A 72,089-nucleotide genomic window follows, 5' to 3' on the forward strand; every position below is an offset into this window, starting at 1 on the left:
TGAATTTATGGAAATAAAGAAAGGGAGGGAGGGACGGAAGAAGGAAGTTGGGGAGAAGGGGAGGAAGGGAGAGAGAGAAAAAGTGAAAGCTCTTCCTTACAGTAAAAAGCCAACAGTACAGTTAAAAGTACGATGACATTAGAAAATCACCATTTGACCCACCATAATAATAAATAATTCTGTCAATAATCATGAGCAAATGCTAAAACCAGTGGGTAAAAGTTTGAGGAGTAACAGGATATTTACATGGCCCCAAACTATCTTCTTATAATATAATTGATTGACCAGGGTAAGAAGGAACTTAACAGTGCACAAACCTAACCTCTCAGTCACAGGACAGACCAACATCAAGGGCGGCTTGATAGGACAGACTAGGAAGGCCACATTCTGCACAGTGGTATTCCTTGCAGAAGTGCAGAAACTGAGTCCATTCATGAGAAGACATCAGACAAACCCAAATTGAGGAATACTTTATGAAATAGCTGGCTTATACACTTCAAAAATATCCAAATTGAGGAATACTTTATGAAATAGCTGGCTTATACACTTCAAAAATATCAGTGTCACAAAACACAAAGAAAGTCAGAGAAACTGTTCCAGATGAAAGAAGATCAAGGAGACATGAGAACCAAAGGCAACACATGATTGGGAGTTTCTGTTGGACAGCATTGAGATAAGTGACAAAATCTGAATGAGGTCCGTGGATTAAACAGTAGTATTGCATCAGTGTTAATTGCCTGATGATGATCATTGTACGACTGTGATTATGTTAAGAGAATGTCTTTGTTTTTAGAAAACACCTACTAAAGTAAAGGTATATGTTTGCTATTACTCTCAAAGGTTTGGGAGAGAGGGAAAATATACATGCATGTGTGTGTGTGCATGTGTATTATTACATATAATTAATATATTTAGGGGGAGAGAGAATGAGAGAGGGGATGGGAGTGTCCTGGAGAAAGCAGCTGTGATAAAAATGTTACCACTTACAAAGTTGCAAAGTCTGGTGAAAAGTATAAGGGGGCTCTTTGTACTTTTCTTGCAATTTTCCTTTAAGTCTGAAATGATGTCAGTATTAAAGGACTAAAAAGAAAAAGCTCTCTTATCCAGGATCCCTCCCCCCATGAATTATCCTTTCTACATCATTCCCCCTTTTCCTCCCACCACACCAAAAGTCTTCCAAATCTCCTTCCTCTCTCAAGGGGGTTCTGAGCAATTACCCACCAGCCTTGGTCTCAGTGGCTTATTACAAGTGGATTCCCAGACGCCACCCCCAGAAACCCTGGCTTGGGGCATCTAGAGCCAGTGGTTTTCTACAGATGCCTGAATCTGGACACCCAGGGGTTCTGATTACATTGGCTCATAGTGCACTCTGCGCCTCAGAATGTTAGTTCCCCAGGTGATTGTAGTGGGTAGCCAAGGGTGAACATTCACAAGAATCATCTGAGTATCTTGTTAAAAAACAAATTCTGATTCACTAGGTCTAGGGAAGTGGGAACCTGAGATTCTGCATCTCTGATCATCTCTCTGCGTGGATGATGTGCAGTCCAAACCTTTTAACAGCAACAGTGTCATCGAGAGCAGATTCCAAGTGTTCTTTGCCAACAGACCTTCACCATCTCAAGTTCTGAAAACTTCAAGGGGGCAGACACAGCATCTGTTTTATTCTCTGCTGAATAACCAGCACTCGGTGCTCCATAAATAGTTGTTGAACGCGTGCGTGAATGAGTGAGTGAAAGGCTCCTAGTACCATGCTAATCTCCACTAGTACCTCCCAGCCGCTTAATATTTAAAAATGGTCATGTTTTGCATTAGAATCACTCCCATCAGATTTCAAACAAAAATCAATGGCTTTTGAAACTGAAAACCACTTGGGGTGAGAAGAGTTGGCAAGATCCCACTCCCCTTCAGGAATGGCCTGGTGCAGGTGCAGATGACTAAAGCGGCCTCTGAGTCAGCTGCTACCCTTCTTCTGCACTTCTCAAATCATTTTCGTATTAGCATATCTCTAAGTGCATATAATTTTCACATCAAAGAGTGTAATTTTTTGCAGAAGTGGAGTAGAGAATAATTTATCCACTGAAGTATCTCAAGCAGCAGTCTTGATAGCATGACATAAAAATTACACAGAAGACAGACATTTAGAAAAATTTGGTGGCAGAATTTGTATTATTTAAGTAGATGTGGAGAAAATTCACCCATCGAAACTGAAAAAATATACACTTTTGGAGTTAAAACAGATTCCTAGTTGAGCGAGGAGAGGGCAGTTTGAGCCGGTATCTCACTTCCTAGCTCACTGAACAGGGAGAGAACCCATGGTCTGGCTTTCCTTCCTGATGGAGTGGTTCCCTGGGACCACAGAATTCACCAGCCCTGCTTGTCCCCAGACCCTGGAATTCCAGCTCCCCCGGGTGCAGGAACCTCAGCTTCATCTGAGGGAACCATCCATTTTGAGAAACAGTCTGACGAGGTGAAAGGCACATAAAGAGAACCCCGGCCCTGACTTCAACTCCTCAATGTCACCTCCCTCGTGCAGCCAGCCTGGCTGGGCACATGCACCCTCTTTTTAATAAAACATATCTCTGCGGTCCCCTCCTTTTGTCCCAATTTCCATGTCTTTGGACACCAGTCTCTCCTCCTGGTCCCCTGTGCCTGAAATCCTCTCAGGGAAACCTGAGTAGACCCTGTACATGGAGCCCTTGGCTACACACACACACACACACACACACACACACACAACTTCAACACACACACACTTCTCTAACACACACAACCCTCTGATACACACACACATCCCTAACACACACATACACAACCTCTAACACACACACGTACTCCTAACACACGCCCCTAACACACACACCTCTAACACACACACCCCTAACACACACACACCTCAAACACATACACACTCCTAACACACACACCCCTAAGAAACACTCACCTCTAACACACACACCTCTAACATACAGACACATCCCTAACACACATACACACCTCTAACACACACTCATCCTTAACACACACCTCTAACACACACATACTCCTAACACACACACACAACTCTAACACACACACATCCCTAACACATACCTCTAACACACACACATACTCCTAACACACATCCCAACACACACACACCTCTAACACACACACGTACTCCTAACATACACACATACACACACACACCCTAATGCATACACACCTAATATACACACACACCTCCAACATACACATACACACACACCTAATACACATACCTAATACACACACGTAACACACACATACACCTCTCATACACAGTGCACACACACCTAATACACTTACCTAATACACACACGTAACACACACATACACCTCTCACACACACACAGTGCACACACACCTAATACACACACACCCCTAATACATATATACACACATATATACACTTCATATTCAGGAGAAAGAGACGATGTTTGTATCCCCACCCCTAGAAAATGTATCAGGCAAATCTCATAGCTATTTTGGTCATTTTTAGGTGTAAAACACTTTAATTCTGATGCATGCAAAAAGTCCAGTTGAGGACACTGCCATGCAGTCGGGAGGAATTGTCTTTTCAATGAATGCTAGTAGGTCTGTTTGGCTATTTCTAAGGGAAAAAAAAATGTGTTTCACCCTTCCTTAATTCCAGATGGATGATAGTACTAAATACAAAAGGTAAAACAATAAAGCTCTTAGAAGAGAAAGTAGGAGAGCATCTTTGGGATCTTGGGTAGGCAAAGACTTCTTAAGCAGTATACAGATAGGGACTAACAATAAAAATGGCAAGTAATGCTATTCATAATAGTCCCAATATTGAAACTACCCAAATGCCCATCAATGGTAGAAAAGTAAATAATTGTGGTATGTTCACACAACGGAATTCGATACAGAGGTGAGAATGATTATAATTGCACACACACACAAACAATAGGTAATCTCATAAATACCAAGTTGTGTGAAAGAAGCAAAACACAAGAGGGAATACCAGCCAGGCGCGGTGGCTCATGCCTGTAACCCAGCACTTTGGGAGGCCAAGGCGGATGAATCACTTGAGGTCAGGAGTTCAAGACCAGGCCAACATGGCGAAATCCCATCTCTACGAAAGCACAAAAATTAGCTGAGCATAGTGGCAAGCACCTATAATTCCAGCTACTCGGGAGGCTGAGGCAGGAGCATCACTTGAACTCAGGGGGTGGAGGTTGCAGTGAGACGAGATCATGCCACTGCACTCCAGCCCTGGCAACAGAGTGATTGAGACTCCATCTCAAAACAAAACAAAAGAGGAAATATTGTATGAACCTATTTATGTGAAGTATAAATCAAGCACAACAAGTCTGTGCTATTGTGTTTGGAGACAGTGGTTACTCTTGGGTTGATGTGGAGGTAAAAGGGCTTCTCAGAGGCTAGTGTGTCCTGTGTGTCCCTTGGAGTGCTGAGTACACAGATGTGGTCATTTTATGAAAATCCCCCAGTTTGTATACTTCGAATATATGTGAGTTTCTGCATATCTATTAGACTTCAATAAAAAGCTTTCTTAACTACTATCCAAGTTAAATGAAGATTGACATTTGGCACAATGCTTCTGTCGCTTTTGAATAGGTGCTTTGTTAACGTTTTTATTACTTAACAGAAAAAAAGTGCATGTACATGGTTCAGACACAAAGATTCCAACAGCACAAAAAGTGTACAATGAAACATAAGCCCTTCCTCCACCCCAGACCCACAGTCCCCTTCTTCAGAAGAGCAACTGAAATATTTCTTGTGAATCCTTCCAGAAATTGTATATGCATGTATAGTTACGTGTGTGAATCTGTATTAAGCTACATATGTTTTTTATACAAATAAGAATAAGCACTCTTCACTACACCTTTCTTTCCCCCTTAAATATATCTTGAAGATAGGTCCATATTATTAATCTCACTATATGAGATTTATAAAAAGAGGTGAGTCTTTATGTATTAGTAAATATGTATTAATATTATCTATTAAATGTGTATGGATTAATAAATACATAAAGACTCACCTCTTTTTGTAAATATCATACAGTGTTTTGTTGTAGAGATCGTATATTCCAGGGTGTGTTAGTCTATTCTTGCACTGCTATAAAGAACTACCTGAGACTGGGTAATTTATAAAGAAAAGAGGTTTAATTGGCTCACAGTTCCACAGGCTATACGCTGGGGAGGCCTCAGGAATCTTTCAATCATGGTGGAAGGGGAAGGGGAAGCAGGCACGTCTTACATGGCTGTAGCAGGAGGAAGAGAGGGAGGGAGGTGCTACATACTTTTAAACAACCAGATTTCTTACTATCATAAGAACAGCAAGGGGCAAGTCCATTCCCATGACCCTACCACCCCCAACTAGGCCCCTCCTCCAACACTGGGGATTACAATTCAACATGAGATAGATTTGGGTGGGGACACACATCCAAACCATATCACTGGGGTTGGCAAATTATGAGCAACATGCCGAATTTGGCCTGCAGCCTGTTTTTGTAAATAAAGTTTTATTGGAACATGGCCATGCCCATTCATTTACATATGGCCTATTGCTGCCTTCTTGCTACTGCAGCAGAGTTGGGCTGCAACAGAAACTGTATGCCTTCATTTCTAATGGCTGCCGTAACACATTGCCACAAACTTAGTGGCTAAAAACAATGCATAATTATCTTATTTCCAGGAGTCAGAGCCAAAATGGGTCTCGCTGGGTTTAAAGGAAGGTATTAGAGGCTGCAAGCCTTTTTGGAGGCTTTTGGGGAGAATCTGTCTTGGCTGCCCGTGTTCCAAGGCTTGTGGCCTCCTTCTGTCTTTCAAGCCAGTGATGGCTAGTCATGCCTTCCCCACATCACATCGCTCTGCCCTGGAATTTCCTGCTTCACTCTTTCATGTTTAAGGACCCTCATGACTAACTTGGAGCCACTCCAACCATGGAAAATAAAACTTCCTATTTTAAGGCCAGTTGATTAACAACCTTAGTTTCCTCTGCTACCTTCATTCCCTTTTGTCGTGTAACGGACATATTCACAGGTCTTGGGGATTAGGACGTGGACCTCTTTGGAGGAGGCATTATTCTGCCTATCACATATATCACCAGCAAAACCTACAATATTTGCTTTTTGGTCTTTTCCAGAAAAAGTTTGCAGACCTCTGCTCTACGCTGTCCCTAACCAGTAGCTGCAATTAGCTAAATTCTAGCCACCAGCTGCTCTGCTCTCGGCATGGTAATCTACAGCCTCTTGGTCAGTGAGAACTTCATTCTTGGCTCATGTCTCTTCTCACCACTCCCTCTCTACCAGATGTCCTGCTATAGTTCTTGATGACTTCAGTATCCATGTAGATGGTTCTTTCAATATTCTGGCCTCTCCTTTCCCAGGCTATCTCATCTCTAATGATCACAGCCTCCACTCCCCTCAACCACCCACACCTCTACTCCCCTCAACCACCCACTCCCAGGGCATTAGGCCCCGGACCTCGTCAATATCACTCAGTGCATCTGTACGTCATCTAACTTTCAAACATCTCCTTCTCCCACAATCACTTCCTGTTTTCCCAACTCACTCCTCTAATATGCAACAGCCATAATCTTTCAGCTCCTCTGGGATCTGCCATCCCTGTAGCACCTTTTCCCTGTGCCCTCCCCCATGTCCCCACTTCCCTCCTTACCCAGCTCAACTATAATCCCTCCCCTGCACTCTCCACGCCCTCTTCCCGTCTTTCGCCATTATCTTTGCTGGTGAATGTCCAGACCTCATGAAATCCAATTCTCCACTCCCTATTTGCTGGAGCCACTGAAGCAACCTGGAAAAAAAAAAAAAACAACCTTGTACAGCCTCAAAACCACAAGCCTCAGTGTGCCTCCAGGACTGCGGAACCATTTTCCATCCACTTTCTCTTCATCCTCAGAAACCTCCCACCCCCACAACCCTGTCATAATTCTTGCCTTTATTTTTACTTTGAAAACAGAAGCAACCAAAAAATACATTCAGAAGCTCCCATTGTCCAAGGTTGCCAGATAAAATCCAGGGTAGCAAGTTAAATTTGCACTTCAGATAAATAGTGAATTATTGTTTAGCATAAGTACATCCCATGTAATGCTCTACAAATTATTTGTTATTTGTCTGAAATTCAAATTTTGCTGAGCGTCTTGTATTTTTATTTACTAAATCTGGCAACCCTACTGCCCAGCTCTAACCAACCTACCTGAATCTGTCCCCAAGACTGTGTTCCTAACCTAACCTCACCCTTCGTGATGGCCCCAAGGACTCTCGTAGTTGTTCTCTCTTGTATGTCTTCAAGTTTTCCTTCTAAATGTATCACCGCGTCAGAACACAAGTGTAGCCTCAATATCTTTATCTTTAAAGTAAACTTTCTTGACCCTCTGCACCCTTTCCAGTGATCACTCCATCTCACTGATGGCTTCTAAGAGAGCAAAGCTCTTATAAGGCGTCATCTACATCTACCATCTCCCCCCCCCTTTCCTCCTCCCATTTCTCTCCAGAAAGGCTTTGTTGCCTCCACTCACCAAAACTGCTCTTAACAAGGGGCAGTGATTGTCATACGGCTAAATCCAGTATCAATACTCAGTTCTCATCTTACTCAAGCTATCAGCAGCTCTCATCCCAGTGGAATGCTCACCTTATTAAATTAATAGGCTTTATTTTTTAGGGCAGTTTTAGCCTTGCAGTAAATTGAGTGGAAAGTAATGCAGAAAACTCCTTCCTATACAGCCCTCATCCTCCCTCAATATGCACAGCTTTCCCCATGACCAACATCACACACCAGAGCAGTACATTGACTACAGCCAATGAAACTATGTTGACACATCATTATCCCCCAAAGTCTATAGTTCACATTAGGCTTTATTTTTATTGTTGTGTATTCTATGGGTTTGGGCATCTGTGTAATGACAGCTGTTTACCATGGTAGTCTCATACATGTTCACTCATTCTTGAAACAATTTCTTCACATGGCCTCTGGAGTACATGCGGGTGTCTCTCTCTCTCTCTCTCTCTCTCTCTCTCTCTCTCTCTCTCTCTCTCTCTCTCTCCCTACCTCCCTGGCCACTCCTCCTCAGGTTCCTTTATGGGACCCTCTTTGGCCTCCTGACTGCAGTGCCAGTCCTCACACATCTCATTTTTATCCTCACTCATGCTCTTGGAGATAGATGACCTCATTGCTTTAAATTCCAACTATATTCTGATAATCCCCAAATTTCTATTTCTAACCCTGGCCTTTCTTCTAAACTCTAAACTTAGATATCCAAGTGGAGATGTTGTGTCATTATTTAGAGCTTGGTATATAATACGCATTTCAGAATTAACATGTACAAAAATGAGCAGCCAATTCTATCACCACTCCAGCTTGTTCCTCTCGTAATCTTTCCCCTTTAAGCAAATGTCACCTCCATTCTGTCAAGCATTGTGAAGGGTCTGAGATTTTTACCTTACTTGCATACTAACCAGTTAGCCTCCCACAGTTTCATAGATGCTAGTAAAACACAAAATTCCTGGGCCAGAGACAAAGGACCTTATTATTCACAGACATAGCGGTTTCCAGGGCTTCATCTTTTTATTATACCATTTCCACAATCCCCAATTCCCATAGGGTAATGTGAAGGAGGCCAAGTGTTACTTGCAGATTCAGTGGGTAGCATTACAGGACAGAGGCCCTGCCTTCGAGAACCCAAATATTTTCTAATTCATAGTCAGCAAGACTGTCCTTTAATTTGAGGGTGTCTCTGTCCATTTTCTGCTGCTATAACAGAATGCCATAGACTGGGTAATTTATAAAAACAGAAGTTCTGGATGCTGGGAAGTCCAAGAGCATGGCACCAGCATCCGGTGAGGGTCATTCCAGGTGGAAGTACAGAAGGTGCAAGCAGGCAGATGAGACAGACAGAGACAATCTGGCCAAACTCATTCTTTTTATCAGGAACTCACTCCTGTGATAACCAACACGTTCCCACATTATCAGCTTTAGTCAACTCATGAGCGAGCTGTCCTCATGACCTAATTAGCTCTTAAAGGCTCCACTTCCCAATACTGTTACACTGGGGACGAAGTCTCAACACATGAAGTGTTGGAGACACATTCAAACCATAGGAGAGAGAGACACTTTATCTTCCAAAGCTGTTCCCTATACAAACATCATTTAAAAGATTGTCTGAAACAAAGGCCTTCCGTGCCTCTGCTTACCAGATGTGTGGAAACCTGAGAGTCCCGGGAGAACTGTCTCCTAACATATTCAGTCTTCCCATTGCCTGGGCCAAAACTTCCCAATTCAATCTTGGCTGCTTTCTGTTTCCCACCCCAGCAGCAAATTCTGCTGCCTCCTCACCACCATCCATTCCACTCTACTTCACGCCTCCATCAGCTTTCTCCTGGATGATTGGCCAACGGCAATGATTACTGCTTCTCTCTCACAACCCTTCAGTCTTCCCTCAATACAGCCATCAGAGCAATCCTCTTACACTCCAAGTCGAAGCCTGTCCCTCCTCTGCTCAATACCTCCAGTGGCTGCCATCTCACTGAGGATAAAGCCAAAGTCCTTCCCTTCCAGGCTTATGACCACACTTCCCCAGCCCTCCCACTCTCTGATCTTATTTTCCTTCCATTCCTTTTCACTCACTCCTCACTCACTTCCAACCGCAGACCCATACTTTTTAAAAAATTGTTTATTTTGAGACAGGGTCTGGTTCTGTCACCCAGACTGTAGTGCAGTGGCATGATCTCGGCTTACTGCAACCTCCACCTCCTGGGCTCAAGCGAGGTCCCTCCGGCCTCCTTGCTGTTCCTGGAGCTCATTCCCAGCCCACAGCCTTTGCATTCGCTACTCCCTGTCCCTGTAACAGCCTCCTCCCCAGCATTTGCCTGGCTCACTCCCTCAACTCTGTCAGAGTCGTTACTCAAACGTCACCTGACTGGAGGAGCCTCTGGATTTGGTTTGGGTTCTCCCAAAAGCAGACCTACAGACAAGAGCCTGGGTCTGTTAGCTTACCTGGGAGGTGGCCTAGGCTGCAAAATCAGGAGGTGCAGGAAGTGAGATAGGGGAGGGATAAAAACTCATCATGTTTATGGAAAAATGGGGGCCACTGGGCCTAATCCCACTGGGAACCCTCTGAGAGACCATTTAGAACATACTTCAAAATCAACTCCACAGAGAATGGGAGAAGCTGAGAAGCTGAGAAGCTGGGCCATTCATTCACTGAGTCGCTCCCTGTATTTGTCTGCTAGGGCTGCCATTTAAAAAAATACCACAGACTGGGTGGTTTAAACAACAGAAATGTATTTCCTCACAGTTCTGGAGGCTGGAAGTCAAAGATTAAGGTGTAAGTGGGGTTGGTTTCTTCTGAGGCCTCCCTCCCTGGCTTGCGGATGGCTGTCTTCTCACTGTCTTCTCTCTATGTCCTCACGTGCCCTTTGCTCTGTGCACAGGCATCCTGGTGTCTCTTCCTTCTCTTATGAAGACACCAGTTGTACCAATTAGGGCCCCACCCTCCTAGCCTCATTTTAACTTAATCACCTCTCAAAAGCTCCTGTCTCCAAATACAGTGACATTCTGAGGTACTGGGGGTTAGGGCTTCCACATACGAAATTGGGGAGGACACAGTTCCACCCATAACGCTCCGTCATTGCTTGGTTGTCGCTATTATACCTGCTCATGCAGGGCAAGTTTCATGACAAGGAAGAAAGCCCTTGTACATCAGATTAGAGTGATGCCGGAGCCAGGGATGGGGGAGCTGCCAGCAGGGCCAGAATGACCCCCATAAGGAGTCAAGAGTGGGCAGAGGGGAAATGAGAAGTGAGTCCGCAATGTCGTCCATGTTTCCCTGACCACTCTGTCTAACAGAGCACCTCTCTGTTACTCTCTGGTTCTTCACCTTGCTTTATTTTTCTCCTTTTCTCTTATTACCACTTGATATATTCTATGATGATATTTTTATTGAGATCAAATTTGCATACCATAAAATTCACCCATTTAAAGTGTGCCATTTAGTAGTATATTCACAAAGTTAGACAACCATCACTGCTATCTAATTCCAGGGCCCTTTGATCACCCCAAAGAGGAAGGCTGCACCCATGCCCAGTCACTAACATATTATATTTTACTTTATTTGCTTAGCGACTATGACCCTTGCCACCAGAACATGCTTCTTAAGTGCCAAGACTTTGCCTGACTTGCTCACTGTTCTGTCTCCACTCCCTAAAAAAGGGCCAGGTATATGGCAGTAACTCAAATAAGTATCTCTTGATTTAACATATGAACCAGAAGCCACCTCCCTGAAATTGACTCTAAATTTTGAGACAAGGGAAAAGACCAGGAATCGCAGGTAACTGGTTCATTTCACCTCAAATGAATCTTGTCCTAACAATGCAGCCGGATGCTTAGGGGCTGGTATTCAGGCTCCAGCCTAGAATGGAATGGGGCACCTTTTGAGGGTATGGGACTAGGGCCAGGTGCGGTGGCTCACGCCTGTAATCCCAGCACTTTGAGAGGCAGAGGAGGGCAGATCACTTGAGGTCAGGAGTTTGAGACCAGCCTGGCCAACATGGCGAAACCACATCTCTACTAAAAATACAAAGATTAGCTAAGCATGGTGGCTCACACCTGTAATCCCAGCTACTCGAGAGGCTGAGGCAGGAGAATCGCTTGAGCTCAGAAGGTGGAGGTTGCAGTGACTGAGATTGTGCCACTGCACTTCAGCCTGGGTGACAGAGCCTGACCCTGTCTCAAAAAAAAAAAAAAAGAAAGAAAGAAAATAAAATGTATGGATCTGTGGTTGGAAAGATTTCTTTTGATGTGTGTTACATCGACTGTGTCATAATTCTTTTCTTGTGTCTTAAATGTTAACACTTGTAAGCTTTAGAGTGAGTTGAAGAGGTAGTGGGTGTTCAGCTTGATACCAGAAAGAATAGCCTTCCATCTCAGCTTGCTCACTTCGGAGTGGTGTGACCTCAAAGCAAGTAACCTCTCTCAGCCTCAGTTTCCTCATCTGTAAAATGGGGCAGGGCGTGAGGAGAAGCCTAACTCATAGAATAGTTTTGAGGATCAAAAGAGCAAAAACACATAGTTCACCTTTGACACATACTAAGTGCTCCTCAACCATTAGCTGTGAGCTCTGAATGAGGTCATGTTCATAATGCCCAGGATATGTCACAAAATAAAGTACATGCAACAAATGACTTGGATGAATTGGTCTCCTCTCTGCTAGACATTCCAAATGATCACTGAATTCTGTGTCTCTGCTCAGGAAAGTGAAACCTTATAATAGTACCTTATCTTTCCAAAAAAAAAAATATATATATATATATTCAGCTGGTAAAGATGTTAGCTATGTTTCTTACCTGTTAAGTGAGAGTAATTGATAAAATGAGTGACCATGAGGATTGGAGGAGACAATACATGCTCAGGACACTGTAGGGCTCAATAAATGATAGTTATGAATACCATCTTTATTCCAAGTCTATAGCTTCTTCTCTAAAACCCTGAAGCCCAGAAGCATTTAGGAAATCAGAACTTTCCAGATTTTAGAAAGGGGCATATACATATACTATGTGACTCCCCCAGTGGGATGAGGGCAGCAGTCAGTAATCAAATACATTGATACTTTTGCTGTGAGACATATGAATGGCCACAGAAGTGAACCATGTGGACTGACAAGCAGCATTGCATCAGCGCACGTCAGGGTTAGCAGGCAATGATTGGAAGTCAGAACAGGTTTTAACACCAAACAAGTAATTTTATAAACTTTTTCAGTTTTCAGAACTTTTCAGACTTGCATAGAAGGAATGGTAGATTTGTACTTCCATTTTAGAGGCCAAAATATTTTGTTTTCTACTCTCCCCTAAGAGGCAAGGGAAACAAACATCTTTATTTCCCCAAGCATGACACGTTTATATATTTGCAAAGAGAAAAAAAAATGATTACAATGTTCCAATAAGAATGATATATGCAAAAGAAGGGGGGAAAAAATCCAAACTTGAAACTAATTTCAGCAACTGCGATGGAGTTTTTTCAAAATTCCTTGCTCACAAATTCAAAAACAAAAACTGTCACACTGACGTGTCTTCCCAAATTTGGTTGAAACATCTCTCCTGGTTTTGGAGAGGTCTTCTCTTGAGCACCAGCCAAGAACACATTCTCATGGCCAAGTTAGAGACATAAAAATGCAAATGCAAACACAGAGAGGCCCTTCCAATAACAGCCTGAGCGTGACTCCGGTGGTCCAGACACCTTCTGAGCTACGTCATTAGCCCACTGAGTGAGGCCCCCTCCCTGGCGAGGCCAGTGTCTGTCAGACTCAGAAAACATTTCAATTGTGTGTAAATTCTACCCATTTTATTGAATCGTTCTCAGTCCCTTGTCAAAATAATTAATGTGCATCAAAAATAAAAACACACACAGTTTTTCCTCCACTGGGAGTTGAACATTCCCAGAGAGGAAAGCGCCTGAACTGCAGACGGCGACTGACACGCAGGGCATCTCTGCAATCCTGGGCAGATAACAGGTGTCTTGGAAGATGCTGTTCCTGCTTACAGTTCTGTGCAGCTGAATTCTGCAATATAAATTATTAAAGAATGTGCAGAACATTACACAGTTCATGTACTTAATGATTATAGTTCACAGTCTAGGTCAGATATAATTAGATGTTACATTAAAATAGCTTCGCAGAGCCATTTATTCTGATTTAATTACTTAAAATGATAGCATAATGAGCAATGCTTTCAAGGAAAAAAGCACTCCTTTAAATGGGCTCATTTTAAGTTAATACAAAGAAAATTAATCATTTGAGTAAATGTAGGAGGACAAGTCCATGTCTTAAGTGACATTATTTCCATGTCACAAAAGTAACTTCCCCGTGACAACATGTTGCAAGTAATAGGAAAATAAATTTTTCCCCCCGTGAATATAGATTCCCATTTTCACCATTCTCTTCAAGTCTTATTCTCTTTTACTTAAGCCTTGGTGCAGGCGAAGATGACTTAAAACGCCAGCACTGTGACACAAACATCCAAATGAGATCACCTCCAGGGATAGTAAGGAGGTACAAGGAATCCACACCAGTGAGACGGTGGCATTAGGAAATAGTAGTGAGAAGCAGCATCGTGGCACAGCAATTAAGAGAGCAGACCCTGGAATCTGACAGGAACAGGGTCAGATATCAGCTTTGTCCCTTTACCTGTGAGACTGTGGGCAAGTTGTCTAGCCTAGCGGTCCCCAATCTTTTTGGCACCAGGGACCAGTTTTGTGGAAGACAATTTTTCCAGGAACCGCAGAGGGTTGGAGATGGTTTGGGGATGACTCCAGTGCATTACATTTATTGTGCACTTTATTTCTGTTATTATTAAATTGTATAATGAAATAATTCTACAACTTGCTATAATGTAGAATCAGTGGGAGCCCTGAGCTTGTTTTCCTGCAACTAAGCGGTCCGATCTGGGGGTGATGGGAGACAGTGACAGATCATCAGACATTAGATTGTCATAAGGAAAACGCACCTAGATCCCCTCGCATGCACAGTTCACAATAGAGTTTGCGTTCCCATTAGAATCTAATACTGCTGCTGATCTGACAGAAGGCGGAGCTCAGGCAGTATGCGAGTGATGAGGAGCAGCTGCAAATACAGAGGAAGCTTTACTCGCCCACCACTCACCTCCTGCTTTGTGGTCTGGTTCTATTCCAGTCCATGGGGTGGAGGCTGGGGACCCCTGGTTTAGCCTGTCTGGACCTCCATTTCCTCGTCTTGAAGCTGGGGATAAAAAGCACCTACCTCAATGCGTGGTTTTGAAAATCAGATGAGATTCAGTGTACAAAGCATTCAGCACATGCCTAGCATGGAGTAGCTAAGAATAATTAATAGCTCTTGTTAGTGTAAATGGAGATAACCAAGATTTTGCTGGCTCCTGACCCCTTCCCTGCATGCACTCCTCAGAGTCTCTAGGCCCCTGTTGCATTTTTCCAGGAGAAATTATAAACGTCTTGAATGGAAAGAATGGGGCCTCCCCAGTGCAATTTCTTTCTTCTGTTTTTAATAACTATAAATGATAAGAGATCCTCATATGAAGTTTTGAGAGTAGTATCAGTTCACTCAAAGAAAATATTCTACAAGGTTTAAAAACATATGGCAATGTTTATCTGCTTTTTTTCTGTCCTGAGTCAGGCTTTGTAGTAAAAACATTTGATGCCGGGCTCAGGGGAATGAGAAAAAAATGTTAAATCAGGAACCTTCCTGTGAATACCTTCTTAAGACAGCTGTAATACTACCCAGGGGATGCTGTATTTATTTGGATCCTGGGACGCTTAGCAAAGGTGATGACAGAAAACACTGGCTTATAGATGCAGGGGGCTGTGGCAGCCAAAATAATGTGTCAAACTTGGCCTTGCACGAGCAAACCCCATCCAAGAGAGAGCTGACACAGTCTCCAAATGTATAACATTCTGGATGAGAAAACCAAAGCCACAGGGTTTGGAGAGCGTGGGCTGTCATGGGAATTGCTTGTGTTCAAAATGAGTTTTGCCCCCACTGGGGACAGCACCACATGCTGTGCTGAGTTAAGGAGAGTGATGTAAGAGGGCTATCTTAGTTAGGGTTCCTCCAGAAGCTGACCCTAAAGCAAAACTCTAGGCACAAGTAGTTTACTTGGGAGGTGTGATGGTCAGTTTTATGTGTCACCTTGGCTAGGTTATGTCCCCTGTTGGTAAATTAAGAACTAATCTAGGTGTTGCTGGAAAGGTATTTTGCAGATGTGATTACCATCTACCATCAGTTGACTTAAAGTAAGGAAATTAGCTTCCATAATCTCGGTGGGCCTGATCTAATCAGTTGAAAGGCAATAAAAGAAGAGTTTTGGGTTTCCCTGAGGAAGAAGAAATTCCACTTGTAGACTACAGTGCCAGCTTCTGCCCAAGAGTTGTTTCCTGCCTGCCCTGTCTGATGGCCTGACTTACAGATTTTTGGACCGACCTAGACAGCCCCCATAATTGCATAAGCCAATTCCTTTCAATAAATCATACATACACACACACACACACACACACACACACACACATATATGGAGCATTTTCATTTCTTTAATGAAATTTCTTTTTTCACTATTTTTTTAGCTATTTTCTTAGTGGGTTCTCTAGGACTTACTATATACGTCTTAACTTACCATAATTGGCTTCAGATTCATATTAACTTAATTCCAGTGAGATACAGGAAAGCTATTTATATGTACCTCTATTTACTTTTTCCCCTTTCTTGGTTATTATTTTTGTACACATTATAGCCATAAATGTTACAAGCCCAACAATGTATTCTTATAGTTATTACCTTTTATTACATTATGGCTTTTTTAAAAGGTGAGAAAGGGGATGAAGTATATATTTATAGCTTTTATTACATTAGACTTCTTTCTTATCATTTCTGATTCCCTTCATTTGTCCCTGTGGATTTGAGTTATCATCTGTGATCCTTTCATTAGTCCAATGTAGTTTTGTTCTAACCCAAGCACCTTTAGTGCTGTTATTGGCAAATATTTTACATTTTTGTAGGTTATGGACTCAACAGTATATCATATACATATCATCTTATGCAGTTGCTTTTTAAAACAGTTAAGAGAAGAAAGGAAAAGAAAGATGCATTTATATTGTCTTTTATAATTACATGATTATATTTCCTGGCGCTCTTTGTTTTTTGTTTGGATTCAAAGTATTATCTGGAGTTACATGCTTTCAGCTGAGGAATTTCCTTTAGTATATCTTATAAAGTGGGTTTGCTAGCAACAAATTCTCTCAATTTTTGTCTATCTGGAAATATCCTTATTTTGTCTTCATTTTTAAAAGATAGCATTGCTGGATAAAAAATTCTTGATTGACAGATTATTTTTCTTTGAGCCCTTTGAATTTGTTATCCCACTGCCTCTGATCCCCCATTGCTTCTGGTGGAAAGTCAGCTGTTAATCTTATTGGTGTTCTTTTGCAAGTGATGAATCATTTTTCTCTTCCTGCTTTCAAGATTTTCTCCTTGTCTTTGGTTTTCATCATTTTTACCATAATGTGTCTGGTTTTGGATCTCTTTGCATTTATCCTATTCGGAGTTAGCTGAGCTTGCTGAATGTGCAATTAAGTTTTCTTTACATTTGGGAAGTTTTGGCCATCATCTCTTTGAACATTTTTTTCCTGATGCTTTCCCTCGTCTACTTTTGGTACTGTCATTATGCATACCATATATTGGTGTACTTAGTAGTGTTGCACATTTCTCTCCATTCATTTTTCTATTCTTTCTCCTTTGTTTTTGGATGGCCTAATTTCTATTAATCTATCTTCAAGTTCACTAATTCTTTCTTCTGTTGGTTTAAATCTACTGGTGAATCTCTCTAGTAAAATTTTTACTTCAGTTGTTGTACTTTTCAAAACCAGAATTTCTATTTTGTTCTTTTTAATAATTTCTATCTCTTTATTGATAGTCTCTATTTGATGTTACATTGTCCTCATACCTTCCTTTACTTCTTTAATCATGGTTTCCTTTAATTCTCTGAACACATATATAATGACTGATTTAAAGTTCTTGTTAAATGTAACATCTGGTTACTCTCAAAGGCAGTTTTTGTTGCCATCCCCATCCCTGCCCTCCTACACACACACAAACACACACACACACAGGGAGAGAGAGAGAGAAGAATCATACTTTGTTTCTTTGCATGTCTTATAAATTTTTTGTTGGAAACTGGGCATTTTAGATCAGGTACTGTAGCAACTCTGTGTATTGTCCACCCTCCCTTGGAAGTTGTAATTGTTATTTGCTTGTGTATTTGTTTAGTGACTGGCTAGATTATTTTAGTGAATTATATTTTGCTCTGTAAGTAAAACTTCTGATATCGCTTCTCAGGGATTGCAGTGTGGGGTATGCCTACAGTCACCCTGGGAGGACAATAGTGTTGGCAGACTCTTTGACTTTCTGTTTCCTTGACTACTCCCAACTGTTAAGCTACACTACTGGCTCTAGTGTTTTCAACATGCCCTAGGGTATAAACTGCTTCACAGGCTGATCCAATCAAATTCCATTTTCAAGAAATAGTTATTTAGGTCAATGTTTGATATTTTTTCTGACTCCAGGAAGGTTCTTCTTATTTATCTCTTTTCCCTGTTTCTCTCTGGCAAATAAATTGGCCTATAGTCTAGCCCATATCAACAATGAATCTGTTAGTCTCCAAATTGTCTTTCAACACAACCTCCACTGTTTTTGAGAGGACTCTTAGGCTTGAACTTCTTCATACTTTGTGGCTAATCAAGTCAGCTCCTTTGTGGAGATATTTGGAGCTCTCTGTTCTATGGCCTTCTCACCCCAGGCAAAATCTCTATGCCATGGTTCTAGTACTGAGGGCAGGACCAATGGCACATTTTTATCTGAGTAATAATCCCACTTTAGGAGCTGAAGATTTGGTGGAGGGAGGGGCAGCACCCCCAAGTCACCTTGTCTTATTTCTCTCAGCAGCATGGAACCCCCACTCATGAGCTGGATCAAGAGTGATTAAGGCCCTGGTGTTTTCAGTGGGACTGTGCTTGAGGTAGAGCCTCTGTCCCATGAGTGGGGGCTAGGCAGAGGAAGAGAGCCTCCACCTCTCAGCCTCACTTGCCACCACTTAGCCTCAAAGACAAGGAGCTAGGAAAGGATGGGAAACACTGACATCCTGCCCTTCTTGGGCAGATCACTTTCTGACTGGGAGCTAGGAGAAAAAGAAACCTTGTTTTCTTGTATCACTCTGGAATGGAGTTTCTGTTTTGCCAGGCTGAGAGAAGGAAAGGAGGGGAAAGATCTTGATTCACATATCATAGACTCTTGCTGTTCTTACTGAATATCAGTAGATTTTCTTCAATAAGGGTTTCTTCATTTGCTATGTGCCATTAGGACCATTTCCAGAGATTAAAAGAAAAAAAAAAAAACAAAAGAGTTCTCATCAGTTTCACTGAGGACAGGTCAGCAGATGTCTTCACACCATTATGCCAGAAGTGGAAGCCAGCTGAGTATTTAAATATGAATTTGATTCATAATCCCGCTGGAAGAGTGGCAAGAAAAGGGGATTTATTTTGAGGCTTCATTTGAAAGTATATTGCATATCCTGCTTCCACTGCATTGCTAATTCTATGACTTAAGGCAAATTATTTCACCTCTCCTTGTCTTTGATTCCTCATCTATAGAATGGGAATAGTAATTCCTACATTGCAGAGTCATTGTAAGGAAATGAAATTACATATCAAAGCACTTGACACATATTAGGTTTTCAGGAAAATGAAGTGGTTTTTATTATCATTTATTATCATTCAGGAGAGCTCAGAGAGGAAATTGGCTCTAGAAAAAATGGAACTCAGGCTCAGGAACACCCAATAGTGGATCCAACTCAATTTCTCTTTGATCATGAAATTGACCCTTTCAAGATATTAGGGTATTCTCCCTTCCTCTATGTGCCCACCTCCACACAGACACACACACACACACACACACACACACACACACACAGTACAATTCATTCAAGGGAGAAAACAAAAACAACAGCTGGTTTTCCTCTTTTTAAAGAATCTAGTTTATCAGTTTAACGTACCACAGGAAATCCTCCCACACTTGAAGAAAACTGTTACAAAACAGAGAATGGCAACGACATAGCTCATCAACAAAATGGGAAATTTGGAGGAAAGAGGTCCCCCAAAACAGTGCTAACATGAGCAGGACCTTTCAGCAGTGGTTTTCCAATTGCAGAGTGTAGAATTACTTCTGGGGAATTTTGTTGAAAGGCTGATTCCTGATCTCCGCTTCTTCCTCCCTCAGAGACTCTGATTCTAAACTGGGGCCCTGGAATTGGCATGATGAACAGCCCCCAGTGGATTCTGATGCAGGTGATCTTGCTACTTTGAGAACTCTCCATTGGAAGCTGACTCAAGCATCTGTAATGCCTTCCAGGTTCTTTCTGAACAAAGACATATAAAAGGGTCATACTCTGGGTCCTCGCTGAGAAGACTTTAGGGACTCTTCGATCACTTCAGTTCTTAATTCAAGCTCCCTCTCTCCAGAAAGTCTAAAGGCATCCCAGGGTCCTTCTAGCAAGAGAAGTAAGTAGGCCAGTCCTGTTGTCCTCACATCCATTTCCCACCCTCCCCCAGCTCTGCTTTGTATATCAAGGAAGCTAACTCTGGGGGCTGCATCTCCCAGGTTCCTCGGTGAGCTGTCTTCTAGCTGCCTTTGTTCAACTGGAGGTGTTGGTGGGAAATTGGAGGCAGGACAAAGAGAGAAGTCGGAGGGTTTCTCCCTGCGCATCCATCCATTCTGCAGCAACAGTTCATGCTCCAACTGCTACTGCACAGCCCACTGTGAACCCTGAGTTCTAGGTGACCCTGGCCACTGGAATCTGGTGACATAACCCCACTTCCTCCCCTAGTCTCTACAGCCTAAGAGTAGCATGGTCTATCCCCTGCTTTCTTACCTCCCCCAATTCTCCATATTCAATTCCCTGTGTTGTAAATACTTGAAGGGGTATTTCTACCTAGACTCTGATTGAGACAGCAAGTTTGCCAAATACAGGTGAGGCTTCTGGTGAGGAGGGAAAGGTACCCTTTGTAGAGAACAGGGAAGAAGGAGGGAACAACTAGAGGTCTTTGCCCTGAAGAACCTTCACTGCTCAACCCCCTATACCTCCCACCTCCAAAAAACAGGGCAGGAATATGATGCAGAGGAGCTAGAATCAAAGGAGAGGGGTGCTATGGTGGGCATGCACCCCCCAAATTTTACATGTTGAAACTAAATCATCAAGGTGATACTGATTTAACAGTATCAACGCCTTTAGGAGGTGATTAGGTCATGATGGATAAGTTTAGTGTCTTGTAAAATAGCTGGAGAGAGCAAGTCTGTTTCTTGCATCTCTCCCACCATGTGAAGACACAGCATTCTTCCTTCTGGAGGAAGCAGTACTCAGGGTGCCATCTTGGAAGCAGAGAGCTATCACCAGACACCAAGCCTGTTGGTGCCTTAATTTATACTTCCAAGCCTCCAGAAGTGTTAACAATAAATTTCTATCATTAAACTACCTAGCCTATATTATTTTGTTATAGCATCACAAATGGACTAAGACAGGGAGCAAGTACATCCAAAGCAGAACCATTACATCAATGGATTCACTGTAGATCAGGGTTTCTCAACCTCAGCATTATTAACATCTTTGCCAAATAATTCCTTGTTATGCAGAGCTGTCCTGTGCATTGTAGGATGTTGAGCAGCATCCCTGGACTCTACTCATGAGATGCTAGTAGCATACCACCCTGAACCGTGACAACCAAAAATGTCTCTAGACATTGCCAAATGTCCCCTGGGGAGCAAGGTCACCCTCTCTCCCCCCGGTTGAAAACCACTGCCCTAGACCCATTCAGCTTCAGGGTTCTTGAGCCCCTAGTAATTCTTCTGCTGCATTAGCCTTGTTGGAGTCCACAAAGTCAGCTTAGAAGAGAAATAAATAATTATTACCACATGCTCTACAAAGAAGTCGCAACTAGGCCAAGCGCTCGGAGCTGTCACCAGAAAGTATGGAGCCCCAACGAGTCCCCCTGCATGCTCCTCATCCTCTGCCTCTCTTTCTCCATTAATCTAGGTGAAATCACATAGAAGCCTGGCTTCAGAGGTAGAAGAATGAGGGCTGAAGCAGGGACGGTCTTTCCTTTCTGTCTAAATTCCATGAGGTGGCTGGGAGTTTGGGCTGTTTGTATAAGAGTCTCAAGTGGTTTAGGTACAATCCACTGTTTGAAGCTGCAGAGTCAAATGCACCTGTCACCTATTCAAAACCTAGTTCTGCACTTGAATGTCAATGGGCAAGTTCTTTAATCCCTGTGAGCCTGAGTTCATATCTGTTAAGTGGGGATAACTCTTTCCTTATTGATGTTTTCTGGGTACTAGGGGAATAGTTGTAAACTGCAACACACACACACACACACACACAAAGAGACACTCGCTAGATGAAAAGTTGGAAAACCATGGCCCACAGTCAGATCAGGCTCACCTAAGGTTGCCAGATTTACCAAATAAAATATTGGATTTGGCAACCCTACATGTTGGCCACCTGCCTTCATAAATGAAGTTTTATTGGATATTCCTATATCTGTTTACTTCTGTGTTGCCCACGGCTGTTCTTGCTACACAAGGCACAGTGCAGTAGACCATGCAGCCTTCAAGTCTCAACTCTTTAATATCTGGCCCTTTACAGGAAATATTTGCTAACCCCAGCACCACAGGGTCAGTGATGTTTATAACAGTGGTGTGATAGTGCCAGCTTTTAATGAGGCAGCGCCTCCTCTGAATGAGTAGGCAGCGTGGATATGATGGGACTCTGCACCCAGTCAGGTGTCCTCGCTTCAAACCCTGGTTGTCCTGTGGAGCACTGGACAAGGCATTTAACCTTGTAGCACCTCAGTTTTCTCCTCTCTAAAATGCTGCACTATTGGAGTTGTCATAGGAAAGTAGAGTGCACTCAGGTTGATTGGTTGTTCTGGGTTTATCTGAAAAACCCAGAGAATCCTCTCATGGGGTCCTGGGAAAAACTGATCAATTAAATGCATATCAAAGGAACACCACAGTGCTAGGTACATGGTAAATACTTATCACATCCTAGCTTACTAAGGAAGTACGATAGCTATTTCTATTACTACCATTACTTCTATTACTACTATTATTACTACCTCTGCTAATCCTTCCCAGCATTATTTGAAGATTAAATGAGATATGAATATAAATGGTCTGGCCCTAGTAAATGCTCAATAAATGCCACTTTTGCTCCCTTCTCCTCTACCCATTTTCTTGGGTCACTGCCCCTGTGTCCACAGCAGGGTCTTGTGTGCCAGCCAGCCCTGGCAGCTTTGCATGAAGAGTGCAATCTGGCAGGCTCTCCCACTCAGAACACAGCCCTGGTGCCAACTCCCTGGGCCTTGTCTCCCCCAGGAGTTTCTCATTGCCTCACTCCCTGCACAACAGCACCACTTCCTTCAGTAGCCCTGTCTCCTTCTTTCACTCTCTCAATCACATCTCAGTTCCCCAAGTCACACACTTACAAAATCAGGGGAAGGGAAGAACTCATTCCTGCATCTTGGCCCCTTTCCTGGGATCTGGCTGAGAATCTTGTGCGTATGAGGTGCTGGCAGAACCCCATAGAAGATTAGTGTGCTAATGGCCTCATAAAAATGAAACATTTATGGAGAGGGCTTTATTTCACTTTACCTCAGTTCCCCTCTTTTAATGAGGCTGGCTGAACCGTGGGAAGCCTTGGGAGGCAGACAGACAACACAGTTTCCAGTTCCAGACTCTGGTTGTGAGGAGTGAGAAAGAAGTTGTGTTCCCCATCAGGGGGATTGCAGGGCAAGGGGCAGGAGCTGAGGAGCACCAGGGGACAGAGGGTTGGGGTCTCTGGGAGGACTTCATCCTTCACCAAGGACCCTTTATCTCCTCTGCAGAGTAGGAGTTCTTTCAAGAGAATAGCTAGAAGCGTTGGCCAGTCTGTCAGGCTCGTGACTCATGGGCCCCTCACCAACAATATGTCCTTCGACCCACAGTGGATTCATCTCAGCCAGTGACCAACATGGCCCTCACCGGCCTTGGCTGCTAATCCTCACATGAGATGAGCTCACAGCTTGGCCAGAAACACTGGACTAAGTTCTGGCAACACAAGGCTCTTGAGAGAAGCACCTTGTTGCTGCCCAGCCCCCTTCTCCTCTCTTCACCCCTTGGCCCCAAACTGCTTCCTCATCTCCTATCTGCCTCCTCTCCAAAATATAGCCTGGGTGGGTGGATTCCTGGCTTTGATATCAGGTAGATCTGGGTTCAAATCCCACCTCTGCTGTCCAACCATGGACAAGCTCATCCTCCTCCCTGGGCGTCATTTCATCATCTTTAAAATGGCAATGCGGCTGCTGATAACACTGAAGACATAAAGCAACAGGACTGAGAGACACTCACAGCAAGCATTTGATAAACACGGGCTGTTTCGCGATGGCAGGATGACAGGGTTTCAGTGTTGCCTCACCTCTGGGCTGGGACACTTACCAGGAGCTTAGCCTAAGGGACCGGATGAAGCCTTGGTAACGAGTGGTGCTTGATGTACTCCGGTTCCTCCCTACTGTATGCCACTGTCTTCCCTCCTCTTTGCCTCTACTTTAGAATTTAACAGCCACAGACACTGATTGAACACGTGCATATGTGAGGAGCTGAGGCAGACTCGATGCCTGTCCTCCAGGCTCTCCCGATCTTTCACCTGCCTGCTGAAATGCTGGCTGGGATCGGGAGTCTATCATATGCGAAGATCTAGCTGGACATGATGCATCCCTAAATCCTGCCCATGCTGCTGACCCTCCACTTCATGAGGCTCTGAGAAAGATGCCTTCTCAAGAACAGCAGGAAAATGTTGGCTAAAGCAGGCAGGGGCTCCACCCCTCAAAGCAAAGAATGCTGGTAAACTAGGTCATTGCCCATAGAGAACTGCTTCTTCCTAAGCGGCTGGGCCTAATTATTGTCAGGTCTGCAGCAGGGCCCCACCCCAGAGGCCCCCAGAGGCAGAAGCCCTAAGAGGCTTCCCCATCTCTGCCTAAGGCCATATCTGGAGCAGGGATCGAGGTGGAGTTGGTGGATCTGTGCCTCAGCTTCCTCACTGCTCCGTGCTGTGTCCTGTGCGGTGTCCCAGAGGTCCCCCATGGGACTGAGCCCATTGCCCCCAGCAGTCACCTGCTCATTAACTCACTCTGTATTGATTCCCTCCCTTCCCTCTTCACTTCCTCACTCCCTCACTGTGCCTGTTAGTGAAATGGGAGAAGTTCCCTTATCACCCTGGCAGGACATGTGCGACAGGGCTGTGGCTCCCTTCTTCAGTGCCCCACTGCTCAAACCCCTAGGGGGAGCATGCAGATGGGCAGGTCGTGGGGAGCGTTTTTGGGCTTTAACCCAACGGCAGTGTCTAGGGTTGTTTACAGCTCCCAAAGCCCCAATGGGTGGGTGCTAAAGTGCGCTCTTTCAGCTTTGCCCTCTGCAGGCGGCTCGTGTTAATCAGCTCAATTAGACCCTCTGCCTTATCACAAGGACAGAGGGCTTTCTGTATCCCAGGTCTTGCTCTAGTGTACCAGAAAAATCAGATCACATGTGGACTTGGGGATGGGTGCAAGGTTTTATTGAGTGGTGGAAGTAGCTCTCGGCAGATGGATGGGGAGCCAGAAAGGGGATGGAGTGGGAAGGTGGTCTTCTCCTGGAGTTGGACCTCCCAGCAGTTAGACTTTCCTCCAACCACCCCCTGCTGAATTCCATGTCGTCCTGCCATCAGTGGCCTGCCAGCATCTGCTGGTGTCTGTTAGTATGCTCTTCCGCTCCTCTGTTCCTCTCGACATCCAGTCACTTGTGTGTGTGTCCACTTAAGGTATCTTGGGTTTATATGGGCACAGCATGGGGGGCGTGGCAGGCCATAGTGGTCTTGGAAAATGCAACATTTGGGCACAAAAACAGGAGTGCTTGTCCTCATTATGTCCATGGGCACAGGCCTGTGGGTGGAGCCTTCACCAGCACCCTACCCTTCTCTACCCAGCACTTTCCTGCCCCCTCCTGTATCATTAGGATCACCTCCCACGTGAACTACTTGTACCCAAGCCCTTGCTGCAGGGTCTGTGGTTCATGCAGAGGCCACTCTTTAGAGAAGGGCCTTGTGGGGATATGGACAGCTGCAGCCTCAACTGTCAGCTCCTTCAGAGGCAGCCTCAGCTGCAGAGGTCCTGACCTGAGGTACTGCTTCACCCAGGCAGCTCACACCTAGTCACTGTGTAAGGCAGGGTGTAAAGGCCAGGCCATTTCAGCCCAGCATGGGGACAGTGACAGGCGATGCCCACTCCCTGCGCCCTGCCCCTGCTGGTTGGCTGAGCCTGGGACTTTGTCAGGCCTGTGCTACAGTCTGACTTCTCCCTTTTCCTGATCCTCTTTCCTTCCCCTTCCCTTCAGAAGACTTGATCCCTAATAAACATCTTGCACCCCAAACTCCATCTCAGAGTCTGCATTTGGGGAACCCTGCCCACAAGATTCCCCAAAGCAAACCTGCAACTCAGATCTTACCTCACAATGTAGGTGAGCAAGAGAGGAGAGCAGAAGCCAATGCAACTCCTTAGCTGGTGAAATGCAACCAGAGAAAGAGAGAGAGACAGCCCAATTCCTAGGTAAAAAGAAGGGAAGAAATGGGATTGAGGAGAGAGAAAGAGATGACTGGGCCTCTTCCCACAGAACAACATTCTGGGACCATAACTCTCTGACCACAGGAAAGAGAGAAGCAGGAGAGAGAAAACCATCGATTTGCCTGGGCTTTTGAATGCAATGACCCTGCTACCTGAGGAATGGTGGCCCATGGAAATTCTTCCCTCACAGGTCCCCAGTTCCTCTGCCTTCCTCCCTTTGTCCAGGGAACGGTGCTCCTTCAGCCTGTGAGCAGCAGTTCTGCCAAACCTCATTAACCGGGTCCAGGGAATGAAATTCCACTCTGGCCTCTGCAGTGCAACACTCAGCCAAATTCCCTCCAGAAGCAACTGCATGGCCAACAGAGGAACCTGACTCACTGGAATTTGCTTTGTCAACAATCGTTGCGTTATGAAGAGAATGCCAGGCTTAGTGGGGTAGCTGTGGGAGAGACAGAACTAGAGGGTGTCTGCCCTTGAGGGGCTCTAGAACCTAGCTGCAAACTGACACGGACCCAAAAAACTACAGAGCAAAGCAATAGATGAAAAGGGACACGTAAATAGTTTTTGAAAAAGAAATGCCTATGGGAAACATCTTCAGCTGAAGTAGTCAAGAAGCTTTCAGAAGGAGGAGGTATTTGAGCCAATCAAATATCAGCCCTCTAAGCCAGCGCTGTCCAATGGACACATTATGTGAACTATAACGCGAGCCACATATGTAACTTCAAATTTTTTACTAGCCACACCAAAAAGAGTAAAAAGAAACAGGTGAAATTAGTTTTAATCATATATTTTACCTGACCCCTGCATAATTCAAAATAGTATTAATGCAATAAATTTAAAAAAGAATTAATTTGATATTTTATGATGCTTTTTATGCTAAGTCTTTGAAATCCGGTGTGTATTTTACACTTATAGCACATCTTAGTTTAGACCAGCCATATTTCAAATGCTTAATAGTCACGTGTGGTTACTGACTACCATACTGCTCAGTGAAACTCTATGTTCTTGTTAGTGCAAGTGTGCTCATGGATAGGGAGTCTCAGTTTATCAGAAATGCAGAACTTCAAGCCCTGGCCCAGACCTCCTGAATCACAATCTGCACTTTAACAAAAATCCCTGTCAATCTGTTCGAGCTGCTGGAACAAAGTACCTTACACTGGGTAATGTATTAACAACAGAAATTTGTTGCTCACAGTTCTAGAAGCTGAGATGTCCAACATCAAGGCACCAGCGATTCAGTGTCTGACGAGGACCTGGTCTCTGCTTCATAGATCATACTTTGTTGCTGCACCCTCACATGGTGGAAGGGGCACAGAGCACACTTGAGCCTTTTTTTCTTTTTTTTTTTTTTTGAGACAGAGTCTTGCTCTGTCACCCAGGCTGGAGTGCAGTGGTGCAATCTCAGCTAAACGCAACCTCCACCTCCTGGGTTTAAGCAATCCCTGTGCCTCAGCCTCCTGAATAGCTGGGATTGCAGGCACCTACCACCGTGCCCGGCTAATTTTTGTATTTTTAATAGAGACGGGGTTTCATCACGTTGGCCAGGTTGGTCTCGAACTCCTAACCTCAAGTGATCCGCCCATCTTGGCCTCCCAAAGTGCTGGGATTACAGGCTTGAGCCACCGCACCCAGCACTTAAGACTTTTTTTTATAAAGGCACTAATCTCATTCATGAGAGTGGAGCCCTCATGACTCAGTCACTTCCCAAAGGCCCACCATCTTAACATTATCACGTTGGTATTAGGTTCCAACATGTGAATATTAGGGGGACACTAGCATTCAGATCATAGCAATCCCCAAATGAGCTCATGCTAAAATTTGGGAAGCATAGCTCTAAGACTTTTCCCTCCTCTCCACACAACCAGCCAGTCAGTCACCCAGTCCTGTTAAGTTCAACTTTAAAATATCTTTTGGATACATCTCATTTGTTGCCTTGCCTCTGCCACCAACTTGATGTAAGCAACTACTTTCTCACCCTGTTATAGGTCAAAGTGCATCCTCTAAAAAGATGTTGAAGTTCCAACCCCCAGGAACTGTGAATGTGCTCTTCTCTGGAGATATGTTCTTTCTTTACAGGTGATCAAGTTAAAATGAGGTCATTAGAGTGGGCCTTAATTCAGTACGACTGTGTTCTTATATAAAGGGAAAAATTGGACCCTGAGAGAGACACACACAGGAAGAAATGCCACATGAAGATGATGGCAGAGATCAGAGCAATGCAGCAGAAGCCAAAGAACACCAAAGATTGCCAGCAAACCATCCGGAGCTGGGAGAGAGGCATGGAACCGATTCTCCCCCATGGCCCTAGGAAGGAATCGATCCTTCAGTCACCTTGATTTCAGACTTCTAGCCTCCAGAACTGTAACACAGTAAATTTGTGCTACTCTGAGCCACCCAGTGTATGGTACTTTATTCATGGTATGACAGTCCTGGCAGACTACTACGCACTCAAGTCTCTGTAATAGCTCCCAACACCTCTTCCCTCTTCCACTAGTGCCAACCCTTACCCTGAAACTCTGACCCACAAGGGTGCTCCAATCACAACCAGAGGAACCTTCTCAAAATGAAAATGGGAGCAGATCACTCTCCCCCGCCGCCCTGCCCTTCCATCGCTCTGCATTTCATTTCTAACCAACTCTCAGCTTTTAATACACATTCCCCCACCTCTGATGATCTTTTCATTCCTCAACAGGCCAAGCTCTTTCCAGTTTTGGGCTCTGGCATATGCTATTCCTTTCCCAGGAACGCAGATCCCTCTACATCCCAACTTGACTGCCTCTACTCATCTTCCAGGTGTCAATTCCCCAAGCAGCCTTTGTTGGTCACCCAGCCCCCAGTATTCTCTCTTCTAACACATTCTCCTGTCCTTGATAAAGTGTCACTCAAAGTGTGGACCTGTTGCTGGGCCACAAACAGATTATTATGTGTCCATGTCAAGATGCGGAATTTGAGTACTTAGAAACTTTTATTGCAGCTTGACATCACTGTGACATCTAAGCAAGTGATCAGGGAACTCCTCTCCTGATACAGGATTTAGATCAGCTCAAATATTGCCCAACTCGAATGGTACAAACTACAATTGTCCCTTGGTATCTGTGGAAGATTGGATCCAGGACCCCCATGTATGCCAAAATCCATGCATACTTAAGTCCTGCGGTCAGCCCTAAGGAATCCAAGGATATGAAAACTTTGCCCTCCATGTATGTGGGTTTCACATCCTGCAAATTCTGTATTTTCAATCCATGTTTGGTTGCAAATGTGGAACCTGCCCATACAGAGGGTCAATTGCAGTTACAATAAAAAATCTGGGTGTAAGTAGACCCGCACTGTTCAAACTCGTGTTGTTCATGGGTAAACTGTACACACAAATCATGCACAATAGGACCACGTATCTATCTGTGATCGATGAGAAATGGAAAACAACAGGTCCACAGATATTAGAGAAGCACTGCTTCCTAAGAAACATCACCAGTAATTCTTTTAATTGGTTAGAGGATGTGTGTCTATTACCCACCCCTCCCACAGGGTGAGTTTCACCATGGTGGCAACTGTTCTACTCACCACTGATCTGTCCCCAGGACATCTCCCTGAGTCTGACACAGAGAAGTGTAATAAATACTTGATATGCAGATGAGTGGACTGAATCATAGAAGGTAGGAATGGGGAGAGCATTCTAGGTGGACAAAGGGCCAGAAGCCAACATTTGAAGGTGAGAAACTGCACTGGCAAACCAAACAAAGACTGCCTGCGATATTTTTAAAGCCCAGTGACTTCACATTGAGGAATTCCTCAAATCTTAACATGGGTCCAACAGGACAGATGGAGAATTCCAGAGGAATGGATAGATTCTTTCGATCCTGGGCTGCATTCTGTTTTCACAATTGTTTCTGGCAGAACCCTAAAGAAAAACACAAACCAGATGTACAGAGAAATATTTTCTTTGTCAAGAAGAAAAGAAAAAGTGGCTTATCCTGCTCTCACACTGCCGCCCTCAACATAGGCCAGATCTGCAACCTTTACTTTGAACAGCTTAAAGAGGCTCCAGAACTCTTCTCCAGCCTCCCATATTTGGGGTAACCAGGAGGCCAGCCCTGGAGTGGCCACTGTCCCCATGCTTGGGGCTCTCCAAGCTGGAGAAACAGATGGAAATGTGATTTCTGCTTCTCCCTGAGGAAGGGTGAGCACTGTGGCTGCATAATGAGCCTGGAGCTTAATTGAAATAAATAAAGCTTATACAAGCAGTTTGCGCAAGCTGCAGAGAATTGTTCATCCTTTCCTTAGATTCTCCGGAAGAGACTGTCTCCCGCTAGGGTCTTGCTGGATCCCAGTGGGGCCTTGGCTCCCTGCCCCAGTTGCTAGTGACCCTGACCCAGAAGAGCCAGCTTCTGTCAAAAACAAGAAAGCAAGCCAAGTTTGCCTTCAGCAGCCCTGACAAACCTTGAAGCACCCCCCATGCTCAAATACCTCATGACTGATTAGATGTCCCCACATCTGAGCTGTCACTCTCCTCTCCCATTACCATCAAAATGCATCCGTCTTGTCGGCCATTCCCAGCTCATGGGAGAACCTTGTCTGCAAGCATGTGATTAGGTATGCCCATGGGAGAACATGCCTTTTCACAGCTTCTCAAAGCGTGGGTCCTAGACAGCAGCATCAGTGTCATCTGGGAACTTGTAAGGATCAAAGTTTCTCAGGCACAACTTCAGACCTCTTGAATCACAAGCTCTATGGGTGGGCCCAGCAGCTGTTTTAAGCAGCCTTCTGGTGATGCTGATGCACACTTAAGCTTAAGAACCACTGTGCTATTTATTACTGGTCCTTAGGTTCTCCCACCCAAACCCCTAAGGGGCCAGGCTGGAGAGCTAAAGGAAGAAACTCGAGAGTTCCTGTCCATCTAGGGAGGAGCTCCAGCCCTCTCCAAGCCACGGGAGTCAGGCAGAAGATGAGCCCAGTTTTACCAGATCTTTCCATTGTTCAAGAGTGGATTAAAATGTGGATTAAAAAAAAAAAGTAGAATCTTCCAATTTTTAAACATTACCTTGCTGGTTTTTTTTTTTTTTTTTTTTTTTTTTTTTTTTTTTTTTTTTTTTTTTTTTAGACACAGTGCAGGCCTAGCCATCTCCATGAATGACAATTCCATCCATCCAGTTCTATGGGCCAAGAGTTATTCTTGATTCAAACTTACTCTCACTCCTCACATCCTATCTGTCGGAACATCCTGTTGGTTTCACCTTCAAAATACATCCAGCATCCATCTACTGCTCCCCACCTCCACTCATCCAAGGCCCTGGGTCAAGCCATCATCTCTTTCTTGGAAAATTGCAAAGCTTGCTGCCTGATCTTCCAGCCCTCACCCTTGGCCATTGCACTTGCATCTCAAAGCAGCCAGAGCCATCCTTTAAAAATCTAAGTCAGGTCCTGTTCTGCCTCTGCTCAAACCCTGCAATGGCTACACACCCTGCTCAGCATGAAAACCAAAATCCTGTGAGGTTCTCTGGGACCTAGTCTCACAGTTACTTCGCTGAACATCACCTCCTCTCTCCCTTGATCACTTGGTCCACATGCACTGAAATTCTTGCTGTTCCTCCACCAGGCAGGCACTCCTCTGCTCCCATCCCCCACCCTCGGTAGGGCACTCACTCTGGCATTCCCACTGCCTAGAACATTTCTCCTCAGATGGCCTTATGGTGCCTAGAACATCCGTTCTTGGATGGCCTCATGGCTCCCTCCTCCAAGGATTTGTTCCAACATCTCTTTCTCCATGAAGCCCACCCTGGGAGCCCTACTTAACATCCCTTCTCTGGCACTCCCAAACTTCCTGGCCAGGGCTATTGATCTTGGCACTTAATCACAGAGCATACTATCTACATGAATACGTACTTTCCTGTCTGCCTCCATCTGCTAGAGTTGAAGCTCCACAGGGGCAGGAACTTCTGTCTGATTGACTGATGGATCATTACCACCTAGACCAGTACCTGGCATACAGCAGGTACTCAATAATTCAACTCAGTAGGTATTGAATGAATAAATGAATGAATGCAGACTAGATATTACCACCAAGCAGCTCTGTGTTTGTACTTCAACAGAAATTTCTGGAAGCTGTTGCTCCAAGCCCAGATCTAGACTCTACTCAGAGGAATTTCAGCCCCTGTTGCCAGCTGGCCAGAGGGAGACTGAAGGACAGGAAGTATTTCTGAGGCCCTTGAATCAAGAGCCACCTTCCTTTCCTGAATGTCACTTCAATCTTGCCCATGGTCCTAGATCACTGCTCATGCCTTAGGGGAGTTTTTCAGCCAAGAAAGAGGCTCCTTTGCAGCCTGAACAGTAACTACTCTTTAAGCCAAAGTTTCCCAAAGTATATTCTTTGCAATGCTGGTCCCAGGAGATGCTCCAAGAAAAATAAGCTCTAGAAACATACACATTCTCTTTGTCCTTCTCGGAGCTCACAATACATCTTAGCATTGTAAAGGCTTCAAAGGGTCTGGTAGCAAATGCTTTATAGCTTTTGCTATAAACTTGTTCCCAAGTTCCTCAAATTTATTGGACCACACAACCCTTTCTCCAGGAAAACACCAATTAACACTCCAGGACACTAAGCCTCAGGCCAAACAGCATCATACTCTTCATCCTTTTGTGGGGCAAGGCTTTTCCTGTCTTACTATATCCCAAGACAATGTATTCTATTTGTTTTTTTCTCCAGCTGGATACACATGATGGACTTGCTGAGATACTGAGACTTCCTCATGTTCACACTTCCCAGGTAACCATGTGCCTCTCTTTGTACTGCTGTCCCCAACCTACAATGTGCTGCCATTTCTTCCTTGCCTGTATCAACCAGAGGTCTTACCATTAAAAGTGACAGAAAAACCAACTCAAGCAGACTTAAGCAAACAAAAAGGGAATTTATGGGTTCATATAGCTGAAAAGTTTAAAGGTAAGTCCAGCTTCAGGCATGGCTGGATCAAGGATAAAACTGTGACATTAGGACTCAATTTTTATCCATCTTCCTGCTTGGCCTTCCACTCCAGAGTCTTCTTTTATGTTGACAGTATGGCTACCAAACTGTCAACCTCACGTCTTCCCAAGTTTAATTCCAGCTGGATAGAAATAAAACATTTTCTGGCAGCTCCCTCAAAAGTCTTGAGTTTTGCTCTGATTGAACCTGCTTAGGATCTATCCCCATCCTTGAACCAATCACTATGGCCAGAGGGATGGGATGCACCGACTGACTTAGGCTCAGGCCCTATATGCCACCCCTGGAGCTGGGCTTAGCGCCCTACCCAGACAAGAAGGACTGAAAATGGGTGAAGGGTGCATCTACCCTGCCACCAACCAAAATTAGTCCTTACTGCTGGAAGCAGGAGGGATGGATGCTGAGAAGACAAACTTCAAATGGGCACTACACAGCCTTTACACACACGCAAACACTGCACCTCCTCCAGGAAGCAGTCCTAGATCCACCAAGCCACATCTAAACATCTCTTTTTAGGAATTAACGTATATACACAAATACCTGTAGAGCATAGTGGAAAGTTTTCAGGTGCACAAGAGGAAGTGGTGGGCAGCAAGAAATATTTAAGATTTGGAGTCTGACAGACTTGAGTTCACTCTTCTGGATGTATGACCGTGAACAAGTTAAACCTCTCTCAGTTTCCATTTTCTCATCTATACAGATATGAGATTTTTGATAATTCCTACTCATGGTAGAAAATGTCACCAATAAAAAGTATAAAGAGTAAATTTGGCCAGGCATGGTGGCTCATGCCTATAACCCCAGCACTTTGGGAGGCCGAGGCGGGTGGATCACCTAAGGTCAGGAGTTTGAGACCAGCCTGGCCAACATGGTGAAACAGTGTCTCTATCAAAAATACAAAATTAGCCAGGAGTGGTGGTGCACACCTGTAGTCCCAGCTACTCAGGAACTGAGGCAGGAGAATCGCTTGAACCCAGGAGGCAGAGGTTGCAGTGAGTCAGATCGCACCACTGCACTCCAACTGCAGCCTGGGTGACAGAGCAAGACTCCATCTCAAAAAAAGAGTAAACTCAAGTCAGCCATTACCCCGGCTCTTCATGTCTGGATCTTGCCCACCCCCTGCCTCCAGCCCCACACAGCAGGGTCATGTCTCTCCCAGACCTCTCCAGGGACAACTGCTCCCTGGCAGCCTGAGGAAGCATCTTGCTGTCTCACCAGTCCATCAGCAAGGAGGCACTTCTTGCAGTCTACCCTGCAGTCTCAGCTGGTACAATAGAAGTCAGCTCCTGTGTTCTCAGCCTGCACATCCCCCACCAAGATGGGAGGCCAGAAACAGAATATTTCTTCTGGCAGCTGCCAGCACTCACATGAACAAGAAAAACTCTGGAAATAAAACAAAAGTAAATACAAGTATTCAGCTTCATCCCATACAAAAGCCCTACTGACTCATGATTAAAATGGGAGAAAGGATGTCCAGGCACCAAGAATGCATCTTTTTTTTTTTTTCCTTTTAGGAGGCAACCAATCAAACTGAGAAGAGAGCAGCAAAGACCATGCTCCTTGTGGCAGAGATAAACAATGGAGATGGGGAGGAGAGACAAAAAAGGTAGGGGGAAATGTTAAGGAAAGCAGGGACCGATTTTGTCAACGACAGGGCTCCTATTTTCTGAGAGGGATAAGCAGTCTAGGAGACTGCTCAGAAGCAGTCCAGAAGGGAGGCTCAGAGCATCAAGGAAAGAAGACAAACTCTGGAATTCTCCGCATGAGGGCTTAGATGTACATTCATTCATTCATTCATTCCCTGGTCAACAAATTTGTATTAAGCACATGACACATGCTGAATGTGCCGGGCATGGGTGGACACAAAATGCTCAGGCCCTGCCCTCACTGAGCTCAATCCAAAGGGATAGACAGGCGGTGGGCAAAGCCCTCAAATAAATACACAGCCACAAACTGTAATAAAGGACACTAACCCAGAACACTAAGAAAGAGTATCAGGTGAGCCATTCTCTCTCAGGGTGGTCAGAGAAGGCCCCTCGGATAAGGCAGCTCTTAACCCAAGTCCAGAGAATGAAGAGGAGGCCCCTGAGTCTGTCAAGGCAGAAAGGACTCATGTTCAAGGATGGAAGAAACCACTGGTACTAGAGCTTTATGCGTGATGAGGGGAAAAGAGCCAGGTGGGCTGGGAGGAGGAGGGAGGGTCCAGACTACACAGGGACACCTGGGTGCTTATAGAGCTTAGATTTTAGCCAAAGGACAGAGCCTCTTTTCTAAACCACCCCCCACCAGTGGGGTCCTATTCGTGGCACCTGCATTCATTTGAACAAAAGAAATGCAATTTACTTGAGGTCTCATTTGTTTGGGTAACAGACAGTGCTCATCTTCAGGAGAACAGGGGCCTTTACAGTAACTCCCCCAGCACTCCCAGCCCACAAACCAGGAACTCCTGACTTGGAACATAGTAAGAAACAACCAAGAGACCTCCAACAATCGTGTGGGGAGGAACGAAGGGACAGAGACAAAACAGTGTCAAAAGCCAGTTTTCATGGAAGCCATTGAACAGCCTTCTCCCACCTCCAGGTCCTCACCTGGCCTAGGAGGAAGCCCCACCCTCAGGCAGCCTGAAGCTTTGTTACTCACAGTGTGGCCTGGAAGCACCACCAGGAAGCTTGGCAGAAATGTGGACTGTAGGAGTTTCTCATTGTTCCTGTCACAAATTACCACCAACTTAGTAGCTCCAAACAACATGAATGTGTTCTTTTAAAGTTCTGTAGTTCAGAAGTCTGAAATGGGTCTCACTGGGCAAAAATCAAGGTGTCAGCAGGATCTCAAATCTGCAATCCTGGAGGCTCTGGGGGGAGAATCCACCTCCTTGCTCTCCCCAGCACCTAGAGGCTGCCTGCATCCCTTGGCTCGTGACTTCCTTCCTCCACTTTCAAGGCCAGCAAGAGCAGGTTGAGTCCTTTTCACGCTGACCTCTCTTCCTGCCTCCCTCTCCTCCACATAAGCACCCAGTGATTCCACCTGCATAATCCAGGATAATCTCCCCATCTCAAAGTCAGCCACTCAGCTACCTTAATTCCATCTGCAAACTTAACATCCCTTAACCATGTAAACCAACATATTCACAGGTCCTGGGGATTAGGAAGCGAAATCTTTGAGGGGCTGTTATTCTGCCCACCGCATAGATGCAAAGGCCCCACCTGCACCGACTGAATCATCTGCCTTGGAATGAGATGCACAGGTGGTTCAGATGCACATTCAAGTTTGAGAAGCCCTGGCCTCCTGGCCCATCCAGGGCTGACGTCTCCTGGGCCGTACCCAGCACTGCCAGACTGCTGTGTTCAATTAGGCCTCAAGAACCCCTCCCTGAAGTCTGATTATCTCAGCCGGGTTGCCACAGCTGCAAACATTTCCTCTCTCTCCACATGCACTCCCATCCTTCATGGAGAAGGGGGTCTTTTGTCCGGAAGCCTGGACTTGGAGGCAGCCTCTTGTAGGGGGTCTGAGGTTTCTGAAATGTTTCCTTGGGGGAGGAAATGGGATTTGCATCTAGATATGGAACTTGAACACATCAGGGCAGAAGAGCAGAGTTTGCTCGTCTCCCACGGCAGGTCTGAGGATGGCTGGTTTTGGGGAAAGGTCAGCAAAGCTTGGCAACAACTGATTCCCTGCAACTCACTGCAATACAGGCTCCCAGATCTGGCAGGGAGGGGCTCTGGATGTTTTACAGATGAGGAAACTGAGGTTCAGAGAGGATGTGACTTGCTCAAGGTCACACAGGAGTGGAGAAGTTAGGAAAACAGGGAGCTGGGCCAGTGGGGCTATGCCGCACACCCCTGCATCTAGCTGTCATTTGGGGGGTATTTCTCAACTGAGGGTCACCCCCCACAGGAAGGAGAGAGCAGGGATTAAGATCGCCAGACCTCTGGCTCCATCTGCTCTGAGGGAAAAATGATCACAGCAAATGCCTGGACTCAGCCTGATCCAGCCAGCTCCTCCATTTCCTCCAGACCAGAGCCACCGGCCAAACTTGGAATTTTCCAAGCAGCCAGTTCAGCCATGGAAGCCCTCCAGGTGTCACCATCTGGGTCCAGCGACTCCAGGGCCCCAGTGGGAGGAAGAAGCACGTGCACTCACTGGGAACGCTGACCCAGAGCATTTCCTTCCTGCAGTAGACTCATCCCAGCCCGGCAAGAGTTCAGAACCAGCAGCCAGTTCCTGGCACACTGCCGGAGCCCCAGACAGGTGCCAGGAATGACACTTCTTGGAGGTGCCCACTTCCAGGCAGAGCGCTTCTTTTGCCTGTCTCAGAGCCATCCCTTGCCCCAGCCCCACTGAGGAGCTGACATTTGGAAGCATCCCTCCACACCCCAGCAATGCTCAACCTCCCTTTGCTGCTGAAAAACATCTGGCCGGCTTGGCACCTAAGCTGGGTAAAAATAGCATGCCATCTTGTGAGCAGGCACCATGCCATCACAGCAGATGGAGACCTGCACTGCCAGCCAAGAGACTGCTGAATGGCAACAGACGCATTTGCAAGGGACAGGATTCGCAGCTGGAAGGGTCAGAGGGCGGAAGTCAGGACCCTAGTGAGAGGGGCAGGAGGTGAAACGAGAGGGCCAGAGATTGGGGCAGGACCCCTCTGCCCTTCACAGGTGGGACCAGGCAGGGGAAGAGAGAAAATACCCTTGAATGCTAGAAGGCTGCAGAGCACACTAGTGAAGTCCTGGCTTTGAGGCCAGATGAACACACATTTAAATCTTACCTCTACCTTTACCAGCCGTGTGACCCTGGGCCGGCTGTTTAACCTCTCCGAGTCTTAGTGTAAAATATACTCTGTAGGGTTCTGAGAAAGATAGTCCATCATTCTTTCTTTGCATATGCATTTTGGTGAGTGTCTCCCATGTGCCAGGCAGGCCCTGTGTTAGGTGTGGGATGTGGTGGTGAGCATGGGCCACCAACTTTTCTTCCAGTGTGGGAGACAGACATGAATTAAAAAATGACACGAATAAAAGTAAAATGTCAACAGAGATAGATAGGTACTTCAAGCAGAAGGTTTGTGGTGCAATCAGAGCACATAACAAGGGCATGGGGGTAGCAGGGGTGACCAAGTCAAGGAAGATGTTCCCCAAGGAAGGGACAATTAAGATCCAAAGGATGAGTAGGGAATTATGTAGGGAAAAATGAGAGAAGGTGTGTTAAGTCCTTAGCACAGTGCCTGGGATCTGATAAGTGTTGGTAAGTGGAATAGATTATTCATGAACACTTATTGAAAATAAAATCATAACCATAGCAATCTCTTCCACCAAGGGGTTACAGTGCAAGGCTTGGGCCTTTGGTGTGGTGAACAGTCATGTCACAAGAGAGTCTGACCCGTGTCAACTGGCAAGGGAACCAGAGGCGAATGGATGTTAAAAATAAAAACTCATAAAAATATCTCAAGCCTCTGGTGAGGCCCATTTGCAGGCCTCAGATACTGCAGTTCAAGCAACAAGCCTCCTGAGAGGTTTGGACAGGTTGGCCAAGGCCCAGCCAGCTTTGCAGGCATGCTTTCTCCCCCTTTCTACAGGCAGCCTGCACAAAAGCCGGGACCTCGCCTGCTCCAGCCTCCATTGCCCTGGCCCGAGCATGGCACAGGCTCCCTTTCTGTCCCCACTGACTGCAGGCCCTTGGCTGCTGCACACTGAACCTCACCCTTGGGGCAGAGCCAGCTTGTAGGGTGAGCAGGAGGCAGATTTCCCTCTTGGAATACAGACTGCCTTTGGATGAATATACAGACTCGAAGGGAGAGATGCTGGGAAGCAGGGTGAGGTCCCTTATGAAATGTCGGTCCCCAAACTCTGAGAGATGCCATGCTGTGTGGAGTCAAAGGTGACCCCTTCCTCACTGGCTGGAATGCCCACCAGCCAACAAGCAAACCATGCAGAAGCCTCCTGCGACCTGAATATCAGGCACATCATGTGCCTGTGTCCCTCAAAGAGGGATGAGGCAGAGGAAAGTAGCCAAGGGGTTGCTGCATTGAACGTCCCTGGTGCCCTGCCTTCCACCCTCCCCACCCACGCTTTGCCTCCAGCCGATGCTGCAGCCATCACGTGTGCCCACATCTCTCACTTTTCACACTGGGGATTCCCGGCTGCCATTTCATGCAGGAACGCACTCTGCTATTCTGCTGCCTACCCAAACCCAACACACCAAACCCAACACACCATGGGCAATCTTTGACCCATGGAGGGCAGGAGCCAGTATACAATTACTTCCCTCTCTGTTCTTCAGCTAGACAATTCTTAGGACTCTTCTACATGGCTTCTCAGAGGGTCCTGGCAGCCCTGAGCCCCATGGTCCACAGTGATGATCGGCTCAATAACATATTCTGCATTGCTTTCTTTCCTGCCCTGTCTCCAGTCTGTGGGGACAACATAAACTACCTGCATGCAAGCCTTTGTTCTGTAGCTCTGCTTTCTTGGGGTAACCCAAGCCAAGGCAGTGGTCTTCCTGCTGTCTCCCCACCAGCTGTCAGGAGAATTGGGGCTTACAATGGCATGTGGGGCAGTTCTGTGGTCAAGAAGCCAGAGAGTTCCTGCCCCCTCCTCTCCTGGCTGGAGACTGAACAGCTGGATGGGATGAACTTCTCTAGTTGTCATGTGGGAAGGGCCCTTAGCCTGATGCCTTCCAAATGAATGTACAATAGAACTCTTCTGCCAATAGAATCATATGGATAGAGTGAATATTTGTTATTTGGGACTGTTGATCATTTATTCCTTTTTCCTAGAGAACCTGGCTTACTTCTTAGAAAAACACCTCATGACTCTTTGTGAGGTCTTGGTTGGAAAGATTTTTGGGTGACCACTGCCCACTTTGGAAGTCCAAGAGGTCATGGCTTCTCTTCCTGCCCCAGAGGCAGGCTCAGCCCACTGAAAGCCTTCTCCCTAGATTCAGTCTTAACAAGAAAGCCAAGGCTAATGGTCTGGCTGGAAGGCAGCCTGCATGATGGCAGCATGCCCACCTGCTGGGGTTCCCAATCCAGCTTTTCAGAACTCTCTTGGCATTGTTTCCTCCAACCCCAAGCCTGGCCCTCCAGCATCTTATTTAATCTTTGAATAACTCTCTCTACCTCTACCGTCCTTTTAATTAGTTTCCTTCTCTGGCTAGGCAAGTCTGTTTCTACAGCTAGCAACCAGTAATGCTTACTGATACTCACAGAACCCTAATATTTAAAATGGATAAAAATAGAGATACTCTATTGAAATGGGGAAGAGTGAGCAAGAGCTCCTCCCTTGAATCATACCCCTAACAATAGCCTCCCTGTTATCTCCAGAGTGCCACCAGGCCTCAAAGAGCTTAATGTGAAACCCTTGGTCTCATCCCATCCTCTTTGTAGAGGTGAGGAAAGAGAAGCAAGAGAAGTCTGCTGATTTGCCAGGATCTCAGCACTGCTTACTGATGGTGTTCTATTCCCAGAGCCACGGCCTTTCTACCACACCATGGTAGCTGCCTTGCCAGAATATGGGAGACAAGGAGATACCACAGTGAAGCTCAGGGGCCATGCAGAGATCAAGGGAATAAAGTGGTCTCTCCTTTACTTCTCCCAGGTCACTATAAACAGCAACAGCAGGACAGACAGCCTTGGAGGGCTCCTTCATGGCATCAGACCCATTCCCCATCTCTGCTCTTCCAGTCCTCTGGCCTATGCAGGCATACTGGTACCATGACCCTCTCAGGTCATAATGACAGATACACATCTCAAAGTACTCTGCCAGCATTTCCCAAGGCATAGCTCCCAGCATCCTGCACCGACAAGATGCTCTGTAAAAAAAATGAGTCCCATTGCTTCACAGCTTTTTGGCTAAGATCAAGTGTGATATCTGTTCTTATCAATGAGACCAACAAGCATATGAGAAAAAGCTCAATATCACTGATCATTAGAGAAATGCAAATCAAAACCATAATGAGGTACCACCGCACACCAGTAAGAATGGCTACTTTTAAAAAGTCAAAAATAACAGATTGGTGAGCTTATGGAGAAAAGGGAATGCTTATACACTGTTGGTGGGAGTGTCAATTACTTCAACCATTGTAGAAAGTAGTGTGGCAATTCCACAAAGACCTAAAAACAGGACTACCATTCGACCCAGTAATCCCTTTGCTGGATATATACCCAAAGGAATATAAATCACTCCATCATAAAGATATGTGCACGCATATGTTCATGGCAGTACTATTCCCAATAGAAAAGACATGAAATCAACCTAAATGCCCATCAATGACAGATTGGATAAAGAAAATGTGGTATATTTACACTATGGAATACAATGCAACCATAAAAAGGAATGAGATCATGACATGGATGGAGCTGGAGGCCATTATCCTTAGCAATACTAACGCAGGAACAGAAAACCAAATACTGCATGTTCTCACTTATAAGTGGGAGCAAAATGATGAGAATCAATGAGCACAAAGAGGGGAACAACAGACACTGGGGCCTACTTGAGGGTGGAGGGTGGGAGGAAGGGGAGAATCAGAAAAAATAACTATTGGCTTAGTACCTGGGTGATGAAATAATCTGTACATCAAACCTCTGTGACACGAGTTTACCTATATTACAAACCTGCACATGTATACCTGAGCCTAAGATAAAAGTTTTAAAAACAATGAGTCCCTTAATAAAATCTCTAATTTTCTAGATCCTAAGACGCACTTTCTTCCTTTTTCACATATTAATAGTAAATGCAAGGTTGTGTCATGAAGTGAGTAAAAACAAGTCCTCTGAAATCTGACTACCTTGGTTTGATTAACAGCTCTGCCACTTACTAGCCATCTGATCTTGGGCAAGGTACTTAACCATTCTGGTCCTCAACTTTCCATCTGTAAACTGGAAATGAAATAAAAGATCCACCTGTGTTAGTTCAAGATGAGATTAGATGTGCAAGAAATTTGTTTGGGGAAACACCTGTGAAAGAGTATGGGGAGAAGCAGGAGGAGGCTGGAAAAGTTGTGAAACCTCTATGTAGACCTAATTCCTACAAAAAAGGAAAGGGAAGGAAGAAAGATTGGGTAGAAATAGCCTTATATTGCAGTGCAGTTCTAGGAAAGTTTTGGCAAAGTGTTGAGGAATTTTTGAGTCAAAGTCAACCATCAAAGGAGCCCTGCGTCTCCCTGGAAGAGACCTACATCAGTATTCCTGATGTGCTCAGTCATTGGCTGAGAGCAGCCTGTGAAAGCAAGGCCCCTGCCCAGTGTGGAGGTGGATTTAGAATGCAGCAACCAGGGCCCTTAGTCAATTATGCTCTTGCAGTAAGAGATCTGAGAAGTGCATTCTCAGGCCCCTCTTGGCCCCACATCCACCTCAAAAGACAGGATTAAGTCAGTCATTTTATATAAAAGCTCTTAAAATAGTGTCTGGCACATGGTAAGTATTCTGCATATGTTGCCTTAAAACAGATAAACAAAGTTATGAAATCAGGTTGCTTCTTAAAATCAATTTGCACACCTGATGTGATAGTGTTCCTTTTTGGTTTGAACCCTGGAAGGCTATTATTAAAGTGTGGCTGCATCTTACAATCAGCACGTCTTGGGATTGAGGTAATGAATTTGGAAAACTTTGCAAAAGATATTTCTCTCTTGGAGATTTTTATTAGCAGACTAAAGATCCTGAGAAGTCCCCCAACAGATAGACCTATGGACTTTGCTCAACTCCCTGTTTCCCAAACTTCTTCGGCCATAGACCTCGGGTTTGCATAACACTTTCAATAGATTTCTTTTCTTTTTAGTTAAAGAAGTTGGTTTCTGTTGCTTGCACCCAATTCCCAACTGATAAATACATGCAATCTCAGGATATAAAAGAGGCAAAAGTGGAACCGCTCTGGTTGATGAGAAGGAGAACAGAACTGGAATTCCATGGAATACATTTTGCCAAATGCCATGCTTTGCAAAGGCTGGCTGCTGCTATTTCAGATGATTCTCAGGTATTAGGTTCAGAGTAAATGGAGCACAAGGAACAAAGGAAGGATGGGAGATGGGAAAGGAAGAAGAAATGTTTCCTGATCCACCCAGGTCACCCTACCTAACTCTGCAGCTTTTTCCACAAGGTCCCTGGAGTATACAACTGAAAAAGCCCTCACCTAACCCAACCTCCTCACTGAGGTCAGCCTGACCAACCTCATTCCATAAGCAGAGCACCTTCTCCTTCCAGTCCCCAAAGAGACATGAGCACCATAGAATAAGAAAAGGCAGAAGATAAACATCTCCCCACTGTAACCAGTGGCTGAAAGCCATGAAGAAATACAACAGGAACTTTTCCCTCCATTCCACATTTACCATGTGGATTAATGCCTGCTCCATGCCAGGCACGGTGCTTAGAGGTCGGGATTCAGGGATGACAAATGTAGACTTCAGCGTTGGGCCCGACGTCTTTTATGCACCATCTCACACTCTTACAGCCCACTTCTGCCAGAGCTGTGGCAACCCAAGAGTGCTTCACTTCATCCACACAAGGTGTTTCTTGCTTTCTTTAGGGCTTCTCTGCTGCAGTGTAGGTGCCCTAGAGACCTGCTTGGCCATTTGCTGCCCCACCCCAGCAACACTTTGGGTACAAACCGCAGGAGCAAATTTAACCTGTGTGGGGAAAAATATTTCCGTCTTCTATGTCTTGAGTAGAGCATGCTGAGGTGCATTCTGCACTGCTCCTCAGAGGGACCCATGCCCACATTGGTGTCGCATTCATTAATGCACCTAAATTGGACTGCAATCCCTGTTGCCCTCTCCCCTAGCCCCCAACACCTTTTCCCAAAAATCACTTCTTCAAAAGAAATTATCTGCATGCAAGCTCTTGTCTTATCCTCTGCTTTTCAAGGGAACATAAGGTAGGACTTTAAAAAAAAAAAAACACTTGTTTTGCATTTGTAGCAATTATAATGTCACATACTTCTATTAATGCAATAACTGGAAATGAAACATGAGTCTAAGGTCATTTTCATGTTAGAGAAGAGAAAAACTGGAGCACAGGGAGATCACTTGCCTTGCTAAATGTCACACAGCTAGGATAAAGCAAGAACCGGGGCTCCCACATCTCCTCCAGAGCTGCTGTTACTAGATGAGTCAATTCAGGGACTGGGAGTCTCAACACACCCTCACAGGTGAACGTTTGGAGTTCCTTTGGCTGGGTTTTGAAGGATGCTTATTAATTAGCTAGATGAAGAATGGAAAAAAGAGAGGGTTGGAATAGGAATTCTGCCTGAGGGAACAGCAGAAGCAGAGGTGCCAGGTGAAAACGATTCAACAGGGTTTATTCTGGAAACTAGTGAGCAGGGGCTTGAAGCACCATAGGGCCAAGAAGATATACAGGGCGTGGTAAGAAATAAAGCAAAACAACATACAGGGCCATGTGGACTAAGCAGTTTGTTGACTTGCAGACACTAGGAATCATGGGGTGAAAAGGTGGGAAGAATGGGTGTATTAGTCTGTTCTCACATTGCTAATGATGATACCAGAGACTGGGTAATTTATAAAGGAAAGAGATTTAATTGACTCACAGTTCCATATGGCTGGGGAGGCTTCACAGTCATGGCAGAAGGCAAACAAGGAGCAAAGTCATGTCTTACAAGGCGGTGGGCAAGAGAGTTTGTGTAGGGAAACTCCCCCTTATAAAACCATCAGATCTCATGTGACTTATTCACTAACACAATAACAGCACGGGAAAGACCCCCGCTGTGATTCAATTACCTCTCACCAGGTCCCTCCCATGACACATGGGGATTATGGGAGCTACAATTCAAGATGAGATTTGGGTGGGAACACAGCCAAACCATATCATGGGTAAGGCACACAGGGATAACTTCAGATTTGTGGATTCTGCCCTCAGTCAACTGGCCCATATACAGAGCCTCACCATCACACAACCAAGGTCAAACTGCTTCACCAAGGGCTAAGGACTCCATTCCTGAGCTCAGTCCCCTATTTCTAGCACTCTTGATTATCGTTTTTTATTTTTTAAGAAAAAAAAGATAGTTCTTGTTCTCTTGGGAAGAGATGCATCTTGAATCTCTAACAAATAACTATTTAAGACCAGTGAGGGTCTAGAAAGGAAAGTGTTGCCCATAGATGGACTCAGAACCAGCAGTCTACCAACAAGCCTCCTCCCCAGCAGTCTCTTCAAGCTGTGGCCATTTCTGTGAAGGAGGCTGAAGAGTAGCTCTTCACTCCGCAGAATTAATTACTGAGGACCACAGGCCTTGTCTACACTTGGCATAAAGAACAGTTTTTAACAAGTGATTGATTTCACACACACACACTTGCAGAAATCAGTCTCTCAACAGGCAGTCTCCTCCTCCTTTGCTGGTGAGAACATAAACTGGTGTGGGCTCTCTGGAGAGAGATTTGGCAGAATGGATGGAGAAACTTAACAGAGCTCATACCTTTTATTGTTACAATTTCCCTTCTAGGAATTCATGCACAAGAATGCTCATTCTAGCCTCATTCATATTAGGAGAAAATTAAAATCAACCTTGATGTCCAGCAATCAGGACTGAATAAATTATAGCATGTCCATTCAATGGAAAATAATGCAGCCATTAAGCAAACATAAGGTATGTGGTAGACTGCTGCAAAAATAGCCACAATTATTCCCCTCCCCTTATCCATGCCCCTTATAATGTGACTTTGCCACAATTCCCAAAAAGAGGTAGAGTCTATTTTGCACCTCCTGGCCATGCGAGTCACTTTGGTCAATAGAATATAGAGAAATTGACAGTCAGTGCTCCTGTCTTTAGACCTCAAGAAGCCATGAGCACTCCTGCACTCTCTCTCTCTCTCTTCCCCCTCCCCACCCACCTTGCCTTCTCACTCTTGCTCTTGTTCCAGCTCTCAAAATCTTGACATTGACATGTGCACAAACCCAGCCTAGCCCACTGGAGGATGAGAGACCCCATGGAGGAGAGCTTAGCAGTCTCAACTGAGGCCATCTTCGATCTGACTCTAACCAGCTAACCCTCAAATACATAAGGGAGTCACCAAGTTCAGCAGAGCCACTCACCTGTCACACTTGATTATAGATACACCAATGAGCTCAGTCAAGATCAGAAGAGCCCTCCAGCTGACCAGAGGTCTCATAAGCAATAGCAAATTCTAAATGTTTTAAAATCAGCAGTTCTCAAAGCATGGTCTGGGATCTGGGAACTCCTGGGGAGTCCCTGAGGCCCTAGTAGAGGATCTGCAAAGTCCAAACTCTTTTGCTAATACTACTAACATGTTATTTGCCTTGTTCACTCTCAAGAGTGTACAGTGGACTTTCCCATAGGTTATATGATGTGTAATAACATTATTGCTGTGATAGTTAATAGAATACATGTGTGTGCCTTCTTCATTCTAAAATTATCTGAGCTTTAATTTCCTATACAGTAAATATTGATAGATATAGCTGACCTAGCAAAAGTTCTTTGAGGTCCTTAATGACTTTACAAGTGTAAAAGTGTCCTGAGACCAAAAATGTTTGAGAACCACTGTAAAACCATTGAGTTTGGGGGTAATTTGTATAAGACTTCTATACAAATATAAGCGTGTAATCAAAATGTTAATAGTAATCATCTCTGGATGATGGGATTATGGGAAATGTGTATAGGGATTTTTCCCTTTTTTATACTTTATCTGTATTTTCTAATTTTTTATAAGAAATGTTTTGCTTATATGAGAAATATAGCTTTAAGATAAAGTTGACTGATCTGTATAATCTTTAGAAAGAAGAGAGAAACCTCTCTTGCTCTATGGGAAGGTCGCTCCTGTGGGAAGGTCTTGGCAGAAGGAAATAAACATGTTGAAGGCCATTCTCTGTAGCCCTGGTCACCTCCATCCAGCGAAAGTAGCAAAGGGACCCTGAATTTCCACCTCCTCCACTTCTAGAGGGCAGTTTGGTCAGCTTTCTCTCGCTGTCCTCTTTTCAAATAAGAAAAGCAAGGACTCTAGTTCCCAATGTAAGGATCCACTCAGAGAAGCCCCCAAACAAGAAGTGAGCAAGAGCCATTTTCTATTCCTGCCTGTGAAGAACCTCTAGAAGTTGACTGCATTCCAGCAGCGGTTGCCTAGGGAACACCAGTGACAGAAAGGAGCCGTGAGGACACACTAAATAACTTTAGCAACTATTTGCATTTGGCAGATGTAGCCAGGGGCAGGGCCCTGCCTGGCTCCCTGTGGAAGCCGCAGGAGCCCCACAAGGAAGGGGGGGCCACTGGAACAGTCATAGGGGAGCAGGGAGGTGGGTGAAGAAGTGAGGGCTTTAACTCTTTCATTGCCCCTCCCCAAGCCTGCTGGGGCAAGGGTTTGTCTCAGAAGAGATCTCCTGGGCTTTGTGGAAACCCCAGAGAAAGTGCAGCCTCTTCTGGGAACTGGGTCCTCCCACACACCCACAGCCTACAGCCCCCCACCCACCCGCCATGCCCCCCAGTCTTGCTCCTGCTTCCGCCACCAGGGAAGGCAGGTGACAGGATGGGCTGTGAGCTCCAGGCCCAGCCTTGCTGTGGCAGCTAATTGGGATGGTTTTTACCTGCCAGGTGAAAAGTCTGCCTGGGGAGGGGCAGTCAGCTCTCTGTCAACCCTGCTTTCTCTCTGTCTGCCAGCTCTCATTAGGACTAAGCCAGTCCCATGGAGCCCCAAGAGGAGAAGAGGCCAATGAACCAAGCCATTCCTGCCTGTGGCCTGGAAATCAGAGCTGCTTCGAGCAAGCTCTGCGCGGGCTCTTTAAGGTGAGCCTCAGTGCCTGGGCTTCCCACTCTCTGGGTGGGATGGAGACAAGACCGAAAATAGAAAGCAGCAGAGGCCCAGACCAAGCCTGGCTTTTCTCACTGACCCCTTCAAAAAGTTCTGGTCAGATCAGATGATATCAGAAATGATTGGCGCCTTTATTTCCCCCCTTTGCTTCTAGTCCCCCACCCCCTTTCCAGTTTGACCACATCTGTAGGCTCTGTTGAAACGGAGCCAACATAAACAAAAACAAACTGAAACCCAGCAGCCAGCGAGGGCGGGATGTGCCACCCATCTGGGCAGGCCACGTGCAGGGCTGAGGACTGCCAAGGCACACCTCCTGCTGGTAAAAGGCGCCGTGTGGAGTAATTAACCTCCAGGGCTTGGTGAGTGAAAAGCACCACGTAACCATGCTGGGTAATTGAAGAGGAAGAGAGGAGCGCTCTCCCGAGTGAACATTAAAATGTGTGCAGCTTGCTCGACCCTCTCAAGCAGGATGGCAGTCGGTTGGCCATGCCCCATAATGTGGCTGTCATCATTTGTCTTCCAAATTGTTGCCCAATCAGAATGGCTTCGGGACCCTCCGGCTTCTATGTATGCATATGTATAAAGAGACTTCTTAAAGCCATGCAGGATTTGTTGTTTTATTTTTTAGTGAGAATGTCCAGAGCTGGCGAAAGCAGAAGAGAAATAAACACTCCGGTAGTCTGCTGGTGAGGATGACAACTGGTCGACATTTCTAGAGGCCAGTTCCGGCTCCAATACTGCTTGCGTGTATCTGTGAAAGAGACCCAGGCGCCATGAGGCTAGGAAGGCTGGGATTTCGCAGCTCTTTGCACTGAAACTGCTGTTTCCTTGCTGGTGTTGCTGGAGCTGAAAATCCACCATCCTCCAGAACCCCAAATCTCTCCTGGCACCAGCTCCCGGTGGCCAGCAAGTCCTATCATCAACTGGAAGAAATGAATGACATGCTCTCTGCATCACACTCACTTAGAGGGGTCACACAGCAAAGCTGCTTAAGACCCTGAAGCATTTGAGTTTAGAGATGTCTCCCCTTCAGTTGACAGCTGTGACTTTCCAGAAAACACATATGCCACTGTGAGGTAGGGTAGTTTCTTGTATTCATTATACAGTACCCAGAGCTCCTCCCTGTGCTGTTTATGCTGTCAGACATCTTGTTTACCACGAAAGACACCATCCCCCATCATGGGGGTCCCCGAAACTGGACCACCATCCAAGCTATCTAAATTCATTAGTCCCAGTAGCATATGTCCAAACTCAAATGTGGATGAGTCAGGAGACTTCACTTCTTAGAGGCTGCAAATAGACAACCAGAAAAAGGATTCTCATCTAATTCTGTTCATCTGGTCATTCAAATTCTGGTTCCTACTCCACCCAAAACACCATTACATGAGCCTGAGAAATGACTGGATTACACAGACAAATACATTCTCAATGCATTCCTTGGGATTGTGGGATTAAGCTGATTTTCTGCCCTTCGCATCTTTCTTTGCAGTAAAGACTTTCTGCTCTTCCAAGTGATTTTGAGCCTATTATTTCACAAGCGTAGCAGATTGTTTGCAAAAATGGCCAAAACTATTCCACCCTCTGTATCTGCAGTCAGCCTTTGCAATGTGACTTTGCTGCTTTTCCCATCAAAAGGTGAAATTTGTTTCTCCACTCCTTGAGTCTGGGCTTGCCTTGTAACTTGCTTTGACCTACAGAATGATGCAGCAGTGGCACAATGACAGGCCTAGGTCTAGGTCTGAAAAGGTTTTGTGTCCTTCTGTCCTGGAGTCCAGAGACTCCCTGGGGTAGCCTGTTAAAGGATGAAAAGCTCATGGAACACAGACACTGTCTCAGCTGGGTCAGCCTGGACCAGCCAGCCCTTAGCAGCCCCGGCAGTTAACCACAGATGGATGAGTGAGCCTAGTCAATGCTGAAGAACCACCCAGCAGAACCCAGCTCAAACGCTGAGTCACACACAGCATCATGAGCTAAATAAATGGTGGTCGTTACAAGCCACTAAGTTTGGGGGGTTCTTTTTATGCAGCAAGAGCTGATACCATGAACTCCCAAACTAAGTGGAAGGGGTGTCCACTTAGCCAATTGAGGACTCAGAAAGTGCTGGCACAGAAGGACTGGGTGTTTTATTTATTTATTCATTTATTTACTCAAGGCCTCATAGTCAGGTAGTAACATACTCAGAACTTGAATCCAAGTGCTCCACTGGCCTGTTTCCTCATTTGCATCTCCTCCTGAATGGCAGGTACTTGGGAAGCTTCCAGACAGCAGCTCCTGGAAATCCCTCCTGAGAGAGTCTGCTACATTTTCTCAGGGATCTGTCCAATTTCACCAGCTGCCATCCCACCCCAGCACCCTGCCTGTCTCCAACCCTCGGTCCGCAGCAAACCCACACCCCCACCATCAGCTCCCTCATAACAACCCAGCCAGCACTGCCAGCTCTTTCCATCTGCAGGGTTCCAGCAGCTCCATCGCCAGCCAGCATCGCTCCCTTCTACAGGCAGCAAGAGCAACGAGCCCTAAGAACATGAAAACACTTCTTTTCAGCCACAGTGAAAGAGATCAGTGGGTGGGCCCGTCCACTTGTCGGCATCCGTTGGAGATCAAAGCAAACACAAGAGGGAACAGACCCAAAGGAAGGAGGAGGGAAAAGCCCCCCTCAACACGCTGCAAACCCAGCCAGTGGTTCTGAGGGGAGATGTGGGAATAATCCTGACCAAAACCCCTCCCCAAGGAGCCCAAAGAAAGGATGACAAAGAAATAGGAAGGTGGGGGGTGTGGGGTGGGAAGAGGAAGTAGCAGAAGGTACACAGGAAGGGAGGAGGGCTTGGAGGAAGCAACCCACCCTCTGGCAGCTCCCAGAGAGGGCCTTGCTCTATGGGGGCCCTCAGGGAAACAACAGGAGGGCAGGCAGCCCAAGGAGGGGGCAGCTGCACGCAGGTCCTGGCTGTGCACGCGGGCACCGGCTGCCAGCTGGAGGCTGCCCTGGCTGCGGAAGGGAGGGGGTGGTGCTTTTCTCTTCTCTCCAAAGAGTTGGAGAAAACCGAGCCCGGCCCATGAACACAGCCAGGCCCGATTTCCTCCTACCAGGCAAATTCTTTCCTGTGCTTGGGAAACACACCTGGCTAGAATTCTCATCCCATGGGCCAGGAGCTCAGAGCTTTCTGCCCAGTGGATGGTCCCTAGGGGAAATACAATGTTTGGCTAAAGCAAAAGACTCTGATGTCAAAAATCATCAGTGGGAGACACATGGCAAGCACCAAATTGGCTGCTCAGTGTGCCCTGAGTTGGTAGCAGTCACAGGAATGGTAATGGCAATAATAATAAGAGTAATCTAAGGGCCTGGTGTAGTGAGCACTTATGAGGTGCCTGGCATTATTTTATGGCCTCCTCACAGCAACTCTATGGGGCAGGCATCTGAGACGCTAGCAGCGCCTGGCTCCTTAAACACGGTGCACTCTGGCCCGACTTCATCTGCCAACACCTGCGCTGTTTTGTCAAAGGCTTTCTTCTCACTGGCTCTGCTGCCTCACCTAGCAGGCCAGCAGTCCCCCAGGAATTAATATCACCCCAGAGCAGCCCTCAGCCAATGGGTGATGCAAGATCAATACCCCAGCTCCTCTGCTCTTTGAGTGGGATAACTCACTGTGGGAACTTCAGGGGCGCCCAGTATACCCAAGGGTGTTAAGCTCCAGTCACCCATTGTGGTGACTTGCTTGATAATACGCCTAATATTGGCTACCTTCTCCTCCCCAACTCACTTCCCCATGCCCCTTCTAGTGTTTCCTGGGGTCACCTTCCAAATAAACTACTTGCACTGGAATCCTTGTCCCAGGATCAGCTTCTGAGGAAAATACAACCTAAGAGAGGTACAGCTCCATTATAGAGGTGAGAATGTCAAGGCTCAAAGGGTGTTAAGAACTCAGTGTGGTCTGCCTGACCCCAAGTGCTCTTAATGACTATTCTCTACCATGGTTACTTTGATTTTTGTTGAGTCTTTGGAGTGCAAAGTGAACTTTCGTTCAGGCCAGAAAAAGCCCAAAGCTCACACCCCCATTGAGAGGGGCTTCTCACATGCTGTTCTGGGCTCTCCTGAGCAAACCAGAGCTAGACACAACTGGTTAGGAAGACAAGCTTTGACATCAGAAGACCTGGGTTTTCCTTCTGAAGATGCCACTTATGAGTCTATGGCCTTGGGTGAGTCACTTAACCTCTCTGCATCTGAGTTTCCTTCTCAGTAAAGTGAGGATACAGAGGCTCCCTGGTGAGGTGGAAATTCCAAGGAGTAAGTTCCCAATGACATGAGCGCCTGTGAGAGAGAGGAAAGTATTGCGGGCAGGACAGGGCCAGCCAGGGAGGTGTCCTTGGAACCAGCTTCAGTTAGTTTTGGGCAAGCTGCTTTCCCTTTCCCCTTTTCCCCATTTGGGTGAAATAGGTGTGTGTTGTGTCACTGATGACATGAGACCATGAAAGTGAGACTCTCATACATGGGACAGAACTGCTTCTTCCTTTCTGGTCTTTTTGTATCAAGGATTTGTGTTTAACAGGCTTGATCTAAGTCCCCAGAGATATTTAAATAGAATCAGAATTTTAAAAACCAATCTGATTCCAGAGCACTCCACACAGCTGCCGGGTGCCCAATTAGCATCCTGAATTGTGCCAGGCAGCCAGCCCAGTGGGTGCTCTGGCCATGAACAGCTTCAGCAAAAGCCTCCCTAGCCGCAGGCCAGGCAGAGCTGGAGGCACAGCCATGGGGCACTGGCCAGAGGGTGGAGACCACTTCTTAGAGAGAAGACACAGAGCGAAGAGCACTCCAAGTTCAAGGCGAAGCTTTTGGAGCTGGAGCAGTGGTTCTGAACTGGTGGAGCACAGCTCCCTGGAATGCCTCAGACCCTTCATGAGTGGGCCACCACGCTGGAGACTCCTGTGTGCCCCTCCAGATTCACCTGCCATTTTCCTCTACCCTGCTCTGTGTCCCGGAAGGCCGCCCCGTACGGAGTCCTCTGGCTTCTTCTTAGTACAGTGGTCACCTCTTATCCATGATTTTAGTTACCCACAGTCAACCATGGTCCCAAAATATTAAATGGAAAAAAATCACAGAAATAAAAAATCCATACATTTTCCACTGTGCACCATTCCCAGTAGAATGATGAAATCTTGTGCTCTCCCACTTCAGCCCACCTGGGACATGAATCCTTCCTTTGTCCATTGGATCCACGCCGTCTACAATCCCCACCGTCTAGTCACTTAGTAGCCCTCTCGGTGATCAGATCGACTCTCGTGCTATCCTAGTGCTTGTGTTCAAGGAACACTTATTTTAGTGAATGATGACTCCAAAGTGCAAGAGTATTGATGCTGGCAATTCAGGTATGCCAAAGAGAAACTGTAAAGTGCTTCCTTCAAGTGAAAAGATCAAAGTTCACGACCTAATAAGGAAAGAAAAAGATTGTATGGCGAGGTTGCTAAGATCTGTGGTAAGAATGAATCTTGCATCTGTGAAATTGTGAAGAATGAAAAAGAAATCGTGCTATATATATGTGTGTGTGTGTGTGTGTGTCTGTGTGTGTGTGTACGGTTCAGTAGTATTCTATGGTTTTAGGCACGCACTAGGGATCTGGGAACATACTCCCCATGGAGAAGAGGGGACTACTGGCAGGAGATTGGTGGGTGGAAAGAGAGAGGCCAGGGTGCTTATTGCATTGCAAGTTGGCAGCATCCCTCCACCCCAGGGCACACTCCTGTCAGGCAGCCTTCTCTCACTCCTCTTTCTGGCTCCTTTCCTTGCCCTGTTAGCCTAAGGGTGAGAACAGCTCCCAGCTGGTAGCCCCAGGGCACTAACCAATCTCTTGTGGTTGCCCTAAATCTTCCAATACCCTTGCCACTGGTGCCTTCATTAAACTTTCTTTAATTACGCTGTTTGAGTATATCATCAGTTCCCTGCTGAGACCTAGACACAGTCACCAAACTTGGAACAAAATATAAAGTATATTTTTGCCACAACTAAGTTTATAAACGATGATGGGCATCGGTCTCTGTGCCAAGCTGAGCGGGTCATGTGGTGCATCTGCCAAGACGCCATTTGGTTGCAAATAACAGAAACCCTGATTCATGCTGCTTTAAATAGAAAATGGGGTATTTTCTCACTTAACAGAAGGTCTGAAGGAAGGCAGTCACTGACACTGATTTCAATGATTTCAGGACCAACCTCTGTGATTCTCTAGGCCTTTCTCTTGTGGACACAAGATGGCTGCTTCAGCTCCAGGCACCTCATCCATGCTTAAGTTGGGAATAAGCTGGCCTTATGAAAATATTAGGTTGGTGCAAAAGTAATTGCGATTTTTGCCATTACTTTTAATGGCAAAAACTGCAATTACTTTTGCACCAACCTAAAAGCATCAATCACTTCTGCACAGGAAAAAGGAAGATTTCCCAAATGCTGCACCAAGAAGACTCACAGGCTATATCTGGGTAGCCCAGCCACTCTGGCTGCAAGGAAAGCGGGAAGAGAACTATACAGCATTCAATCCTCTGGAGGGGCAGGTATAAAGGGAAAGAGAGTCTGGAAACTGTTTGAGGGTAACGTAACTCTTCAGCAGGGTCTTGCATTGCACCAAAAAATAACAGAGGTACACCTTGCAATGAGTACAAAATAAGAGGCACAAGTGAGGGTCAAGTCAACCTCCCCATCTCCCATTTCTGGTGTTTACTGGCACGAGTGGGACTTTTGCTAGTCAAGGCAGTAAATGATTCTATTCTGCCAGCAGCCCCGTCCCTTCAATTGTGCTGCCAAAAATATTAGTATTTTCAAAGTCTAATCGGCCCACAAAAAGTTACAGTAATTCATGTTTTCCTGGTGCAGAGAGCCAAATTCCTGACTCGCCCCAGAGTTAAAAGGCACAGTGGCTTAGGGTAAAGGGCAGAATCCTTCAAATTACCAACCTGAAAGGCTTAAAACAGAATCCAAATCAGGGAATGATGCCTCCCACCCCGCTAGCTCCTCATCTCTGCCCTAAGAATGTGTTCATGTCTTCTCAGCCTCCAAAGGTACCTTGCACTTTAAGCAAGATCATTCTTATTCCCCAATTTTTCCCCCAGCTCTGCTCAAATATGTAAGCATACAATGACTGTTTGGCTGCCTCATCACTGTCAAATGACACTAGACCAGTTGTGATTTTCTTCTTTCTGCTCATCTGTCTCTTCTCATTTTCTTGACAATAAACATGTATGGTGTGTAATCAATTTTTTTAATTTAGTTTTTTTTTAAACAACACTAGGCATCTATCAGAAGGAAAATGAGAATACCACCCTAGCAAATTATACCATTGCCCCCATTTTGCCCCTCCATGGGGGATTAAAGAAATATACTCCCTAAAGGACACAAGTAGCTGCCAATGATTCGCTGAGTCAGATTCAAGAAGCTTTGGAAGGAGCAGTTCAATCTAGTGGCCTTCTCCCCACTCCTTCTGAGCTTCCTGCACAGTCTGGGGAGAGAAAGGTTAATTCCACACTGTGATTGAGGTTTATCAAATATATCAGACTTTCCTCAAACAGTTTTGGAAATGGCCAAGTAATGGAATGACCTTGCCAAGCTTTTTCCCACTGAATTTCGGAGCCTGTGTGTATTTTGATGGAAATATAATCCATATGTTTGCTTCATTTATACATCCTCATCCACACAGCTCTAAGAGCTAGCTGATTGATGTCCAGGGGCTCTTAGAGACTTTTTGGAGAATTTTTTCCTCAAAAAGGAGGAAGCTGACTTCACTGGCAGCAGTAGGAGCTTGCCTGCCAAACATCTGGGAGTGAGTCAAGACACAGAAGCCAAAGGTCTGGAGAAGAAGATGAAAGATCAGGTATCATCCTTCTCCAGGAATAAGGCTCGTGGCTTTTTTCTATATCCAGTACTGATTGCTATGGTTCAAATGTCCCCTCCAAAACCTCATGTCAAAATTGAATGGCCATTCCAACAGTATTAAGAGTTGGGACATTTGAGAAATGATTATTAGGTCATGAGGCCTCTGCCCTCATGGATGGATTAATGCTGTTTTCACAGAAGCAGGTTAGTTATCACAGGAGCGTTCTCCCAATAAAAGGATGAGTTTTCTCTCCATCACATGTGCACGCTTCCTCACCACGTGAGGCTTTCTGCCACATTATGATGCCACAAGAAGGCCCTCATCAGATGGCCAAGCAGGTGCCACCACCATGCCCTCTGACTTCCAGCCTCTAGACCCATGAGCTAAATAAATCTCTTTTCTTTATAAATTACCCAGTCTGTGGTATTCTGTTACAGCAGCAGAAAATAGACTGTAATACTTAATAAGCGCCTACTATTTACAGGTGCAGTGTTGCTGTGGGGAGCAGAAAAGCTACAAAAATGATTCTCATCTGTGGATTCTCTCCTCAAGGAGCTACCTAGCAGTTACACTGGGGGCAGCAACTTTTCCGTAAAAGGGCAGATAGTAAATAATGTGGCTTTACTGGCCTGGCGGTCTCTGTGGCAACTCCCCAACTCTGCCAGCAAAGCATGAAAGTTGTCATAGACAATACATGAACAAAAGAGGATGCCTATGTTTCAATCAAACCTAATTCACAAACACAGGGCTGGGGCAGATTGGCCCACAGACCATAGTGTGCCAATCGCTAGTCCAGCTGGAACCATGTGAAATTATTGGCATTTGATTGTTCCCTACCTCCACAAACAGCAATTTCTTACGGTTTCACCTAATGGTTAGGGAGAGTAAATGAAGTCAGACAACTAATATGAAGAAGAAAGTACACGAGGCCATGATCATGGTAGAGATGATGTTGTTTGTCTGATGCTTCCGAAATGCAGAGAGCTCATGTTTCTAGCCAGGTGACCTCAAACTCATCTCTCTTCCCTACCCTACCTTAAGTGTGCCACATGGGCCTCCATTTCCAGTGTGAAAGTACAACCATTGGTTCTGCTAAAGTTGCATTAAAACCTAAAATACTTTGTAGGTTTTAATGGTATTCATGGAAAGGAGGAGGATTGACATGGTTGAAGGTGTTTGAGAAGCACAGGAGTAACTGATATCAACCAGGCTGGATTCTTGCAGGTCTTACCAAAGCCTTTGACATGATCATCTTCAGAATCTAGGACATCTAAAGAAGGAGATCGAACACGAAGCATTTCCCCAGCTGATTTGTTCGAGAGGACCTTTGTTTATGAAAAGCATCCCTCCAGATTGTGGTTCTGTGAGCTATACCATAGGAAATTCTGAACTTCATGTTTCTAAAGAGACCAGTCTTCTCTCATGGCAGACCCTGTTTCTAGGACCCACGTGATTCTCCCGTGACTCTATTAACAAAGTCAGAGTGGGAAAAGATGGTAAGACAAAGATTCTGCCATCAGCCTGACATCTACCCTGGGGAGGAAGGTTTGACTGAGGATGATCCCAGAAGCAGCACTGATTAGATAGCTGCCACTTTCCATTTTCTGCTTTAAGGGATGTAACTTGACACCCAGACTTGAACCTTTCTGGGAGAATTCATGTAATGACATTATGACATCTTGTGGCCACTTAGAGGAACCCACAGTATTCCCACTAGATTTCAATCCTGAAGGACAAAAGCCCCCATTAAAAGACCACCAGCCAATGGAGTCCCAGGAGGATATCTCCCCTTTTCCTGCTCTGTCTTGGCCCACAGGATAAGTTTCTACCAGTTAGTCTCTTGCTATTCGTAGTGTGGTCTTTCTACCAGCAGGACTAGAAGCATCAGCACCAATGCAAATTCTTCAGCCACCCCAAAGCAACAGAGTCAGAATCAGCATTTTAATAAGAGCCCAAGTGAGTGGAATACACAGTAAAGCTTGAAGAGTGTTGCTTTGGTCTACCTTTCTTTGTGGGTAAATGCCAAGTTTTGCTTCTTTTTTCAGTATTAGGGGAAAGACAAGCATCAGAAGTGGGCAAGCAGAACGTTAAGCTAGAAGCTCTGCTCTGTGGTTTGAACTATGTCACTGTTTCTAGGAATTTACAAGGACCCAAGAACAAGGCCAATAATTTTGTTTGGCTGTTTTTCCTAGTATTTATTGGATATTTTTGCCAGATCCCATGCTAAGCATGCTCCATGCACTCTCTCACTTAACTCCCACAGACTTTGAAGTAGAAACTATTACTAGCCCCACTTTCTAGACGAGGAGACTAAGGCTAAAAGAGGAAGCAAACTTCCAGCTAACCACGTAGATGGTGATCTCTGCTCAGTCCTCAAAACTCACTAGAGTCAGGGGGAGAAAATAAAAAAGCTATAAACAAATAAGACATAAACAGGAGAGGGAACAGCAGCAAATAGGAAATGTCAAGAAGTTTAGGGGGATGGAGAATGGACAGACAAGGACAGCCGATTTGGATCTTGGCTTTCTCCTCTCTAATAAGTGCCTGCAGAGGCAGCAGCAAATAAGCAGAGATCATGCAGTGCTGAATCTTGGAAGCTTCTGGAACTGGAGGTACCAGGTACCTCTGGAGGCAGGCTGGGAAGGGTGGTTGAAAGTCACTACAAGCTTAACCACTCCCTTCCCCTATCTTCTCCCCAGGCCCACATTACCAGGCAAGTGCCCCAGCTCTGCAGCTGCAAATGGGTAGCTGACTCTCAGCAGATGCTATGCCAAGGATGCTGGTTTAGGGGACACCAGACCCTACTAAGGATAGGAATGAGGAACTGTACTGAAAACAGGGGAGTAAATGAGTGTCTGTCCATTGAAGAGTGAGGCTCAGACCCTTATCTCCAACTCAGCTCCACAGTGCCATCCTCTAGCTCCTCAGCATCCTGCGACTATGGCCCCCAACACACACACACACACACACACACACACGCTGTCAACCCCAAGCAGACCCTTAGATGCTTCTTCCCCAGGGAGGCTGGCTGAGCCAAAAGCAAAGACCCAAGGAATTTGATATTTGGGGACTGTATTAGTCTTTTCTCATGCCGCTGATAAAGGCATACCTGAGACTGGGTAATTTATAAAGAAGAAGAGGTTTAATGGAGTCACTTCCACATGGCTGGAGAGGCCTCACAATCATGGCGGAAGGTGAAAGCCACGTCTTACATAGTGGCAGACAAACAGGGAATGAGAATCAAGCAAAAGGGGTTTCCCCTTATAAAACCATCAGATCTCGTGAGACTTACTCCTACCATGAGAACACTATGGGGGAAACCACCCCCATGAGCCAATTACCTCCCACCAGGTCCCTCCCACAACACGTGGGAATTATGGGAGCTACAATTCAAGGTGAGACTTGGGTGGGGACACAGCCAAACCATATCAGGGACTCTTTGGAAAAAATGCCCACCCACAGGTTTTTCAATCAGACAACTGCATCCCCCTAGACATGTGAACAGTATTTCCAGCTTCACAGAAACCAAAAGAGACTAAAAGGGAGAAACAGAGAAGCAGAAGAAGGTTTTCAAAAACATCCTCTGGGGGGGGTGTGGTGGCTCACGCCTATAATCCCAGCACTTTGGGAGGCCGAGGGGGGTGGATCACAAGGGCAAGACATCGAGACCATCCTGGCCAACATGGTGAAACCCCGTCTCTACTAAAAATACAAAAACAAGTTGGGTGTAGTGGTGTGTACCTGTAGCTACTCGGGAGGCTGAGGCAGGAGAATCACTTGAACCCGGGAGGCGGAGGTTGCAGTGAGCCGAGATTGCGCCACTGCACTCCAACCTGGTGATAGAGCAAGACTCCGTCTCAAAAAAAAAAAATCCTCAGAAAGAAAAGATAACATACCCTTTAAACAAGAACAGGATACTCTCAGAGACTAATAGAACTGGGCAGGAGAGTCTGGAAATTAAAAACAAGTAGCTGCTGGGTGCAGTGGCTCACGCCTGTAATCCCAGCACTTTGGGAGGCTAAGGCAGGTGGATCACCTGAGATCAGGAGTTCAAGATCAGCCTGACCAACATGGTGAAACCCATCTCTACTAAAAATACAAAAATTAGCCAGGCATGGTGGCGCAATCCTATAATCCCAGCTACTCGGGAGGCTGAGGCAAGAGAATCACTTGAACCTGGGAGGCGGAGGTCGCAGTGAGCCAAGATTTTGCCACTGCACTCCAGCCTGGGTGACAGAGCAAGACTCCGTCTCAAAAAAATAATAACAAAAATAAAAACAAGTAGGTAACCAAAGCAAGACAGCAATGGGGTTGTGCATTCCAGCCCCTGTTTCTTTGTTTCTTCCCCACTCCTGTTTAACAACTGCTCCTCCCAGTCTCCCTCTCAACGTTGTCATCAGTCACCCACTTACAAAGCCCTAGGAGAATGCTATGGGCCGCATTTTTCTCCAAAAATTCACACGGTGAAGTCCTAACTCCCAGTATTTCAGAATGTTCCTGTATTTAGACATAGGGTCTTTAAAGAGGTAGTAAGATTAAATGAGGTCAAATAAGTGGGCCCTAAAGCACGTGACTGTCCGCACTTGGAGATAGGGCCTTCAAAGTAGGGCAGGCCCTAATCCACCTAATCCAATCTGACCAGTGTCCTTATAAGAAAAGGAAGATTGAATGCAGGATGAGAAGGCAGGGGTGTATGCACACAGAGGGGAGATCAAGTGAGGACACAGTGAGAAGGCGGCCGAATGCAAGCCAAGATGAGAGGCCTCAAAATGAAACCAAACCTGCAGGCACCTTACTTGGACTTCTGGCCTCCAGAATCATGAGAAATACATTTCTGTTGTGTCAGCCACCCAGTCTATGGCATTTTGTGATAGTAGCCCTAGCACACTAATACAGAGGACTGTATTGTTCAATTAAGGGTGAATTTTCTTGTTGCAGGAGTTGAGAAACAAACCAACCAATCAGAGAACTGACCCTGAAAGAGTAAATCTTTTCCCAGAGAACAGGACTCTCTAGGCATGAGTGAGATACAAATAGTCTTTTCTGCCTCCTCTTCTTCCCAAGAACTGATAAGGTTGAAAGAAAAGAACTCATCCAGGGAGAGAGGGAGTAAAGGATTCTGCTACAACAGCCACACACCAGCATCATCCTGGGAGACCACCTGCCGATGGCCCAGGCCCAGATGTGAGCTCTTCCCAGGCCTGGACGCCCCTACTCCCACCTGCTCACCCTCACTAAGCCACAGGTTCTTTCCCATCTCATAACTACTCCCTGGAACATTCGGCAGCCAGAGTTAGCTAATCCAATCAGTTTAAAGGCGTTTTGCATAAGCCTGATCATAACCCTCACCTGAGCAGTGTTAAAATAAGCAGGCTCCCTGGATCCTCCCCTGGAGATTCTGATTCAGTGGGTTATTTTGAACACATTGTCCAGAAAATTCCAGTGGAGGTGCATTCGGAAAACATTAGACTAATGCCGCTTAGCAGGATGGCCTCTTTTCTGGAACCAGGGCCTTTGAATGGTGGGGCTCTTTGAAACCCATGAGAGTGCCTCTGCAGCACTGCTCTCTGAGTGACCCTGATGTTTGACCCCTGACAGAGCCATTCAGATGAAGGCTAGCGCAGTATATGGTGACCTCCCTGGGCCAGCCTAAGCCACCCTCAGCAAGGACTAAGGAATGGAAATTCCAGGATGCTGGCTGTAGTCACGTGGAAAGCAGTACTTTCTGACCATCAGAGCCACTGTGCAACAACAGAATGTGGCCCTTGGGAGGAAGGGAGTTCCCCATACTTGGAGAAACCCAATGATCAAAGGATGAGCTTTGTCAAAGGAAATTGTACCTTTTACTTGACTCAGACGCCCGATAGATGCTTCCTGGAAGGACAAGAGGGTTGTTTAGAGCCTCACTACTCAAAGTGCGGACGACAGGCCAGCAGCATGAGCCTCACTAGGAGCTTTTAAAGACCTCTGACATCAACATCATGTCCTAAAATTCCAGCCACCTTGATTCAAGGTTAGGCCCAGGCATAAAGACCCTTAAAATCTCCCCAGTTCATTCTAATGTAAAGCCAGGATTAAAAGCCAGAGAGAGCCAGAGACCCCAAGGGTACCATCTAACTAAGATAACAAGAATCTCTGGCTGGGCTGGTGGGGAATAAACTTGTGAGAGAAGGGAAGAAACATTTGTGAAAAGCTGCAGTCTCTTTTTCACTTTCTTTTCTGCTTACTTCAGCAGGAATTTGTCTCCCAGCTGCCAAAAGCAAAATGACTCAGAGAAGTGACATGACCTGCTCAAGGTCACTCCGTGGATGATGCAAGACTAGCAGGCAAGAATATCTTTGGATTCCTGCTCCGGGGCGTGACGACATCCCGGGCCACTGGGGTGGGGCTGCAAAGTATTAAAAAAAAGGAAGAAGACAAGTTTCCCACCCCTAGATACAGCCTGGCAGTTAAAGCAAGTCAAAATCAAAGTACAGCAGACATAGACATTGTAATAAACTTGTCTTGAGTGCTTACGCGTATATGCTAACCACTGCATTTTCTTTATGTGTGTCACATCATTTCATCTCTGGAACAATCTCATGAGAGACTGTTAGGTCCTATTATTAACCCATGTTTTACTCATGAGGACACTGAGGCTCAGAGTGGTGCAGTAATTTGCCCAAGGTAGCACAGCTTGTAGGTATGATAGCAGAGCTGAGATGCAAACTCAAATTCAAGAACCCAAACACCTAAGCACTGTGCTCCACTGCTCTTGCCTAAAAACAGGAAGCACAGAGTGAGGGGGACCTCTGTGAAGGCTGACAGACTTAGGAAAGGCTTCCTGGGGGAAGATGCCTTTCTCTGAGCTTGGCTAGAATGGGTCAAAAAAGAGTAGGTGTGCGGGGCAGAGGTGAGGCTGGGGATGGGGAGCAACAGGCATCAAAACTGAGTGCAATCTAGGATTTAAAATTCAGGTATTCATAGCTGGCATGGTGGCAAGTGCCTGTAATCCCAGCTACTCGGGAGGATGAGACATGACACCCACTGGAACAGAGGTTGCAGTGAGCCGAGATTACGCCACTGCCCTCCAGCCTGGGCAACAGAGGGAGACTCCACCTCAAAAAAAAAAAATTAAAAATTAAACAAAATCCAGCTATTGGAGGAAAGGGTGGGCTGGTAAGCCCTTTGGCAGAAAGAAGAGGAAGTTTTTGCTCTGAAGCCCTAGAGAAAATGAATTGCTGAAAAGCAGGGATGGAATAAAATGTGTCCCCTTTAGACTGCTGGATGGGTTCTGAGGTCCTGTGAGAGAGGCAGGCAGGGAGACAAGGAGCTGAGGAAGTTGTAGAAGACCCTGGGAGATGCAGGCTTGAGGAGCTTCTTCAAAGAGCCTAAACCCAGCCACCTATGTTGGGCCCAAGCTTGGCGCTGCCCACGAGTTCTGTGGCCTATTTTCATTATCATCCCACTTTACTCTTCTTACTTTGAAGGGAGGCCAGGCTAGAAAGGAAACCAGGCTCAGATGGGGTCAATGTGCTTGTCCAAGGCCACTTAGCTGAGAGGAGCCCAGCCAAGATGGGAACCCGCTTCTGCCTGACCCAACGCCCATCTCACGCGTTGAGGAAATGAGACTTCCTGCAAGGCATGGCAGAGAAAACATGTACTGTTCTCTGCTCCTTCCTGAGAATCACTCACATGCCAGGAAATAAATTTCTAAAAAGTCATAAATAAGCCTGCAAGGTAAAAAAGAAAAGGGAGAAATGCAAGAAGAGATGTCCAAATACATACGTGTGTGTGTGTGTGTGTGTGTGTGTGTGTGTGTGTGTGTGTGTGCATGTATGTATTTGGAGGCTGAAAAGCAGGTTGGATGAACTAATGTATCAAAGCTGAAAGCCGAACCAAGACAAAGGGGGAAACAATGAGAAGCAAAGTGAACTGGGTCCCAGAACCCCAGAAAACCTCAAGAATTCATCAGCTCTGAATAAAAAGTGCTGGGTGGGCTGGAAGCAAGAGGATTGCTTTAAAAATCTTTAAAAATAAAATCTAGATCTCCAGGTTCCTTCCTCAACGCCAGGCAGCAAGGTGACTACCCCTCCTCCAATCCCACAGAAGAAAAGAAGTTTAACTTCTAGCCAGCTTCAGGAAAATAGGCTCTGGATTTGTGGCTTAGGGGCACAATATAGGATAAGTCTCAGCCACCTAATTCAAAGAAGGGGGATTAAATGAACTCAACACACTGAATGATGAGATATCATCCCCCTCCCAAAAAAGCTGGCTCTTATCTTGGATGACCAACTGTCCTGGTTTTCCTGAGACTGACGCGTTCTCAGGGTGATGGATTTTCAGTGCTAAGTCCAGGGACGTCCTAGGTAAATCAGAATGAATTGTCACCCTTCTTCTATCCCTCTGAGACCAGAAGATGTCTTTCTGGGGAACATGACCAGCCAAAGTGAAAAGATCTGCAGAGTAAGAGGCAAGAAGCAAAAGCCCTCATGAGATGACAAGGTCCTCATTCTATAACAAAACCACCCACAAGTAGGTCCTGCCCCACACACAGACCTTCTACTCAGCAGATCACAGCATGAGCCTGGTGGTTCGGGGCACAGGGCCCCTGGCAATGCCAGCTGGGTGTGGCAGAGCTGTCTGCGCACAGAGGGCATCAACAGCAGAGGCTGCCTCCAGGCACCTGGGACAGAGCATCCATTGTGCGAAACATCCCCACGGATGCCCAGAAATAGTTAGAGGAGACTCTTTGCTGGGGGTGTCACTGTGTGAGTGCTCAGTGACAAGGCTGGCAAGAGAGCAAGGGCTTATGTGGGACAAGAACAAGCTGGCAGCACTCCTCACAATAGCCGACATCTGGAATCAACCCAAATGCCCATCAACAAGGGAATGAACAGGTTGCAGTCTATCCATACAATGAAATATTATTCAGCCATGAAATGGAATGAGGTACTGATTCTGCTGCAACAAGGATGGACCTCAAAAACATGATGCTGAGGCATAAAATGTTACATATTGTAGGGTTCAATTTACATGAAATATCCAGAATAGGAAAATCCATTCTGCTGGAAAGCAGATTAGCAGTTGCCAGGGTTGAAGAGTAGAGGGATGGAGGAAGGGGGTGACTGCTTCATAGAGACTGACTTTTGGGGTAATTGGAAATGTTCTGGAAATAGAGGTGATGGTTTCTCAACAAGGTGAATGCAGTCAATGCCACTGACCTGTATGCTTTAAAACAGTTAATTTTCTGTTATGTGAATCTAACATACCTCAATTAAAAAGAAAAAAAGATCAATCTGTCAAGAATGGAGAGGCCTATACCACAGACTCACCTAACCCAAGTAAATACCAGCAAGCGTGTCTCAGAATCTGAGAGCTGCTCCCCTGTCTCCCATCCATCCAGGCCCTGCTCTCAGGAGACCCCAGAGACCCAGGGGGAAGACAGGCTTGCTCCCAGCAAGGCAATGGCCAAACTAAGCCCTAAGACTGCCCCCCACCAGAGTGCAACAGGTAGATCTCATGGTAAGTGTTCTCATTACAATAAAACAAAATCTTAAATAAATAAATAAATAAGCCCAAAATTAAAGAGGGACACTCACACACACAGAGCTCTGAGTAGTTTCTTCTCTTCCTCCTCTCACCTGACCTGCAGCAGACCCTCAGGGTCCCAGGCACCCTCCCAGCACCTGGTGAGCCTCGCATTTCTCTGGCATACATGAAGACCTGCTGGTTTTCAGAATGTTCTCATGAGAAATTGTCAATACTCGGATGCCACAGACCATGCTTCGTGCAACTGCAGTCAGGTTTGTTTAAGAAACACAATTAGGAAGGAAAAGCACACTTTTTTTCCCTTGTAAGACCTGAGGGAATTGTTGGTATTCAAGCCGGCTCTCTGGAGGCCTCTTCCTCCTCTGAAGGAACATAAATACACTGCATTCCAGCCAGCCACAGACAGACCAGGGCCCTGTTACAGACCCAGCCCGGGAATGCACAGCCCCCAACAGCCAACAGAGCTGAGCACTGCCCTGCTGGCTCCACACACAGCTCTCAGGAACTCCAGAACTTCCCGAGCACCTTGTCTGGTGGTGCAACACATTTTTCTTTGCAGCAAAATCGCTTTTTCTTTTTTTCAAGGAATTTTACGTTTAAAACCACAAAATAGAAGGTAGGTTTGTAAGTGGAGCTTTTCTGGTTGATGAAGAGGTAAGGGACTCTAACTTCTCTCCTCCCTATCTTCTTATAGTTCACCTAAGGGACTTCGGGTTTCCCCAAGACACTCAGGGTTCCCCAGGGCACAGTTTGCTAACCCCTGATCTGGTCCCATGTCCTCATGTCAATGTATAATTCTCAAAAAAGTAAGAATGTGACTCTTACACAAATAGTAAATGAGCACATGTCAAGGATTTCTTTAACCTATGAGTGGGGCGACCAGCAGGACGAGAAAACCAGTTCAAAGCCTTACAGGAAAGACCAAAGTAACTGCATTGGAGGACAGAAAGATTGCTGGACTAAGATGGCAAAGTCAGACTCAGAAATGATGAATGTCCTGAGGGTCAATAAAATCGTATTCTTCGAGGGTATCTTTCACACTGGACAGAAATCATTTTCATGACTACTGGACTGAAATCATTTGCAAGTTATCAATCTTCCAGAAATTAGCATCACACTTTCCAGAGTCTGGGCCTGAACCGGTAGTAAAGAGTAAATCACAGAAAAGTATATTCCCCTCCCTTGAGCAGGGTCAGCAAAAATGCTCGATAAAGGGGCAGACAGTAAATAATCTTCAGCTTTGTGGGCCATATGGTCTCTGTTGCAACCACTCAAATGCAGCCGTGGTTGCAAAATGAAAGCAGCACAGACAATCTGTACGCGAATGGGTGTGGCTGTGTTCCAATAGAACTTTATTTACAAAAACAGGCAGCAGCCAGATTTGGCCTGTGCCCTGAAGAATTAAATTGCCATTGGGCAGGGCCTGTCTGACAGTGCTTTAATGTGGCATTCAAAGGACACGCAGTCATCTTCTTCCTTATTTCAAAGTTTCAGATGCTTTTTCTTAACACACAGATATGGAAACCACAGAGGGGAGCAACTGGGCCCAGGGGACACGACCATGCTGGGCTTCCAGCCATAAATTCCCTCTGTCTCCTGATTCTCTGGAAGCCAAGACACGGCTGGTCTTTCCCACCAGGAGGGCAGGCTGGGCTAAGGTTGAAGCAGCAGAGTTCTCACTTCCCCAAAGAACCTGCCTTTGGGAATTTCCAAAGGAAATTTCCTTCTCAGCATCTCCAAAGGGGGCCTTTGATTGAATGAAGAATCTTTGCTCTCTTCACCCACAACAGATGCATGAAGACAGAAAAGCACAAACCCTTGGCAGATCAGTGAGCTTTCTCTTGACGTGCTCCACAGTTTAAAATCAAGTCAAACAGGAGACATCTCCACTAGAACAATTAGTCAGAGACAGCGGTTCATTGTCAGGGTTTCTGGCACATTGCTGCGGGAGAAAGTGAGGAAAAGATTTGACATTGGAGCCTTGGAAGTATTTTTTAATTCAACGGGGAATAAAAGCACTTTGTTCCCTTTTCCTTTCAAAATCAGTGCTTCCCCTTCCAACCTATCACAAATGTCTCTCACTGCATTAGAGCTAAGCAAAGAGATTTTTAATGGAATGCTGTCACGTGTGTGTGCACTCGGCAAGGCTCTTTCAGCAAGCAATTCATTGTCTTTGGGAGGAAAAAGAAATGAGTGGGTAAAGAAACACGGGGCTGCTTTGAAAAGGTGCTTACATAAGGGTGTGAGGAGGAGAATATGTTGCTCCATTTTACCCAGCCCCTGCTATGGGCAGGACGTGCTTCACACAGAACCTCATCCAACCCTTGCCACCATCTATGAGCTCAGAACCCAGGCACAGAAGCATATGTGAGGTCCCAGAATCTAACGTAGGGAGTTCTAAGACCTTGATGTCTATTAGCTGACTTCATTCTCACAGCCACATTGTGAGACAGGCACTTTGATCACCATCCCCATTTTACAGAAGAGGGAATGAAGACACAAGGAGGTTGAGCAAACTGCCCAGGGGCCCACAGCTAGCAAGCGACAAGACTAGGATTTGAATCCAAGCAATTAGTCTCCAGGGACCATGTGTTTGACGGTTACACTCACCTGCTTCTAAGAGCTAAAGTCTAACTTTGTCTCCAACCTAACAGGTGCTGGTGAGAAGAGTAAAAATGAAAGTTCCAATGTTTCTGAGGCCCAGGAAAGAATTCCTAAGTCAAACACCTCAAGAAACAGGTTTTATTTTTATTTTTGGTTGATTTCCTCTTAGGAAAATCAACAGGTTCTATTTTTCCTTTTGGTCGATTTGCTCTTAGAAAAATCCGTGACTTGCTATGGCACAAGGAGGGGCAGGAGATCAGGTGAAGTTTCTAGTCCAGGCCTCTGGCTCCTGACTAATGGACTTAAAAAGACATTCAGTCATCCCTTATTTATTGAGAAGTTGTGAAAGAGTCAGGAGGCTTCCAAGATGGCCGAATAGGAACAGCTCCCAGCGAGATTGACGCAGAAGACGGGTGATTTCCGTATTTCCAACTGAGCCTCCACTGGTGATACCCAGGCAAACAGGGTCTGGAGTGGACCTCCAGCAAACTCCAACAGACCTGCAGCTGAGGGGCCTGTCAGTAGGAAAACTAACAAACAGAAAAGAATAGCATCAACATCAACAAAAAGGACATCCACACCAAAAACTCATCCGTAGGTCACCAACATCAAAGACCAAATGTTGATAAAACCACAAAGATGGGGAGAAACTGGAGCAGAAAGGCTAAAAATTCCAAAAACCATAATGCCTCTTCTCCAAAGAAACACAACTCCTCGCCAGCAACAGAGAAGTTGTTGTAGGGTCTGGGCCAGGCTTCCAGGCCATCTTCACAAATCACAGTTTCCCATAATGAAGATGTGCAACATTAGACTCAGGCTTTCCCTGTCAGTGTCAGGGCCCATGACTCAAGCTGGGCCAGTCAGAGCCTTCCCTGAGATCTTTGCTGGCCCTTTAAGGAAATAAGCACGCTCTTTTGGCTAATGGGGTACGCTGATTGGCAATTCTGGGTCATCTCTGAGACTCTGTCACTGACAGCCCTGCCAAGAGGGAGAAGGACAGTTTCCAAAAGGGAGAAATGCAAAGCTGCCAGACAAACAGAAATAACAGATGTGCTCTTGGCTCATCGACTCAACATCACTTAATATAAGAACATCCCCGTGCCACCTTCAAAATGAGACATTCAACCTGGCAAAGGCAATAAGATGCTTCTCCCAATTGCCTACAACATCCCTAGTGGAGAAGCCCTTCCTTTTGCTGGTTCACGGAGCCCTGATGTTCCGGTGTCTACCTTCCTTCCAGAAGGTAGGTGCTCCCCAAGATTCATCTGGAACCCCAGCACCAGAGAGTGCAACATGATTTGTCTAAGCTACTCATGGTGGTTTCATCCCCTTGCTGGGGATCAGTCTAAGCATGGGCCTGTGACTCCATTCAGGCTGATGACATGTGACAGGGGATGTCTGTTGATGGGCAGCAGAAATACACAGGAAGAGCCCCTCTCTCTTCTTCCACTGGCTGTTGTCAATGTCTACATATGCTTTCTGGAGCTATGGCAGCCACATTGTGGCTGTGAGGAGGAGGCAGTCAACTCACTGAGGTTGGCGAAGCAGAAAGATGGCAAAACCATGGGTCTTGCTGTGTAGTAAGCTGCTAAATTAACCAATGCTGGAGCCCACCCTACCTCTAGACTTCTACTTCAGTGAAATAATGAATTCCTTATTGTTCATGGCACTTGATAGAGTCCGGCTTTTTGTTTCTTGTGGCTCAAAACATTCTAAGCTAGTGCCATCCCATAGAAAACTAGCAAAACCACAAACGCAAGCCATGCATATAATGTTCAATTTATTTCCTTCCTCCCTCCCTCCCTCCTTTCTTTCTTTCTTTTTCTTTCTTTCTTTCTTTCTTTCCTTCTTTCTTTCCTCCTTTCCTCCTTTCCTTCCTTCCTTCCTTCCTTCCTTTCTTTCTTTCTCTCTTTCCTTCCTTCCTTCAGGTTTCTCTCCCATCACCCAGGCTGGAATGCAGTGGTGTGCTCTCGGCTCACTGCTACCTCCACCTCCCTGGCTCAAGCAATCCTCCTGCTTCAGCCTCCTGAGTAGCTGGAACTACAGGCACGCGCCACCATACCTGGCTGATTTTTGTATTTTTAGTAGAGATGGGGTTTCACCAAGTTGGCCAGGCTGATCTTGAACTCCTGATCTCAAGTGATCCACCCACCTCGGCCTCCCAAAGTGCTGGGATTACAGGCATGAGCCACTGTGCATGGGCTAATGTTCAATTTTCTAGCAGCCATAGAGGAAAAAGGTAGAATTCATTTTAATGTATTTTATTTAACCCAGTATATCCAATTGTTATTATTTCAACATAAAATCAATACAAAAAGGTATTAATGAGTTAGAGTTTTTTACAACATTCTTTTCTTTCCAACCAAGTCTTTGAAGTCAGTGCATAGTTTATACTCACAGCACATCTCAGTTCCAATGGGCAACATTTCAAGAGCTTAATAGCCACGTGTGGTTCTTAGCTACCAGCCCAAACTGACACCCTACACCATCTTTCTCCTGTCTTTTACTCCTCTCTTTAATCCCTCCATGGAGTGTCTCAGGATTGAGACACTGACCTGAAATCTCTGTCACTCAAAGCCATGGCAAGGACTCTCCATCTGCGGCCTGAGTTCCCCTGGCTTCTTTGTATTTCCACAGATGAGCCATGTGCTTTGCTCAGCCCACAGAGCTCGTGCAAAGACAGTTGTGGCCTCTCTTGGCCCATAAGGAGCACCCAGTAAGACAGGGCAAAAAGGAGATGGGGTCAGAAATCATTTTGACATGCAGATGCCACAGGGAGACACCAAAGGGAAGGGGACAAGGAGTAGGAAAAAGAGGGCATACCCTGCCCTGGGATCATGGAGAGAAGGCAGCCATGAGGGCAGGGAACAAAGTGACTTAAGTTCTGGTGCGTCAGTTTTCTCATCCATATAATGGGCATATTGATAGTATCCACATGATAGGATTCTGAAGAGGATTAGGTGTGTTAATACATTCAAGGTGCTTAGCGCAGTGCATGTTACATAATGTTTGCTAGTATTTTATTATTTTTTAAAAGAGGGGGAAGAAAGACAGCTAAAAGGTAAGCAAGCTGATCTGCTGGGATACAGTAGGAAGAGAATGGGAGGAGAGTGGAAAGGAGAGAAAAGGAAGGAGGAGAGAAAAGGAAGGAGGAGGGAAGGAAGGAAAGAAGGAAGGAAGGAAGAAAGGAAGGAAGAAAGGAGGAAAGGAAAGGAAAGGAAAGGAAGGGAGGAGGAAGAGGGAGGGCAGGAGGAGTGGGGAAGGAGGGAAAGTGAGGGGAGGGAGGGAGAAAGGATCTTTCCACTGAAACAGCTTCAACTTTGCCCAAAGAGGCAAAGCAAAATCCAAACAGGGTTTACAATGTTTACTCACTCAAAGAACATAAAGAAGATCCAGGATGGAGCAGAGCCAGCTCTGTATTAAATTCCCCAGCTTTCCAGCATCCTGGATTCCCCTGCACAGAGCTTCTCATCTCCTCTAGTAACAGAAAGGACTTTCACCACTTCTATCTCCCCCTTACTCACAGAGAGCTTCTGAGAGAGCGGTGAAGGGTGGGCAAGGGTTTAAAAAAAAAAAAAAGTGGGAGAGAGCTGGGAGGGTGCTTAGGAATAGGAGGGGAAGGTGCCCAGAGAAAGGGCCCATCAGAAATCTGCAGCCTGAGCCCCGCCAGTGGCCAGCAGGGCCTCCTTCCAGGATGCTGGGTAGGAAAGGCCGCCAGTGTTTGTCTACTTGCCAAAATTCCAAATGCTCCGAGAGCTGGGGCATAGGATTTATGGGGATATTTTCACTCAAGGTGCTACATTGGGGGCTTTCCATCATGAGCCATAGATGGAGGGAGGGACAGAAGGGCACATAGGGGGAAAGGGAGGAGGAGCTAGCGGGAAGGAGGAGGCAGTAGTGGGGAAGGAAGAGGAGGAGGGAGAGGGCAGCAGGAGAGAAGGTTGGAGAGCAGGGAGGAAGGAGGAGGAGGGAAGGAGTAGGAGGGAGAGAAAGAAGAAAGGAGCAGGGAGGAAGGAGGCGAGGTACGACAGGGAGAGGGCATGGAGGGGAGGGGAGGAAGAGCTAACTCTGAATGTAGCCGGAGCCCAGAAGTTTCCAAGTCTCCCTCCTAGCTCCTCCGTCTTCTGTCCCCAGCCACCC

The 72,089-nt window shown here is 45.8% G+C and overlaps 1 long non-coding RNA gene across 1 annotated transcript; it reads right to left on the bottom strand.

Moving 5' to 3' along the window:
* Positions 1-4,634: 4,634 nt before the first annotated feature.
* On the bottom strand, positions 4,635-34,879 carry LOC117979687 (uncharacterized). The gene is made up of 3 exons (XR_004670595.3): positions 34,420-34,879; positions 26,116-26,212; positions 4,635-6,818 (listed from the first exon to the last, which is right to left on the bottom strand). It is a non-coding gene; the product is annotated as an uncharacterized LOC117979687 (long non-coding RNA).
* Positions 34,880-72,089: the final 37,210 nt, after the last annotated feature.

The sequence above is a fragment of the Pan paniscus genome, chromosome 2 (genome assembly GCF_029289425.2).
Source record: "Pan paniscus chromosome 2, NHGRI_mPanPan1-v2.0_pri, whole genome shotgun sequence".
NCBI classification, from domain to species: domain Eukaryota; kingdom Metazoa; phylum Chordata; class Mammalia; order Primates; family Hominidae; genus Pan; species Pan paniscus.